This window comes from Hylobates moloch, unplaced genomic scaffold (genome assembly GCF_009828535.3).
Source record: "Hylobates moloch isolate HMO894 unplaced genomic scaffold, HMol_V3 SCAFFOLD_16, whole genome shotgun sequence".
NCBI classification, from domain to species: Eukaryota; Metazoa; Chordata; class Mammalia; order Primates; family Hylobatidae; genus Hylobates; species Hylobates moloch.
In genome coordinates this window covers 48,114,899-48,186,987 of record NW_026652291.1, presented here as the reverse complement: position 1 = coordinate 48,186,987, position 72,089 = coordinate 48,114,899, and the positions used below count along the sequence as shown (strand labels likewise).

General features: G+C 38.8%; 1 protein-coding gene across 1 annotated transcript; it reads left to right on the top strand.

Annotated features, from left to right (window-relative positions):
- Positions 1-17,043: 17,043 nt before the first annotated feature.
- Positions 17,044-43,893, top strand: NAA30 (N-alpha-acetyltransferase 30, NatC catalytic subunit). The gene is made up of 6 exons (XM_032179861.2): positions 17,044-17,151; positions 18,149-18,377; positions 18,641-19,418; positions 24,723-24,846; positions 27,813-27,868; positions 37,370-43,893. The coding sequence occupies exons 3-6, from the start codon at positions 18,642-18,644 to the stop codon at positions 37,505-37,507; spliced, it is 1,095 nt and encodes a 364-aa protein (XP_032035752.1). The 5' UTR covers positions 17,044-17,151; positions 18,149-18,377; position 18,641; the 3' UTR covers positions 37,508-43,893.
- The last annotated feature ends 28,196 nt before the right edge of the window (positions 43,894-72,089 follow it).

The window sequence follows — 72,089 nt, the reverse complement described above, 5'->3', positions numbered from 1 at the left end:
AGACATAAACAAGATCATTTTTCCTACTCTGGACTATTTCTATGTTTCGTACTTATCCCGTGGCTAAAGAAACAAGAGGTAATATTTATAAATCAAATCTGATCATCTAAGTAATAATCTATCTTCCCTCTATAATTTAACAAGTAAATTAGCCAAGTGTGGTGGCTCACACCTGTAATCCTAGCACTTTGGGAGGCCGAGGCGGGTGGATCACCTGAGCTCAGGAGTTCGAGGCCAGCCTGGCCAACGTGGTGAAACCCCATCTCTACTAAAAATACAAAAAATTAGCCAGGCGTGGTGGCGGACGCCTGTAATCCCAGCTACTCAGAAGGCTGAGGCAGGAGGATCACTTGAACCCCGGAGGCAGAGGTTGCAGTGAGCTGAGATCACACTACTGCACTCCAGCCTGGGCAATAAGAGTGAAACTCCATCTCAAAAAAAAAAAAAAAAACAAAGACCAAGTAAATTGGTGTAAAATAGCAAGTTTTAAAACTTTTTTGTTCTTATTATACTCAAAACATGTATTATTAATTTATTATTATGTTATTTACTTATTATTTATTTTATTTATATGACCTAGCTAGATAAAATGTGGACCTGGTAACACCAGTTATTTCAGAGGAGAGGTATTGTCTGCAATGGGCCAGAATGGGCCAGAATGGAAAACTTTCATATTTATTTGCCTTTCTTGTTTGATTTTTATGTGAAAATATATTATTTTACCGTTGAGGGGGAGGGTTGGGGTTTTTTGTCGGGGGCACACAGGGTTCCACTCTGTCATCCAGGCTGGAGTGCAGTGGTGCAATCGCGGCTCACTGCAGCCTTGATCTCCAGGCTCAAGTGATCCTCCCACTTCAGTCTCCTGAGTAGCTGGGACTAAAAACTCATGCAACCATGCCTGGCTAATTTTTTAAATTTATTTTTGTCAAGACGAGGTCTCACTATGTTGCCCAGGCTGGTCTCAAACACCTGTCCTCAAGTGATCCTCCCACCTTGGCCTCCCAAAGTGCTGGGATTACAGGCGTAAGCTCCGCTCCCACCCCTTTTTTTCATAGTTTTAAATAATAAAAGTATTATAAGTAATTTTCATTATTTCAAGAATAGTGGAGTATTTTCTTAAGATCTTTTAAAATCATAAAGCAAACTCTTTAAGAGATTTAGCTAATGCTGAAACACATGAATTGGTTTTTTTCTTATAAATCAAAACAGGCCTCCCCCACTCCCAGCATGTAGCATAGTAAGCATGTTTTGTGGTGATTTAACTATTTCTACAATGCCAAGTAGGTGTTAGAAATACAAAAAGGTTTGACATATGTTTAACAATTTGTTAAAAGGGTTTTGTTGTACTGGACAGGCCATCTTTAATCCTGCAGTTGGTTTGTGGAGCTCATCCTATTCCAGGCAACTTCTTGAGATTCATCTGAGTCCATGTCATCTCTAAGGGGCACAAAACTAGGTGAAAAGCCGCATCTGATAGTGTCCTCATATACTGAGGACAAAAGCTCAATAGAATCATATAAAGTTATTGTACCGTGAGCAGCATATCCTACCATACTCTCCTTTTATTCATGTTTTTACAGGCTAATACTGGGTACATCAAACCCTCAATATAAATGGGATACCAGAACAACAACAGCAATAAAAAATTAATAACAATGACAATAATGATAATACTGTATTCCTTACATGCAGAAAATATTGTGGATGACAGTAAAACAACCATAAGGTAGCTGGAAGAGGTAAAAAGATTGAGTGTGGAAATAAAAAGTTAAGAAAGGAATTTTTTTTAAGGTTTTAGCTTTGTAACAGAAACAACACTGATACACATTTATAATCCACAAGGCATCAGGCATCTAGACGGCTTACGGTATTTTTCCCCGACTTTTCACTGAGTCTGTGTGTGTGTATGTATTTTTTATTTTCATAAGATACACATAACATAAAATGTACCATTTTCACCATTTTTAAGTGTAGGATTCAGTGGCATTAAGTCCCTTTACAATGTTGTGCAACCATCACAATTATTCATTTCCCAATCTTTTCCATTATTCCAAAGAGAAACTCTGTACCCATAAGTAATAACTTTCCATTCCCTTCTCCCTCAGCCCCTGGTAATCACTATTCTACCTTCTGTCTCTATGAATTTGATTATTCTAAGTACCTCATGTCAGTGAAATCATACAATATTTGTCCTCCTGTGTCTGGCTGATTTCACTTAGCATGATGTCTGCAAGGTTGGTTCATGTAGCATTTTTAAGAACTTCATTCCTTTTAACTCTGAATAACATTCCATTGTGCATATATACCACATTTTGTTTGCCCATTTGTCTGCTGTTGGACATTTGGGTTGTTTCTACTTTTGGCTATTATAACTAATGCTGCTATACATTTTTATTTTTATTTATATATCTATTTATTTATTTTTAGAGACAGGGTTTCACTCTGTCACCCAGGCTAGAATGCAGTGGTGGATCATAGCTTACTGCAATCTGGAACTTCCAGGTTCAAGGGCAATCCTTTGGCCTCAGCTTCCCATGTAGCTGAGACCACAAGTGTGCACCATTACACCCAGCTAATTTTTAAATTTTTTGTAAAGAACCCCTGTGTTTCCCAGGGTGTCTTGAACTCCAAAGCTCAAGAGATCCTCCTGCCTTGGCGTCCCAAAGCACTGGGATTATGGCCTATAAATGTTTATAACACTGCTGGGTAGCTGTTTCCTGCTACTTCATTCTCAAGTTACAGGACTTTGATGAGCGCATACATTAACTTCCTAGTGGTTTATTGTGTTTTTGCCAAGAGTGTTTGTAGGAGGGCACTAAGGAACCCACAAATTTAGAGACTTTGACTAATGACGTTAATGCCTAGTGAAAGAATTCTCCTAGGCTGAAAGAACACTGTATTTATATATAACTTAATAGGTATTATTAGTATATTCAAAGAAAGAATGTGTCGAGAGTTGGAAGTGGCTTGTATAAAAGTGTAGAAAAAGTTGAAGTGGAAGATGCAATTTGAAGTTAGAGAACCTTGATATGCAGACTGTAAATTATAAGTCAGTGGAACAGACACATGCATTTTGGAGACAGACACAGAAAATGATTACAGCACGATAACGCATATTTAACTAAACAGACAAAAAGGTCAAATTATAAACTTTTTTAACAAGTCTTTCCTAATAATCTGCTTGATGGTCTTGCCTCATCATATGCTCTCTAGTTCCCAGAACTTTTTTGTTCAGAGTTTAATGTAATAATTAGCTGTACAAATATTTGTTTAATGTTTCGCTCCCTTAAACTCAATGGGGATAGGGATAATGTTTGTCTTTTGCATAGTACCTGCTACATGTAAACATGAGTCTCTTGTAAATTTGGTTGCTCTAATACATTCAGATCACAACCTTGAAATTACGTGCCAGAACCTGGAAAGTTAAAACTGTCAACTCTAGGTAATCCACCAAAATAAAATTGTGTTATAGGAAAGTCAATCAAGCAGTCTTCCCTGGTAGACTTTCCAGCACATTGGGCTTCTCTCAAACTCCAGTAGAATTCAGGATTGCTCCAGATAGGAAGATACAAATATATGAAAGAAATTTTCATTGATATTCCAAAATGATCTCTGTGGAAATGTGCACAAGCACTTAATTTACTATAATGATTCCTTCCTAGCAAGATATTTCAAGATTTTAACCATTTTATCTTAAGTGGAAACTAAAATATAGATGGAATAATGCAAAACAAAAGTACAACATAATTGGCAGGGCTCAGTGGCTCACGCCGATAATCCCAGCATTTTTGGGAGGCCGAGGCAGGTGAATCACCTGAGGTCAGGAGTTCAACACCAGCCTGGCCAACATGGTGAAACCCAATCTCTACTAAAAATACAAAAAGTTAGCCAGGCATGGTGGCACACACCTGTAATCCTAGTTACTCAGGAGGCTAAGGCATGAGAATGCTTGAACCCAGCAGGCAGAGGTTGCAGTGAGCCGAGATCGTGTCACTGCACTCCAGCCTGGGAAACAGAGTGAGACTCCGTCTCAAAAAAAAAAAAAAAAAAAAAAAGTACAACATAGTTAATAGTTTTTTTAATGACTAATTTACCTTTTCACTCAGATTTTTCAACCAACTTAGAAACGAAGATAATAGGGACGAGAAATTTACCCAAAATAAAAACAGAGAATCCAAACAACAAAGAGAATCCTTTGCTTGTTCTCAGAAAGTAGCAATGGCAGCTGGAGGAATAGAACTCATATGTCCTGGATTTCCAGTTTCGGGACTTTTCTTCCTCAAAGAGAGACTGTTTTGTGAACATGAAAGTGACCTGATTGAGCTATTTTCCAGTGCCAGCCATATTCCATATAGCACAAATAAGCTTTGCTAAGCAACTCCCTCTATTAAGGCGCTGCTTCTCTCATTTGGCCTCCCAGAAAACCCATATCCTAACTCCACTGTTCAAATAAGACCCATCAGTTCAGATGCTGTCAATAACAGTACTGGACCTTCAGAGCTCTTTAATGAAGAGTTTTATGAGAATTAAACAAAAGTACTTTAGAATGACTTTTTCTTAATAATGGAGGAAGAAGCAGGTATGGTTTTCTACACAGTCAACATGAGCAAAATTCTCGCAGCATTCAATAAGTTGCTGTTGGTAATCTTAAATTTCTTTTCTCGAGGGACTGTGGAAAACCTCTGGCCAAGTGTGGCTTGTAAAGGGATGGCTATAATCTGAACTTTTCTTCTTGTAGGTCTAGCTAATGCTTTTTTGCATGTCCCACATGGTTCCCACACCTATATTTCATATTCTGATACCTGGGTTCTTATTTCCTTTAGAGATTTTCTTAGGCTGTCTTGCATAACAGCAAATATTTACAAAAAGCTTACCTTGTACCAGACGCTCCTCTAAGCATTTATATGTCTCACAACAAACCTTATGAGATGGGTACCATTATAATTGCATTATACAGATAAGGAAAATAAGGCACAGAGAGGTTAAGAAATTTTCCAAAGTCACATAGTTAGTATGTGGCAGAAATTAGGAATTCAAACACCATGCAGTTAACTACTATGCTATATTGCTTTTCTAAGTACCAGGTACTTGATAACAGAATTCTTTTTTTTTTTTTTTTTTGAGACGGTAACAGAATTCTTAAGGCTCACTTTCACCAGCGTGCTCAGAAAAAAGCCTATTTCTATTACCTTCCTTTTTTATTTCCTATGCTGTTTGGCACAGAAACTCCAAATTCATTTGAGTTGCGAGAGAGCAATGAGAGATGGTATGAAAGACTACACAGATACTATTTCTGTTATATCAAAATATATGTGATTTTGCACATACAAAGATGCTTGCAGTTGCCTTAAACCTACTATTTTTTTATGCCTGTAATTTTTAGGACATCCTAAGCTGACTGAAATTACAATTCTATTGAAGTGTCAGGAAATTAAAGCATGTAAAACATCATAAATATTCCCCCAATATAATAATTACACCATGCTCTTCCTTTAGCAAGTTACTGTTTAATTTAAAAAAAAAAAAATTCTCGGCCGGGCACAGTGGCTCACGCCTGTAATCCCAGCACTTTGGGAGGCCAAGGCAGGTGGATCACCTGAGGTTAGGAGTTCTAGACCAGCCTGGCCAACATGGTAAAACCTCGTCTCTACTAAAAATAAAAAAATTAGCCAGGTGTGGTGGCATGTGCGCTTGTAATCTCAGCTACTTGGAAGGCTGAGACAGGAGAATCACTTGAACCTGGGAGGTGGAGGTTGCAGTGAGCTGAGATCATGCCACTGCACTCCAGCCTGGGCAACAGAGCAAGACTCTGTCTCAAAATAAAATAAAATAAAAAATTCTCTTTCATTGAGAGTTAATGGATCATGCATTCCTAATCAGAAAAAAAAATGAAACTACTTCCATTTTGAAAAATATGTATAGTAAATCCTGGAGAAAAAAAAGTGGTGTTATCTATTTCCTTGTTTTTCCACAAATTAAAGCCAGGCCATATATATATATATATATATATAATGGATGCCATTTCTGAATGGAGAATAGATTCACTTTCCAGGATTAAAAAACAAACAAACCACACACACACAACTCAACTACATGCAAACTTCATTGTGTGAATGTTGACACTAGATTTCCTTGACACTAAATTTTCTTGCAACTATTAATATAACTATTAATAAAAAGACAATACATACTGACAAGACCTTACATTTATTTTATTGAAAATATCACAGTTGATTAAAAATGTTGAAATTTTTTTATCTTATGCAAACATTTTATTGCTGTGCAAGATTGCCCTCTTGTGTTTTCTCTAGTTGTCATTATTTTTTATTGATTTAATATTAGCTTTTAACTTTTCCATCTAAAATTAACTCATTACTAAATGAATTTCAAAGCCTTTTATTCCAAACCACACAGATCAGAAGTTAATGTTAGTGTTATGGTTTGTGGTACATAGTGTACCTTTTTAAATATGTGAACTAACTTATAAAATACTACGACCTAAGAGTAAGAAAAAGCAGAGTCAAACAGAAGTAAATACATAAAGAATAATTTAGAATAATGTCAAGGAATTCTAAAGCCCTGATACTAACCTCCTACATTAATGATACAGCCAATTATACTATTAGCATAGGTCTAGCTTAATATCTTTGCGGTCGATTTCTTCCTTTGCTTATTTAATTACTATAGGTATATAAAAACACAACAACATTCTTTATTCTTTTGAAATTTTTTCCTTGTGTATTAGATTAGCAGTTTTCTTTTAAATATTGCCTAACTAAAACAAGTATTCTCATATGTTGTTAGTGGAAATGTCAATTTGGTACACTCTCTTTGTAAATTAAATCAGCAGTATATATTAAGAACCTGAAAAAATAATTAGGGGCTGGGCATGGTAGCTCACGCCTGTAATCCCACCACTTTGGGAGACCGAGGCAGGTGGATCACTTGAGGCCAGGAGTTCGAGACCAGCCTGGCCAACATGGCGAAACCTCGTCTCTACTAAAAATACAAAAATTAGCCGAGTGTGGTAGCACGTGCCTGTAATCCCAGCTACTCGAGAGGCGGAGTCAGGAGAATCGCTTGAATCCCGGATGCAGAGGCTGCAGTGAGCCAAGATCACACCACTGTACTCCAGCCTGGGCAAGACAGCAAGACTCTGTCTCAAAAACAAAAAAATCAGGTTTGCTTCTAGGAATTATTATTATTATTATTGAGACAAAGTCTTGCTCTGTTGCCAGGCTAGAATGCAGTGGCGTGATCTCCACTCATTGTAACCTCCACCTCCCAGGTTCAAGCAATTCTCCTGCCTCAACCTCCCAAGCAGCTGGGACTACAGGTGCACGCCACCATGCCCAGTGAATTTTTTAATTTTTAGTACAGACGTGGTTTCACCATGTTGGCCAGGATGGTCTTGATCTCTTGACCTCATGATCCGCCTGCCTCAGCCTCCCAAAGTGCTAGGATTACAGGGCGTGAGCCACCACACCCGGCACTTATAGGAGTTATCTCAAGAGCATAATCCTAAGCATTCAAATAATTTTATGCCCAAACTGCTCATCATAGCATTATTTATAGTGCAAACATTAAATAAACATTATAGTGCTGCTTTCCCTTCCGACACTTTATTACTTGGAGGAAGAACAAAACAGAGTTAGGCGATGAATTCCTTCACCATAACCTAAGCATACTCCTGTGTTAGATTAGATTGGAATGCAATCATACAGTGAAATCTTTTGCAATGAATAGAATTTTAAGGTAATATTTAAAATAACACAAACTTTTAAAGTGCTATGATGTTAAGTTTAGAAAAATCAGGATATAAATGTGTATGTATATGTGTATGTGGGTGTGTGTATCGTAGTAATCTAAAAGTAATCCTCCTGAAACTACACACAAAGACTAAAATGTAATGCTTCAAAATATTACTAGTGGTTGTCCTTTGGTTGTATTATGTTGGGTTTTTCTTCATTTTTCACTGGTCTACATTTTCCATGTTTTTATGTTGAACATGTATTACTATTATAATAGATGAAATTCCCATGTTCTTATATTGGCAGAATTGAGGTACTGCTCCTCTTTATACAGATCAGGAATTCTGTGGGCTGTACAAGCTCAGAAAACTTCTCTAAAGAAAACCAAAGCTTCAGGCTGGGCCTGGCCAGGGCTCACACCTATAATCCCAGCACTTTGGGAGTCCGAGGCAGGAGGATCAGGAGTTCAAGACCAGCCTGGGCAATGTAGTGAGACTCTGTTTCTACAAAAAATTACAAAATTAGCTCAGCATGGTGGTGCACACCTGTGGTCCTAGCTACTTGAAAGGCTAAGGTAGAAGGATCACTTGAGCCTTGGAGATTGAGGCTGCAGTGAGCCATGATTGTGCCACTGCACTCTAGTCAGCGTGACTGGGTGACACAGTGACAGCATTTCGAAAGAAAGAAAGAGAAAGAAAGAAAGAAAAAGAAAGAAAGGGAAGAAAGAAAAAGAAAGAAAGAAAGAGAAAGAAAAGGAAGAAAAGCAAGGAAGGAAGGAAGGAAGGAAGGAAGGAGAAAAGGGAAAGGAAAGGGAAGGCAAGGAAAGCTTCAGCAATTAGCTCAGATACAGCATCCAATTGAATGGCTGTAGATAAGTGGGGTGCCCCTACCCCACTAAAAGAGTGGGGAAGGTCCTTTCCCTCCTGATACTTTCCCTCCTAATACTTTTTATTTGGACAAAGAGCAAAATATGGTTAGGTGATGGATTCCTTCACCAAACAAGTAAAGGAGCAAACAAAGCAACCATTTATTAAGTACTTAATGCATGCTAGGTTGGTTGAAAAGGGTCAGAAGCTAAATGTGATGAGAGGCTGAACAAAAAGAAGGATGATTACAGAACTTTAGCCATCTTGTAGGACGTCCTCAGCTTATAGCTGAAGAATTGGTTTTACTTACTGCCTGCAATTTTGCAGCAATCCTTCTTTCCCTTATCTCTCATCCCCACTGCCAACAGCAATCCCTTTTCCAGACTGCAGCAAGAATGATCTTTTCGAAGAGCAAATCTTCAACAGATTCCAAGGGTACCTTGGGATAAAATTTAACCCCCTTGGGGTGGCTAACAAGGCCCTTTGTGATCTGGTTTCAGCTTTCTCATCTTACAGACATTCTGATCTTCCCAGGCTTCATTTCTGGTGTTCCAGCTTGGAATGACCCACCCTGTCTTGTTTGTCTAGCTAACTTCTGCTTACCCTACATGTCTCGGATAAACTATTGTCCATTGGGAAACTTTAGCTGCCCTTGCCATGTGCATCCATTGTAGTCACTACTTTCTCTATCATAGCCCTTTCTGAATGTTACTTAAATCTCTGGTTTAATTGTCCTTCTCCTCATCCTGACTAGGATCTGTGATGGCCAGTGCTGAGTCTGCCCTGTTCCTCACGGTACCTATAATGCCTAGCAGGCGAGCAGCCACTGTTCATTGAATGAATACGTGGGTGATTACATGAGTTAATCTGATCATATTTAACTTCTCAAAAAACTTTCTTTGAAGAGGTACTATAATTGATGCAAGTGCATATCAAACTAAAGATGATATACATTTTGGGATGGTGGTGGTCTTGGGGATACTGTGAGTACTTCATTCAGCACTGAAGTCCTAAATCCTGTTTCTTGTTCATGGATATGTAGTAGTCCCCCTCTATCCACGGTTTCACTTTCCATGGTTTCAGTCAATCACAATGTGAAAATATTAAATGCAAAATTCCAGAAATAAGCAGTTCATAAGTTTTAGGTTGCACACTGTTCTGAGTCACATGATGAAATCTTACACCATCCCACTCTGTCCCACTCAGGATGTGAATCATCCCTTTGTCCAGCATATCTGTGCTGTTTGTGCTACATGTCTGTTAGTCACTCAGTAGTCAGCTAGGTTATCAGATTGCAAAAAGAGTATATATAGCGCACTATCTATGGTTTCAGGCATCCCCTGGGGACTTTGGAACATACTCCCTGCAGATAAGGGTGGGCTATTATTTGCATATATGTGTATAGACTTTAAGGATTTCTAAAATTAGCTTTTCAAGTCCCTGTGGGAAAAAATAAACATCCTGATACGTTGATGGATTGTTTTTAATCCTGAAAAAAAAAGACCTCTTCACCTAACAATAGGGGATATTCATTAAATGTTCATAAAAAATCTTCACAGACACCAGAAAACATTTGTATAATATTTTTTTTTTTTTTTTTTTTTTTTTTTTTTTGAGACGGAGTCTCGCTTTTTCCCCCGCTAGAGTGCAGTGGCGCAATCTCGGCTCACTGCAAGCTCCGCCTCCCGAGTTCACGCCATTCTCCTGCCTCAGCCTCTCCGAGTAGCTGGGACTACAGGCGCCCGCCACCACGCCCGGCTAATTTTTTGTATTTTTTAGTAGAGACGGGGTTTCACCGTGGTCTCGATCTCCTGACCTCGTGATCCGCCCGCCTCGGCCTCCCAAAGTGCTGGGATTACAAGCGTGAGCCACCGCGCCCGGCCTAACATTTGTATAATATTAAGGCTTTTAAAAGTACACAAATTACATGTGCAGAAAAAGCTGATCTCTCCTATATAAAAAGAAATGTACATATATTTACATAATAAAAAGATTGGAAGTACATAAAAGTGTATATTGTAATTATTTCTGAGGGTCATCTTGTGTAAAATACTTTTCTTTTTTACACTTTTCAGTGTTTCTCTGTATAAGCATGTATTACTTTTGTTAAAATACCAAGAGTTATATAAAAAAAAATCTTTATAATAAGATGAATTCCTTGATATGTAGGCAGCAGTTTCAAAAAATGTTTTAAGACTAAAGAATAGCCTCGAGGCAGTTAACCAATTGCAGTTACTTGAAGTGAATTAGGGGAGAGGCTAACTTGGGCTGGACCATAGAATTAACTCTCGAAATAGGCCATAAGCAGTAGTTCAGACAGCTGGTCAGGGAATGTCCCTCACCTGCACCAGCTATCTCAATAGATCTAGGAAGTGGCTTTTTCTTTGCTTAACAATAGGTCCAGTGATAAGCAAAACTGCCCTCCTTCAAAGCTCCCTGAAGTGCAAAAAGACTAAGGAAGATCAAAGGAACCATTAGCCACTCCCTGAACTTCAAAGGTTTCTCCTATGGGAACTCTGAGAAGCAGCTGTGTGTTTGTACATTACATAGAAACTTCCATTACTGTGCATAAATATAACATGACAAATATCTTGGTCACTTTATCCTTTCCATTTCCTTACTATGGTTGCATTTTTGGGTTGGCAATTTTGTAAACACATTAAAATGAGGAACACATCAAAATATATTAGGAATGGAGATCTACACACCCTAGTAAACACTATCCTATTCTTAGCATATCATGTTTGTCTTTTCTAAGCCTAGTTTTTAAAAGTCTTTATTGTTTCTATATTTTCTCACTCAGAGACAAAATAATGGAATAAACATTTTGTTTCACATAACTTGTGTTTTAATGCAATATTCAGGCAAAGTTTACAAAATCATTTTCCTTTCCTGGACTGGCGTCACAGAATCAGTCCCCACAATGATGGAAAATGTCCCTTCACTAAAACATGATGCACGATGTAGTGAGCTAAAGCCAAAATAATTCAGTCAACCGTGTGTATGTAGACTGTTGTATTGTTACTGAACACATTGCCTCAAAGTGTTCATTTTAATAATAAAAAATGCATCTGGGGCCGGGCGTGGTGGCTCATGTCTGTAATCCCAGCACTTTGGGAGGCCAAGGCAGGTGTATTGCTTGAGCTCAGGAGTTCGAGACCAGCCTGGCCAACATGGTGAAACTTCGTCTCTATCAAGAATGCAAAAAATTTGCCAAGTGTGGTGGCACACGCCTGTGGTCCCAGCTACGGAGGAGGCAGAGGTGGAAGAATCACCTGAGCCTGGGAGGTGGAGGTTGCAGTGAGCTGAGATTGTGCCACTGCACTCCAGCCTGGGTGACAGAGTAAAATCCTGTCTCAAATAATAATAATAATAATACTAAGCATCTGTGATTATTTTAAGTAAAATAATCTTAAGACCCAAGTATATCATATATGTGATGAGAAGTTCTATATAAGTAAATTTAGTTAAAGGTATATACACCAAGAGTGAGATCTACATTCTGAAAACGTATAGAACAAGATCAATCTTTTATTCTTGTATTCAAAATAATGTATTATGTATATACCAATAAAAAGAGGAATAAGACATAATTCCTACCTTAAAAGACTTCTAGAAGAAGCAACAGAAAAACAATGATCACAGAAGTCTGCAGCACTCACAGAGTAGGGAGAAGCCAGTTTTGCGAGGTGGGGAGGTGTGTGTGGTTTTGTGTGTGTGTGTGTGTGTGTGTGTGTGTGTGTGTGTGTGTGTGAGAGACAGAGAGAGAGAGAAAGAGAAGAGAGGGGAGGGGGTGCATTATGAGGGGTGATGACTCCAGGGACCATCAGCACAGACACAGAGGCCAGAAATCGTCTTGTACATTTTGGCAGGTGCAAGTTACTCGATTCAAAGGTCATTCATTTATATACACAATAATTATTAATTGAGTATTTTGGGTTGAAGCTGTGAATGGCAAGAAGTAACTGCTGCTTCAAGGTAAGATCACCAAAAGGGCTTTGTTTATGTAGTGAACATAAGTGGTTGCCTTACCAGCATCCGCTCCACATTCTTCTTCCTAACACAAACCCAATTTTGTTTAGTATACATCCCTTTTCCACACACCCATACACCTCCAAGGAAGCTCGCCTCACTCTTAATCCCCTTCCAGTGATTGACTCAGAAATAGCATGTGATATATTCTAACCAAGAATATAGCCAGAGAAGTTGGCTAGAGGTTTCTGGAAAAGTAAATCTGCGAGAGTTACTGAAAGCCTCTCCCTTCCTCTTACTGGGCATGAATAAAGAAGCACTTAGCCCCAAACACTTTTGGCAGCCACATTATAACAATGAAGGAAATCAGCATTAGGATGGAGCTGACTCTGTGAATGGAAGGAGAGAGACAGAAACTTGGGTTCACAATGATATCATGAAACAACTAATCCTGAACCTCGCTCTGCCTCTGACTGTCTCATTCCCTTATTTTTTTTAAAGCCAGATTGAGCTTGTGGCCAAAGCACCCTAACCAAAGTTTAGATTTGATTATTAGGCTATGGGAGTCACTGAAGCGATTTAAGTCAGGGAGTGAAATAATAGGTTTGTATTTTGTAGGGGTGGCAGTGGTAGAAATGTTGAGGACGGACGGGTGGGATGGGAGATCAGCTAACATTTACAGGAGCTTCCTATATGCTCTGTATTAAACACTTTACATATAATAATTCATTTTACCCTTCCAAAACCCTACAAGGCATGTAATATTATCCATATCCGATATGAGGAATCTGAAGCCCAGACACATTAAGTTGTCAACACCACACAGCCAGTAATTGGCAGAGCCAGGATCTGAACTCCAATTTTATTTAGATACTCCTTCATCCCCCAGCCATATACATCAGGAGAAGCTCACCTCATACTCCATCTCAAACAAGACTGATTGACGTAAGAGTAAATCCAGCCCCTTTCCAGTGTCTGGCTCAGGAATAGGCCAGTGATCCAATTCTGGTCTGGCTTCTGACCACCAATTCATAGGGTTATCATAAGAACTAAATGAGCTATTATTTATAACATGCTTAATACATGGGAAGACCACAATAAATGGTAGCTATTGTTATTATTAAAAGCTTCTATTATCAAGAACAACTGAGAAAGAATGTCCAAAGGAGGGCAAGAGAGAGCGGAGAAGCCAAGGGAAGAGTTTCTGGAAGGGCACGGCAGGATGAAATGCCACGATGGAATAAAATGATGTGAGAACTGGAAGAGTCTAGTTAGGACATAACAGGTGATTTTTTGCCAAAGTGTTGTTTGAAGAAGGGCTGAGACTGAAGCCAACCCACCATTGAGGAGTGAACCTGCACCTGAGTAGAGACAGTGGATACCTATTGCAGATAAGGAGTTTGTGGTGAAAAGGGGGCAGGAAAAGGATGGTAGTGGGAAAAGGCTCTAAATGGGGCATGTTTGTAAACTTTGAGGCAGTAGCTAGCAAAGGTAACATGGAAAATTCAGGAGAGAGAAACAATCATGGGACAGGTTCCAAAGGAGACTGAAAGAGAAAGCATCAAGCCCACAGGTAGAGGGAGGTATTAGTCATTAAGAATTGATCCATCTTCCACCCTCTTAAGATTGAGGGGGAGGAGGTCAGGGTAAGTTCAGATATAGATGAACTTATAGGCATGGCAGTAGAAGGCACATCTATGAAATAGCTCACTTTTCTTAGTGAAATGGAGGCAGGGTTACCTGCTGAGAGTGTGAAGCAAGTATGGTTGAGGATAGTTGCTGTTGGAAGAAGCTGGCCTTGGAGACAGGTTAAAACAATTTAGACAGCTGAAGACATAGCTAAATTAGAGACCAAAAATTTTTTGGCTCTAATATGTAGGAATACATGATTCTCTCCAACATGTCTCACCAGCCCAGATGTATCTGTGAGAATCACCCTGATCATGTCTTCAGGCAGGTCATGAAGAGTTAGCATGATGTTGAAAGTAATGGAAATGGGGACCATTTGACCACAACCCTCTCTGGTTCTTCACAGTCCTCTGAGGCCTCAGTTCTACATACAAAATTGATGCCTAATGCCTACCTACAATTGGGACTGCCATCCACTACTGGCAAGGGGAAAGAAGGTTAAAGAACAGACTGTCATTCCCCAAATTCAAAGGGAAGAATCAAATTGTTAGCCCTTTATCTGGGCATCTCAGAGTGTTCTAAGATTACAGGTAATACAACAATATACTAATAGTCATCCTTTGGTTAAGTTCTTCAGCTCTCAAATTTGATGTATGTTCTTTCTTTCATTCAAGATGAAACAAAGTTAAGGACATTCATTTTCAGGGCTTTATGTATAATAGATAGGATTAATGGGATTAAGAACCACATGACATGTAAAATAAAACTACAGAAATATTTAAATTATTTAGTATGTGTGCCTATGGCACATAACAATGTCATCCTGCTGTGTCAAGGGAACTTAAAGCATCTTTCCATTATTCATTCCCACAGTTACCTTTCAGGTAGGTACACAGCTAGGTTTTCTCTCTAAACCTAGCCAATAAGAGAAAAATGCCTCACTGTTAGAAAGAATTAAAAAGAAATTTTTCTCCTTCCAAGCTGATTTCAAGAAATTGCTTTAGGATGTTGTTTTAAAATTGCTGCTGGTTATTTTAATTGATTTAATGAGAAGTTTTTTTTCTTCTAAAAAATTAAGGCATATTCTCTTCTTCCTCAAAAGAGAACAACAATAGTAAAAAAAAAAAATGGCTGTTGCTTCATAGGATATTACAAAACAATGAAAATATCAACTAACCACACAGAAGAATATCACTGCTACACTTACCTGGCTCTGAGCCCATTCTTTCCTATGAAGTATTGCTCACGGAGGTAGTTGTTTTTTCAGAGTCTCATAATAGTAAATATGTCTGAAGCATTAGAGTGAACTAATCCTATTTCTATGCCTAAAATAGTGCTATCATCCTATCAAGTAAACATGAATCAAATAGAAAAGATTTCATAAGTTATAAAGACAATTTTTTTTAGAGAAGTCATCTGATTTAGAAGACCAACATTGTAATTTTAATACTGGGATATAAAGGAAAATCACTGGGGCTGAGACATTAGAATTACCCCACTAGTTATTGAGGAGGTCAGAATTTACTTTGTCATTATAAGCATTCTAGGTTACTGAATGAGAGACTGGTGTACTTCAGTCAAAAAGCTTAACAATTTCCCTTTTATGTGTTTGATATGTGAATACAAAGTGAGTAACATTTACTCCCTGACCTCAAGAAGGTCCTTACAACTCTTGACTTTCTGAAAACCACTTTGAGACAACATCTGGTCAGCTCCTCAGTGTGACAGAGCTCAATGCCAAGTTGCAACACAGAAAGAACAGGAAGGCCTGCTGCCATTCATTCACTACAGTGAAGGCACATGTTTTTAGGAAGTGCTTACATTTCAAAGTGAATGACTGAGAGGTATTTTTCTAAGTAAAATTCACCCTTAAACATTTCTTATGGAATTATCTGGTGCCTCTTGGGCCAGTTTTTCCACCATGATTTGAACAGATAATTGTTTCGTTGGCTGACTATCTAGGTTACACTCAGAAACTTTGAAAAACATGTATCTTTAAACAACCTATGCACATTTGGAAACATGGTTTTGTTTTGTGCTTTTTAAAAGACAGAAATGGGATCACGCTGTACTTAAGCATCTCATTTATATCCCCCACACATCAAGGTGTTTAGGAGGTTTTTCAATGTATCTGTAGCAAGTTATACATTCTGAAAATGGCCACAGCAATATTTCTGGTCCCACATGCTCTTTGAGAACCTCGCCTCTCTCCACCAAGAGTAAAGTCTATTTCCCCTCCTCTCAAAACTGGATATAATTTTGTGTCTGCCTAGATACAATGCAGCAGAACTGACACTACATAACTTGTTTTTTGTTTCTTTTTCTTCAGAGGGAGTCTCCCTGTGTTGCCTAGGCTGGAGTGCAGTGGCGCAATCTTGGCTTACTGCAACCTCTGCCTCCCAGGTTCAAGTGATTCTCCTCAGCCTCCTGAGTAGCTGGGACTACAGGCGTGAGCTACCACGCCCGGCTAATTTTTGTATTTTTCGGCAGAAATGAGGTTTCACTGTGTTGGCCAGGCTGGTCTCGAACTCCTGGCCTCAAGAGATCCTCCAGCCCCAGCCTCCCAAAATGCCAGGATTACAGGTGTGAGGCACCGCACCTGCCTAGAGACTACATGACTTCTAAGGCTAGGTCATAATGGGTAATATGCTTCTGATTGACTTTCTCGCACCATACCTGCGGTTGGAACCCAGCCACCAGGCTGTGACAAAGCCCAAACCAATCAATGCTAAAAGACCACCGGGAGACGTCTACATGGATTAGAACTGAGGCCTCCAGCCTTTATCCTGCATCAACCACCAGCGGTGAAAGTGAAGTTTTCAAATAATTCTACTCCTCAGCCTTGGAGTCTTCCAGTTGAAGCCCTACTCATAATGGAGTAGAGAAATGCCATCCCAGTTGTGCTCTGTCTGGATTTCAGAGGCACAGAATCTGTGAGCATAATAAAGTTATTTTATACATACAGAGTTTAGATTATGGCAAAAAGTTGCAAACGTGTTCCGTCATGGAATTATATATCGAAAACGTCCATCTGCGGCACACCAGACCAGCTCTATAAATTAGGTTTTTAACAAAACCGAATTTGTTCAGTGAGCGAGTTGAGTTACACTACCTGTCTCAGCTCAGACCTGCCAGGAGTCAATTGTGGACTAGAGCATAAGGAGCCCAGCCACAAGCTCAAGTTCTATCCCCTTTGCACTCGATAGGCAGATCCCCGGGGAGTATCAGGCCACCTGTTTACCAGTGCTTCCTAATCTATTTGTGTCACAAGTTTAGGACTGTGCTTCTTAGCCCTGGTCACTCTTTTTCACCATCTCGCTCTAACCCTCCCCCAGGTGTGCTAGCAATTGCCCAACACCTGTCAGTCACTTTTGCCTCCAATTTTACTGGGCGCCAGGTGCAGAGTAAAGAGGGAGAGGAAGAGGGCCGACTCCCTTGCCCCAAAGTGGCAAGGGCCAGCTGAACTTAATTCACACTGCAAACCACCACGTTTCGACAGCCATCCCCATATTTTCACAGCTCAAATCTTCCTTTCCTTTTCGGTCGGCTTCCCTGATTTGCTCCATTTTTAATCGCTCCTCCCCGATCCTCCTTGCCCCTGGTCAGGGCAAACATTAAACGCCGTGCAGCTTTAAAAAGGCATTTTTAGGTGACTTGTAAACGGCTGGTTCCACAGGCCCCGAACTGGCGAGATTCGCTACAGCTCCGAGTGCGCAGTAGACTTTGAGCAGGGAGCGCCTGCCTGGTCCATCCCTCCCCGGCCCCGCGTGGCAAGCACCGCAGGTTGAGGCGCCCCCAAACCGAGGAAGAGGGTTTGGAAGCCTGTAACTCCAAAGCCCTCTGCAACTTCCCGGCCCCACAGCCCCACCCACTAGCACGCGGCCTTCCCCACAGCCCGCAGGAGACACCTTTGTCCCCGCCCCTCTACAGGTCACCTCCCTCCACGCCCCTCTCTCTTGGCCCGGGCAGCCGGCAGGCAGGGAAGTGTCGTAAAGCTAGGCCCAGGAAACTTTACCCGGGGTAACAGCCGAGGCGCTTTACGGCGACGGCGGCTGAGTGAGAACCTTGGCGGCTGTGGAGGCTGCTGCGGCTGCGAAGGAGGCGGCGGCGGTGGCTGAGGAAGAGGAGTGGCGGCAGCGGCGGCGGGGACCCGTGCGGGGTGAGCCGCAAGGAGGGGACAGGGAGGGGCCGCGAGTGACAGGGCTGGCGGGTGGGCCCGGGCGGACGGGGACAGTGGCCGGCTGAGCAGCTGGGCGGCGCTGAAGAGCGGGGGGGTGGCGCGGAACTGGGGGGGCAGCTCCGTGAGGGACGGTTTGTGCCTTTGTTCCCCCCACCTCGGCCGCCCCCCATCCGGCGCCCCCTGTTCTCCGCGCTCGTCGGCCGGGTTTCATGGCCTCCCCTCTCGGTCTGTGTCGCTTCTAGGATGGCGGAGGTACCGCCTGGGCCTAGCAGCCTCCTCCCACCACCAGCACCTCCGGCCCCGGCGGCGGTCGAGCCCCGCTGTCCCTTCCCGGCGGGGGCCGCCCTCGCCTGCTGCAGCGAGGACGAGGAGGACGACGAAGAGCACGAAGGCGGCGGCAGCAGGAGCCCGGCGGGCGGAGAGTCGGCGACGGTGGCGGCCAAGGGGCATCCGTGCCTTCGCTGCCCTCAGCCACCGCAGGAGCAGCAGCAGCTCAACGGATTGATTAGCCCCGAACTGCGGCACCTCCGGGCGGCCGCCTCCCTCAAGAGCAAGGTCCTGAGCATAGCAGAGGTGGCCGCGACCACGGCCACCCCTGACGGAGGCCCCAGAGCGACTGCAACAAAAGGAGCCGGGGTACACTCGGGCGAGAGGCCCCCTCACTCCCTCTCTAATAATGCAAGAACTGCGGTCCCCAGCCCGGCGGAGGCAGCGGCGGCGAGCGATCCCGCGGCGGCCCGCAATGGACTGGCCGAGGGCACCGAGCAGGAGGAGGAGGAGGAGGAGGAAGACGAGCAGGTGCGGCTGCTGTCTTCGTCCCTGACCGCCGACTGCAGCTTAAGAAGCCCTTCGGGCAGGGAGGTTGAGCCTGGGGAGGATCGGACGATACGATATGTCCGATATGAATCCGAGCTACAAATGCCCGATATCATGAGACTGATCACCAAAGATCTGTCCGAACCCTACTCCATTTATACCTATAGATATTTTATCCACAACTGGCCACAGCTGTGCTTCTTGGTAAGTGGATAGAATAAAAAGAGGGTGAACCCAGCAGTGATCCAGACTGTGCGGGGCAGGGAGTGAGGGCCCAGAGTGTGGCAGTGGATATCTCCTGCTGCGTGTTATAGTACGTTATGTGATGTCAAGTGCTGTACACATTCCTAGTTATTTAATGAACTTGTTTTGAAGGTTAAGACTTCATGATTCGGGTTAACGTGATACTAGTGTAACTGCAGCAAGCCTGTATGGTGGCGTGTTTCACTGGGGTGGGGGGTCTTATGTCTTGTTTACATTAGATTATAATCGTGTTTAACCGTCTTTAATTACCCGCCCGCATCCTCAAACACTTTACGGTCATTTAATTTGAACATGGTTCTGTTCAGATACAGGCCTTATTAATCTCTCAATTACAACCATAATCAGGGAAGAGTGTATGCATAAACATGTTTTGGTGAACATGAATGTCAGCAAACTTGGTGTGGTCATATTGGAGAATTAAATCTTACAAGCATTTTCAGTAATTATGGAGATGTTTCCCTTTACTTCAACTGGACAATTAACAGTTGTAGCCAGCCTGCTTTCTGGTACTCCATTCCAGAAAGCGCTACTAACACTTCTGGTGGCTGAAAGACTCCTGAAACTTGAACAAAATACCCTTTTGTGGAATGTAGAAAACTTAAGTGTGAAATTGTTACCGATCTGATTTTTTTTTTTTTAATTTAAGAAACTGGTTGTAGATGTGGCCAAACACTAGTAACACTGGCTTGTGTAGAGTATAATTGACAATAATATTACACGTAAGTGAAAGACTTTTGGACAGTTTTTAAAAATTAACATAGTATTGGCAGTACCAGTAATTTCTTCACAGTAATATTGACCCATTTCAGTCTGTATGAACCCTTTAACTTAAATGTTGACTGCAGGTGTATGCTTTGTATCATGTGCTCACAACCATATTGTTTCTGTTGAATTTTACTACAGAAAGATGACATCCTTTTAAGGAGTATTTTACAATACGTGAAGGGAAAAGCCACCATTACTTAATGTTTTAGCATTGGCTTAGTTTCACTTGGTAATTCCCTGCAAGGTATTTTGACAATACTCATCTTTTTGATTCTCTAGCTTGGTGATAATTTGAAAATGTAACCTGGGTATTGTAGATAATGGTAGTTCTATTTTCTGTCTTAACTTTGCTTAAACTTGAATTCAGTACATTTGTTAAAACTGTGGGTACTACTTTATATTCTTGAAAACTGCTCTTTCAGTATTCTAAGCATTGTATCAGAATAGTTCTAAGACATGTCTATGTCAATGAATATGAGAAAATGATTTATAGCACTATTATAAATGTCATATCAAATGCCACTGTAATTGCTAAAAATTGTAGATTTAGTTGTAAGTTAACCCACAGAAGTAGATGATTGAGTCACATTTCAAATTGAAATAGATGTTTTTCTGTCAATTCCAGGAAATAGTCGTGTATATGATATTTAGTCAACTTTTGAGTCCTGATATTTACCTAAGCCTCTCTCAACTTGTCTGCTATTTTAGACTCTGGTCAACAATATTAGTAAACTTTAGATTTGATTTTATGTAGAACCCTCCCAATTCACCAGCTAATGTGTATGTTAGCCTTTAGTAGCTCAAGTTTGTTTAATATTCTGAATATCTAGAAATTGCGATATGCACAAGTGGTTGACCTATAAGATTTACTGGTGCAAGTATGAATCAGGAGGTATTAAACAATAATAAAACAGTAGTGAAAAAACAACCAGGCCATTTAGAACTGAAGCCTTTATCTTGGCATACTTTTAAATTTAAGTTTCCCATAGGAACTATTTTTTAAAAAATACAAATGCGTAAATGTCTGTTTATTTTAAATATATCCTTTTAGAACTGAAAGGCATCCTAGAGATAATCTAGCCAACTTAGGTTTTGTTCTGTTTTGTTTTTTGATTGAAAAAAGTTAAGAACCAAAGCGACTTAAAATGTTTCAGTCTCCAGATATTTACTGACAGAGGGGTAAGTTTTGTTTTGTTTTTTGATTGAAAAAAAGAACCAAAGTGCTTAAAATGTTTCAATCTCCAGATATTTACCTATGGAAGGGTAAAGCTAGAACCCAGTTCTCCTGGCCTCTCATTATGGTAACAAATAAGAACCTGAAAAATGACATACCCTTTATCCATTCAGTGAAGATTATTGTGTCACCAAGTTATCTTCACCAAGGAACAGTGTTGCCCTTACATCAATCTCAAGAGATTAGAAACCTCCAAAATGTTCCGTTTTCTGTGGATAACCTGTAATGGGTCAATGGAATATATGGGGTTGAACCTTACAAAATTGCCAATACTTGATTGACTAATAAAAATGATAGCTTATTATGATTCTTCCTAATTGTAAAAGATGAAAAAAAAAAAGGACAAATGTGAGACACTTTCAGTTACTCTGTACTTAACCATTTTATCTTTACCTGTTTTCATAGTAACGTTTTCAGTTGTTGGTATCTTTTTGAAGTTCTTAAACTTACTCTCAGCAGTGTAACATAGTACTTCCCTTTATTTGTTCTAAATTTAACTTTTTGGCTTCCTCCAGTTTTCTATTTGTAGTGTTCTAGAATTTGGGAATCTCTCACTTTATTTTTTTCATAGTTTTGTAGACTGACAACCCTTTGGCCTTGTAGTGTTAAGTCTTAATCTTGCCAGGGATTTTTCAGTTCCCATCCTTGAAAAAATACATTTAATAGCATGAATTCCAAATGTATACGCAGAGCTTTTATTTGGAAAAATTGACAAGCAATTTAATGATTCCTGTAAATGTACCATATATTCATGAGTAGTTTATCAGGAAAAAAAAAAATACAGCATTGATCTTCTTCAGTACTAGTATCATCGTAATGGTGTATGATATATTGGGCTTTTTAGATGATGTATACAGCTTGATTTTTGCTCCTACAGATTCTGAATTAGGAAGAAATCAGGTCTTAAGAATGAAACTAATACAGTATTTTGTTTGCTTATTCCATGCTCATAGGACAAAGATTTGTTTGAAATTCCTGTTCAGATTGAAAGTACTGTCCAGTTGTGTTTAATGGTTTTAATTTTTCCTCATTTTTGGATAGTTTTATATAAGGTGTAGCTATTCTGAGGTTTATATCATCGATCTGATACAGGTTTTCATTTCACATAAGCCTGGCTTACGAGGTCAGGCCAAAATTTTTTCTGGCCCTTTTAAATATACCATTTGGTCTGATAATTTCATGCATGTGTATGTATTTATACGTGTCTGTATGTACACACATATATTTGAAGTGAGTTTCAAATCAGAAAAAGCTTTCAGAGTTGTTCAAGGCAATTTTTGTGCATACTTCAGGTCTTTGTTTAAAAAAATTTTTTAAAAGATTGATGTATTGTGAGGGAAAAAAATAGAAATAACAATTTCAGAGGTTTATTGACCCAAAATAGTTTTGGAATGTGTGATAAACCAGAAATGAATTAGTGTGGGTTGTTGAATTTCATATTCCTTCAAAAGGATTTTTCCGACCTAGTTTAGGTTTGCATGAAATGGATTAGAATTATCTTGCCTAAAAGATTTCTCCACAGTTAAAAAAAGGCCTTTAATCAATTTACAGAATGATAGATTAAAAGAGTCACAAATTTAAAATATGTATTAATTATAAATTGGACGTTACTTACTAATTTTTAAACTAATTTCTGCTTTTATTGAAATAGTTTCTTCTGGAAAGTTAATTTATGGAAAACAGACTTCTTACTGACACATTATTTAAACAGTTGGAGATGTTGCCCTGTTTATGTTTACCAGAAATACTGTGTTACTAGAACTTTTTTTTTTTTTTTTTTTTGAGACGGAGTCTTGCTCTGTCGCCCAGACTGGAGTGCAGTGGCGCAATCTTGGCTCACTGCAAGCTCCGCCTCCCAGGTTCACGCCATGCTCCTGCCTCAGCCTCTCCGAGTAGCTGGGACTACAGGCGCCCGCCACCACGCCTGGCTAATTTTTTGTATTTTTTTTTTTTTTAGTAGAGACGGAGTTTCACCGTGGTCTCGATCTCCTGACCTCGTGATCCGCCTGCCTCGGCCTCCCAAAGTGCTGGGATTACAAGCGTGAGCCACCGCGCCCGGCCACTAGAACTTTTTATCAGCATTGGAATTTTTGAAAAACATTTTCAATGGTAACACTAGAAATCTTAATGAAAATGGGGGATGATTAGAATTTAACATGTAGCTTTTAATACTCTGGAAAGCTGTACATTTTTATTAAAATAGAAATTTCTGTAAAATTAAAGCTTTTAACATAAAGCTTTGATTTTGAACTATAAGTATTCTGAGAGCTTTGTGACAGTTATCCACACTGTCAGGAGTATCCTGAAAATGAGACTATGCTACATTTACATATATTAACAAAAACCTCTTGGGTATGATCTAAGCAATACCTTATAAACTGTGCTTTTTCTAAAAATTTTTAATTTTTTTTCCTGATCAAAATCCACCATTCAGGTGTAAATATGTATTATATCTGGCTTTCAGTAAAACTTTATTATTAAATTTATTTTTTTCTTTTATTGAGATGGGGTCTCACTCTGTCACCTAGGCTGGAGTGCAGTGGCACAATCTCAGCTCACTGTAGCCTCTGCCTCCCCGGCTCAAGCCATCCTATCTCAGCTTTCCAAGTAGCTGGAACTACAGGTGCATGCCACCACACCCAGCTAATTTATGTATTTTTGGTGGAGACAGGGTTTTGCCATGTTGCCCAGGCTGATCTCAAACCCCTGAGCTCAAGCAATCTGCCTGCCCCTGCCTCCCAAGGTGCTGGGTTTACAGGCGTGAGCCATTATTACTAAATTTAACTGAATATATTTAACTTTATATTCTGCTGATGGGCAAGTTTTACAATATTTTATGTCCTAATGATTAGACTTTTGCTTTATAATAATTTTTTTTTTTTGCATATTTCCCCTTCCAGAACCTTAGGTAGGTCTTTGTTGCAAATAATTGTGATTATAAGCACCTCATATGTAATCTTATAAAGTACTTGAATGTTAACCTTGTGGAATCTTGTTTTTTTCCCCTAGACTTTAATAGTAAGCATAAAAAATTCATGTTCTAAAGAATATTGAGAAATTTTAACACTAGAACATTTAAAGGAGTTAGGAGATTTAGATTTCTGAAACTTCTGTGACTGCTGTCTTGCAAGAGTTCCCATTCCCCCGTCAAAAATGCTTACCAATGGTTGGTTGTTGTTTTCTCTGGATAATTGTGCAGTACCTGATGGCAATGTATTCTTCATAACTGTTTGTTTATTTTTAAGGCCATGGTAGGGGAGGAGTGTGTAGGTGCCATCGTTTGCAAGTTGGATATGCACAAAAAGATGTTCCGCAGAGGTTATATAGCCATGTTAGCCGTGGATTCCAAATACAGGAGAAATGGCATTGGTAAGAAAAATACTATTTTATGGAAAGAATGCCTAAGCTATTCTCATTTTTGTTGTGTTTTGAAATAAAAGACTTAAATGTAAGTATGTAGAAATGAAAGAAACTATGGGAAGAAAATTAAGGTGGTTTTTAATTTTTAATTTCAAAATGGTATTTTTAAAAAGTTCTTAAAATGAGTTTTTTTCTTTATTAATGTTTTGTTTGACAGTTTTTCTTTTTAACAAGTAGCCAATCATCAGCTTTCACCTGCAGATTTTTTTTTAATCACATTCAAAATGCTTTGCATTATACTAAGTACCACAAGAAATACTGCAATTTACAATTACATTATGATGGTCCTTCATCCCAGCCTTCAAGCACTTGTCTGTATTTGGGTTAAGTGGACCTCAATCAAGCCAAAATTATGGACAAATTGTTACCATTACTTGGTGCTAGTCATCAACCATATATTGCAATTCAGGAAAGATCAGGAGGTGAGAATTGATTGTTTCTTATAATTCTCAAACTTAATTTTTTGTTGGGTCTACTTTTCCTGACATGTTTAGTTAATCTTACACTCATGATTTATAATGATCATTAGAATTATGTGGGTGGTTTAAAAATACGTATTTGGGCCCCTCACCTTGAGACTCTTGTTTGTCTTGTCAGAGGTGGGGCTGAAGCTTCCCTAGGTGACTGTGATGTAAGCCTGATTAAGAACCACTCTTCTATGACTGGGTTAGATAACTTCTGTCATTTAAATAACGCCATAAAACTCAATAGGCCGCTGGGTGCCAGGTGCGGTCGTTCATGCCCATAATCCCAGCACTTTGGGAGGCCAAGGCAGGTGAGTCACTAGGTCAGGAGTTCAAGACCAGCCTGGGCAAATGGCGAAACCCTGTCTCTACTAAAAATACAAAAATTAGCTGGGTGTGATGGTGGGCACCTGTAATCTCAGCTACTCAGGAGGCTGAGGCAGGAGAATCGCTTGAACCCGGGAGGCGGAAGTTGCAGTGAGCATGCCATTGCACTCTAGCCTGGGTGACAGAGCAAGACTCCGTTTCAAAAAATCACTCTTCTAGTCTCTAGGACCTAGTGGCTCTTTGTTCACAATGGAGGATTGGGTAGACAAGCATTTGTCTAAGCATGTCAAATTTTGTGATGTGCTTTAGCTGAGTATTCATAAAAAAAGGTTAATACCTGTACCAGTATTTAATCATTAGCAGTTTTTTCGCTTTTATGTTTTTTAAAAACTATTAAGTGTTATTGTCCAACCTAAGACTCTCACACAGTCCTAGGTATCATGAGAAGTAACTATAAATAGGTTTACTTAATATGTTAGGTTTAGCCAACTTTATTGCAGTGTTACAGCTTTCCACTAAGATTTTTAATGAATTGGGCTTGTTTTATGGACTAAGTTTGAGACTTTGATGCATTAAAAAGCACTGATAAAGACTCATGATAAATTATAGCCAATTGTTTGGTTAGTTTGGAGGGCAGAAACCAGTGGCTTTAGGGTTGCATCCTGGCCTTCAGACATACTTTGTTTGGGCCATAAAATGCATGCACACTTGTATGCATGGTTTGAAAATTAAGAGTTTTTAATTTTATTTTATTATTTTTGGGACAGAGTCTTGCTGTATTGCCCAGGCTGGAGTGCAGTGGCGTGATCCCGGCTCACTGCAACCTCTAGCACCCAGATTCAAGCAATTCTTGTGCCTCAGCCTCCCAAGGACCTGGGACTACAGGCACACACCACCACACCTGGCTAATTTATTTTTTATTTTTTTTAATTTTTTATTTATTATTTTTTTTTGAGATAGAGTCTCACTCTGTTGCCCAGGTTGGAGTGCAGTGGCGCGATCTTGACTCACTGCAACCTCCGCCTCCTGTGTTCAAGTGATTTTCGTGCCTCCGCCTCCCGAGTAGCTGGGATTACAGGCACCCGCCACGGTGCCTGGCTAATTTTTTATTTTTTAGTAGAGATGGGGTTTCTTCATGTTGGCCAGGCTGGTCTTGAACTCCTGACCTCCGGTGATCCGCCCACCTTGGCCTCCCAAAGTGCTGGGATTATAGGCTGAGCCACTGCACATAGCCAGTTTTTTGTATTTTTAATAGAGATGGGGTTTTGCCATGACCTCGGCCTCCAAAATGCTGGGATTACAGGCGTGAGCCACCATGCCCGGCCAGTTTTTTTGTCTTTTTAATAGAGACAGGATTTCACCATGTTGGCCAGGCTGGTCTTGGACTCTTGGCCTCATGTGATCCGCCTGCCTTGGCTTCCCAAAGTGCTGGGATTACAGGCATGAACCACTGCGCCCAGCCTAAGAGTTTTTAAATAAAATTTGTCTGTCTGCTCTTAATATCAGATTTGACAAATTTTTTCCCTTTTAATATGCCAATTATATTTGACCCTAAACTAGGATACATTTTGCTAGACATTTACAGACACACCACTGACATCATTGGGAGTGCCAGACTTGCCAGACTTCATCGTGCTCACTGTAAAGTTTATAGAAACCTACTGTGGGTAACAGCAGTTCTGATGAGGTTGTCTTGTGCCTTGTGTCCAGGGGAGTTTGGAGGATCTTTGGTGAGATCAGCTTGGGTTATGCAGTAAGTTCTGGCCAACTCACGGGGAGTTCTTGGGTTCTGGCCATACCACATCTTGTCTTTTTCTCTTTCCCTTTCCTACTACTTTCAAACACAATAGAACAAACTCCTGCTTGTGGCAAATAATTATGTCTGAGAAAAAGGAGTATATTGGGAGATAGGTGTTTCAAGAGGAAACATACTGTTATCTATAGGTTCTGTTGGCTTCTCTTAGCTTATAGCTAAAATTTTTCCCATTTAATTTGAGATAATCTGTGTATCTGGATTCAAGATAGAAACTAGCATTTGACATTTCTGTGCTTATGAATATTATAATTTGGGTTATCTTTAAGAAATACATTTTTCCTTCATTAATACTCAGATCTGTATTCTAGGTACTAACTTGGTTAAGAAAGCTATATATGCCATGGTTGAGGGAGACTGTGATGAGGTAAGTCTTTAAAAATGTTTAATACTTTTTATCTGGGCATTTTTCTTACTGAGTATTTTTTATAAATATTTTATAATTTATTGCAGATTTCATTGCAGTGTTACAATACAAATGCAGCTTGTGGGGAAAATTATATTCCATTTAAAAACACATGAATTTTTGACCTAGAACAAATTTTAAAATGGAGCTAAAATTTCTTCAAAATGTGTGGGTGGAATCTTAGACATTTTCAGTACACAATTTTGGTATTCAGAGGCTTTATCAGTTATTTAAGATAGCTCTTATTACAGACTCTGTTATAATTTGCTTACGTATTGGCCTTAGTTTCTAACAATGGGAAACTATCAGTCTATATGGAGGACATTTCACACTTGAAAATAATCTTTTCAGAATTAAATAATGACAATGTTGGCTAGGGGGAAGACAACCACTTTTTAAGAGTACAGCTATCTGCACATTAACATAAGAGCATTTTCTCTCTTCAGCTTGTTTGTAAGGTCTGATGGCAGATATTTCTTTGTATCCTGCTGCACTGTGTTTCTACATATAGTAGGTGCTTGATAAATATTGGTGATGATTGGGAATGTTAACATTTACTGTTGCACAGAGTGGAAGGGAACAAGTATAAACTAGAGAAGTATAGATGTCTTTAATATAGCAGTGGTGACTAAGGAGGAGCAAAGTTGTGCTAGTACTTTTATGAGTAATAGAAGTAGCAATTGTCTTTATTATTAGAGGTCAGATGTGCCTTAGAGAATTCTCAAAATACGTGAAATTGGGTAACTTTTTTCAAAAGGTTGACCTTAATAAATAATTTGTTTTAGTGACTTAAAGGAAATGGAGTGTTTTGGTACAAAATTTATACACAGTCAGCATATATGATATATGTATGCGTTTTTGTTAACAAAGCCCCTTCTATCATTCTCATGCTTTTCAACTCTTTATCCATCTTTCCATTGATAGCTACTGTTTTTCGTTGTTTGTTTTTGTGGGTTTTGTTTTTTTGTTTTTGTAGAGATGGGAGTCTTGCTGGTTGTCCAGCTGGAGACCACTCCAGCTTCTGGCCTCAGGTGATCCTTCCACCTCAGCCTCTCAAAGTGTTGTGATTACAGGCATGAGCTGTCGCTCCTGGCCTTTTGCTACTGTTAACTGTTTGAAATGCTTTCTCTCATTTTTTAAACACACCTATGTGCAAATATATGGTTTTTAAAAATACAAATGAAGTAATTCTTACTCAATAATTATTAGCAATAATAATTGCTTTTTTCTTTCAACAATATCTCATGAATGCATTTCCATGTTAGAATACAGAGATTTACTGCTGAGCATTCTCAGGCTTCTTGTTCACATTAGGCTCTATTCTGACAGATCCACTCTAAGTGGTGATTATATGAGAAGGCCTACAGACATACTGGGTGGCACAGTGAAGTCATCCTGGGATTTAAAAATATCTAATTTTACTCCAAAGAAATAATTCACAGGTGTTGAAGGATCTCAACATTGTTCACAGCTTTTAATATTAAAATGCAAAAGGTGCAGTAGCCAAAGCTTTACATGACTGGTAAATGAAATTTTGAGGAGAGAATTGGATCAGATATGTTCACGAGTATAGGTCCGTGTTTGGACCATAGCCACACTGCTTGTCAGCTCATCGAGAAAAGTCAGGTTTCACAAAAGTTGCTTAACAGCTTGGAGAAATCTTTGGGATAATAGATCATGTTTTGATCTTCCGCAGATCCAGTGAACGGGGTGTTAAGAGCAGAGAGTATTATGTTCCCTATGATTAAACCTTTTCTGAGTTATCCTACTTGGCTATCCTAAGTTACTACTTGTGAGGCAGGCTATGTGCTTTTGTTTAACTGTTTTGTTTAACTGTTCACAAGTTTGGATAGTGTTGGCTTTTCATTGAAAGATGTCAGGAATGATATGAAGATTTTTATTGTTTTGGTCTCAAGGTTAAATTCTAAATTAATGATATATTTTATGGTAGAAAAACTTCATTTCCAGCCTAAAAAGCTAATGCTGATTCATTCATTTTTTCTTTTGAAACAATGAATATTACTTAATCTTTAGGCTGACATCAGGGATAGCTTTGTGAACTTTTTCCTTTTGTATGATTTTAAGTGGATGGTTTTTGCAGTTTGTGAATGTCTCTGTCTCTGAATTAGATGACTTTTCCTTGGTATAAAAATTTTGCTTATCTGTGTCCAGCATTATTCAGATCGAATAATTTGCCATATGAACTCTTATTTACTCTTTATAAGATCTGGTAGGTATTTGGTTGTCCTTTGCTTGTTAAAATACTTTAAATACTCAATTCAAATACCAACAGCTCCTTTAAGTTTTTCTTGATCCTTCTGGACAGAATCCATTGCACTTTTCTGTTATTTTTGCTACTCTTTTTGTAATATTCATTGCACTTAATTTCACTTGTTCAGTGCCTTAGCACAATGTAGGACAGAGATGCCTTCTCTTGTTCGTTGCTGTATTCTTAGTGTATAGTGTGACATTTGTGAGAGAGTACCTGCTTCATAAATATTTTTTGAATGATCAGTTCTGCGCTTCCAGCATGATGTTTGTACCCCTCTCTCGTTTAATCACTTTTTAATTTTGACTTGTATTGTTGTTAACTTGTCTTTCTCTCTGAATTTTCTGTAAGCTTTCTAAAACCACCAATTGTCTTATTTTTGTTCATGGTAGGATTTTTTTTTTTTAAAGACATCTTCAGGGTTAACCAAGTTGTTAAAATGCCTTTGAAATGATAAATCTCCAAAAATACAGTGATTCATGAAAAGGCAAATAAACATGTGCTTTCACTTTCATTAATTTAGACAAACCTTCCTTTTAAAGGGTTTAGAAATTTTGGCAAATTATCTGAAAATCTGTGAAAGACGTTTGAGAAGAGTTTTAAATTAGATTTTCTACTACTTAGGTTATTCTGCTATTTTTAAAATTCTTACAAAGATAGAGATTTTAAAATCTGTGAACGTTTTAATAGAGGTACATTTGGCCAGGCACTGTGGCTCATCCCAGCACTTTGGGAGTCCAAGGCTGGCAGATCACTTGAGGTCAGGAGTTTGAGATCAGCCTGGCTGACATGGTGAAACCCCGTCTCTACTAAAAATACAAAAATTAGCTGGGCGTGGTGGCACATGCCTATAGTCCCAGCTACTCAGGAGGCTGAGGCAGGAGAATCGCTTGAACCCGAGAGGCGGAGGCTGCAGTGAGCCAAGATTGTACGGCTGTTCTCCAGCCTGGGAGACAGAGTGAGACTCTCATAAACAAAGAGATACATTTGGAAATGTCCGTGAAACCTTACTGTGCTCCGCGGCCGGAAAAAAAAAAAAAAAAAGATACATTTGGCTCTGTGAAACCTTACTGTGCACGTTAGACAATTTTTACTTTCTATTCTGTTTACAGAATTTGTGACCTTGAGCCATGTTTGTATTGTTCTTTGTTGTTACTAGTCATTTTAAGCTCAGAGTATTCAGCCAGAGTTATTAGTAATCAGAATTGAAAGGTAGATAGTTTTTCTCCAAATAATGCTGCACTGTTCCTAATCTAATTGATGTTTTCATTTTGTCTTACTGTAAGTTTTCCAACTTTTCATATCAGAATTAGACATATGTTAAAACAGTATAGCTAAAATTTTTTTTCATTATCTATGTATTTGGAGCTGACTAAAAAATTACAGTATCAAAAAAGAAACAAGTGGATTTGTTACTTCATGAGTAAGAAATACTGATGTGGCTTAAATTTGTTTACACCCCCTACATGCTCTGGCTGCCAGATGTGTAGTGGCTAGGACAAGTATCTCAAGTTCATGTTTCACAATAGAAGAAAGAATAATATAAATACATATAGAATGGATGAGTTTTCTATGATGTAGATTTTAAAATAGGATCTGTGTACCTAAAATCAACCTACTTGGTGGCCATTTACATTTATGTACTTTTTTTCCTGAAGTAAATTAGAATATGAGCAGGTGATTGATCAGTATCAGTATGATGAATAGTGCCTCGATTTTTAAGCCATTGATATCCTTAAAATCTTAATCTCTGAAAACTTCAAGATTTTGTTTTGTTTTGTTTTTTTGTTCATTTGTTTTTAGAGTTTTAGGCTGGGCACGGTGTCTCACGCCTGTAATCCCGGCACTTTGGGAGGCCAAGGTGGGTGGATCACGAGGTCAGGAGTTCGAGACTAGCTTGGCCAATTTGGTGAAAGCCCGTCTCTACTAAAAATATACAGAAATTAGCCAGGCGTGGTGGTGCGTGCCTGTAATCGCAGCTACTGGGGAGGCTGAGGCAGGAGAATCGCTTGAACCCAGGAGGCGGAGGTTGCAGTGAGCCGAGATCGCGCCATTGCACTCCAGCCTGGGGGACAGAGCAAGACTCCGTCTCACACACACACACACACACACACACACACACACACACACACACACACAAAGAGTTTTTGGGTCGATTACTGTGAATATGAATAGCCAGAGATAACTGATCAGAATACATTGGAATTAGGATTTCTTAATGGAATTTAAATTTATAGTATCTTAAAATATTTTTAGTTGAAAGTCATGTCATCTAATTTTTGCTTATTTACATTAAAGACATTTTTTCCGTTGAAAAACCGTAATGAACATTACAGAAAACTTGGGAAACAGACGAAGAAAGTTCACCACCTACCTTTCTAGCATGTTGTATTAGTCCGTTTTCACATTGCTGATAAAGACATACCTGAGACTGGGCAGTTTACAAAAGAAAGAGTACCACATTGGATTTACAGTTCCACATGGCTGGGGAAGCCTCAAAATCATGGCAGAAGGCAAGGAGGAGCAAGTCACATCTTACATGGATGGTGGCAGGCAAAGAGAAGAGAGCTTGTGCAGGGGAATTCCTCTTTTTAAAACCATCGGATCTTGCAAGATTTAATTCACTCATGAGAACAGCACGGGAATAACTTGCCCCATGATTCAGTTACCTCCCACCGAGTCCCTCCCACAGCACATGGGAATTCAGGATGAGATTTGGGTGGAGACACAGCCAAACAGTATCACACATCCAGTTTGGTGTTTTCTTTCCATTCTTTTATTGTTGCCTACACTTATTTTTGCTAGACAGTTTCTTCTGTAAATAGTATGCTGTGTAACTTGTGGCAGACTGTTTACAATCTGCTATTCAAACCCATGACTTTCCCTACAACCTGATTTGCTTGACCTACTTAATGCTACTTATTTCTAGCAATATAAAGATAATGCAAAAGACATTTTGGTAAATTTTAGATAATATAGTAGCTGACTCTATTTTGTACAATTAAAAGAATAAAATAGATCACATTAGCACTAATGACTAAATTAGATTATTAGGAGCCAAGGAGATCTAAGTTACTTTTTGAAATAACTTATACTTTTCTAAGTTAGAAAAGTCCGGCTTAGAAAAGGTACAGTCATTCTTTTTCCCCCATTATAAAAGATTACTTTTTATCTTTTTAATTAGACTATATTTATTATGTTTATTATGTATTTACTAATTATATATGTGTATATATATAAACATCTTTAGTTTCACTGGAAACATTTTGCTATGTGATAGAGGCTGCAAAGTAAAGAACAGAATACAGTGGGGTTAGTTAAGCTGCAAGGATTTTGGGTGAGTAGTTTGGCCTAATAACTGAGTATGAGAAGCCTGGTTTCCATATTTATCTTCTGTCACTTGGCAGTTGTGTGATTGTAGGCAGGCCATTTAACTTTTTCTGGTCTTTCTCTTTGTCTATGCAACATGATGTTAATTTTGATCTTAAAGAGATGTTGTGAAGAGCAGTACTGTTTGTTCATTCTGCAAATAGCAGTAGAAGGACTTCTAGGTGCCAGACAGTATGGTAGTGTTAAAGTTCTAGCAGTGAACAAGCCTGCCCACCAGGAGCTTCCAGCCTACAGTATTAAACTGTCTTAAACAGTAATATTTTGTAATGGTTTGGCTTATCCTGATAATGGTCTGTTACTATTGCTAAGAGGATTGGTGGAATTTCACTGTAATTTTTTTTCTCCCTTAAGTAGAATTCAACTCTGTCAAGTTTCTTTAGGACCAAAATAACCTCATTTTATGGTGAATTTCTAATATAAATCCAGATATTCTTTTAATGTGTTTATAAGAATTTAAAAATTAAAAATTAGTTACTTTATCCTGGCATTTTTCTGTTGTGTCAAATAATTTTCTGAAGAAAGAATCTCTTTGTTTAGAAAATATGAGTGTGCCAGGAGAATCTTTACATCTTGACTAGGTTAGACCTTGGTGTAATTTTTTTTCTATGTAATTGAGCTTCATTTCATTAATATATTAGGATGCAAACAAACTTGAACTCAGTTCTTAACCACACTTTAAGTGTGTATTTGTGTAGTGGTGGTAGCCTCAAATGTGTTTGGAATATTTTAGATTGCTAAATATTAATGACAGTGGACTTAAAATCCCTTTCATCTTGTCTTAAGTAGGTTAGATTTCCCAGTCACTGCTTTGCCTTACTTTGGGAAATAATGGGGAGGTACAGTAGAGTAGTTACTATTAAGCTTTAGTTCATAATTGGACTCTGTTCTGTCCTTGCTGTATTGGTGGCCTTGAGTTTTACTCATCTGTAAAATGGATAACCACATCAATTTCATAGGGTTATTGTGAAAATAAAGCTACATAATACTTGTAGAATGCTTTACATTGCACATAGTACAGCTCCAATAAATATTAGCTGTCATATTTTAAAATTGTCACTTTTTATTTATGTGAAATCAATTCCAGGTTTTGAGTTGTTATGACTTTAGTGTTTCTCATATTAAATTGCTTTGATTTAACATGTTAGCTATAATTAGGTGCTGGACCTAATAACAATTGCAGGAATTATCCAAGAGAATTGTTAAAAACTAAAAATTTTGTTGACCAGACTGTGGTGTTACAGACTCTAGTATGACATACGTTACTAGAAATTTAATTGTGTGTGTGTGTATGAGTGAGTATTTTAATTTGCTTTTTGAGACAGAGTCTCGCTCTGTCGCTTAGGCTAGAGTGCAGTGGTGCACTCACAGCTCACTGCAGCCTCAACCCCCTGGGCTCAAGTGATCCTCCCACCTCTGCCCCTCCAAGTAGCTGAGACTATAGGCACACACCACCACACCTGGCTAATTTTTAAGGTTTTTTAGACGTGGGCTTCCACCACGTTGCCTAGCCTGCTCTCAAACTCCTGGGCTCAGGTGATCTGCCTTGACCTCCCAAAGTGCTGGGATTATAGACATGAGCCACCAAACCCAGCCAAATTGTGTTTTTTTAAGTGCAGACAGAAATTGACGTTTACTTATCTTAAACCAATTTGTTTGCTGTGCAACTTTTATTTTAGGTTTTCTTAGGAGCATATTTTCTTAATCCTGAACTGTTAATTACTTCATTTTAGATCTTTTAAAGGTTTAGATTTAGCATTGGTCCCTGCTGTTGTTGGGCTTATCAGCTAGGAGAGATGACATACCACTCATCAAATGTTGAATAAGAATGTGTCATAGGAACAGTGCAGAATGTTGCTGGGTGATATAAAAGGAAAGGGGCACCGTACCCAATTTGGAAGTGACAAGGTAGGGCCAAAAGAGAGGAGGATAGGAATAGCATTCTTCCAGACAGAAAACAGTTTATTTGAATGGTCTAAGGTGGGAGAAAGATCATGGTGGGTTCCAGAAACTGAAAATTCAGTGTTGAGCATGGAAAGCAAGAAGAGAGAGACCTAAAGCAAAGCTGAGGCCAATATAATGATGGACTTTTTATGTCTCTTGATACTATTTTTAGATTGTGGACTTTCTCTTGAGGACAAGAGGGAATCAGTAAACGGTTTTAAGTAGAGAATTAACAAGAGCATCACCCTAACTCTATAGAGAATGGGAGACCTCTTGAGTTAGGAGGCTCTTGTAATTATAGTGAGAGTTGGTGGTAGCTTGGACTGTGGTATATCGAGCATAGAAAGAAGAGGACCATTTAGAGATTTAAGAGGGAGAATTGACAATAATCAGTGCTTGGATGCATATAGGTGGTTGTAGAGGAATGAGGTTGAAAGATGACTCCTGGGTTTCAGGTTTGAGGCATTGGTGTGGTGGGGGGTGATCCTGTTTACTGAGATATGGAATTGAGGAGGAAGAGCAGATTATGAGTTCAATTTTGGATATAAGTTGAGGTACTGTCTTTTCTCTATTATTTGCATCAGTTGTTTGCATTCTTGTCAGACTTTTTGATAGCTTGAGAAAGAACAGGAAGAGACTCATGCTTCACTTGGGCCTTTGTTTAATTATACTTTGCCATTTCCCCCCCCCACCCACTCCAAACACTTGAGGATTATGACACCCAACAGTAACTGTGGCTCACTGTGTTGATAGTTCTCAATGAAATAAGTTGAGAATCAATTGAAAAGGCAAATAGAGCTATGTGTGTAAAAGTTGGGAAGATGGGGTAGAGGGTGTTAGACGGAGGTAAAAATAAAATCGCAGTTTTCAAAAATACCAGTTATTCATTTTCAGGGCCACTGGCTCAGTAATATTTCAAAAGACTTAAATGAAAGTTAATACTATATGTTCCTCTGTTAAGCTTTGCTATCTAGACCAGTGGTTCTCAAAATGTGGTCCCTTGACCAGCAGCAACATCATCATCTAGCAATTTAAAAATATTAAAAATGCAGATTCTTGTGTCCTACTGCAAACGTACTCATAAACTCTGAGGGTGGGGCTCAGCAATCTATTTTAACAGGCCCTTCAGGTGATTATGACACACTGTAACATTTTGAATACCTCTTGTCTGGATTCAGCAAACTTTCTTGGTAAAAGGCCCACTAGTAATTATTTTAGGCTTTGTGGACCATAGGTCTTTGTGGCAACTGCTCAGCTCTGCCCTTGTATTGAGAAAGCCGCCACAGACATCATGTAAACAAATAAACATGGCTGTTTGACTAAAACTTTATTTACAAAACAGACAGCAGGCACATTTGGCCCAAAGTCTGTAGTTTGCAGACTCTGGTCTGGACTCCAGACAAATATGGTAGTTTTTGCCAGAATAAATGACATATTAATGAAAATACGGAAGTTGGAAGTCAATCTGAATAGCTGCTTATAATAATATAGCTTATTATTTTAAGGAAATAAGCCAGCACTTTTGATTGTTGATTTTATTTTCATCTTTAGTCATTTTACCTTTCCCCACAGGGAAATAATTAATCTTTGTTTTAGTATAAAACATACTCTCATTGCTAAACATCTCAAACATCACACAAATCAGTAGAACAGAAGATAAATCTGCAGTGGTCCTCCAAGCCCTTGACCCAAATATAATATTACAATTTTGATGACTGTTTTTGAGTTCTTTCTGTATATTATTTATTGTTTTCACTATCAAATTTTAAAATAATGTATGATTTTAAAAAAATTGTTTACTTGGTAAATTATTTTTTAAATTACGTAATTATAACTTAGTTTTTTTTCTCATTTCTTTGAAGGTTGTTTTGGAAACCGAAATAACAAATAAGTCCGCTTTGAAACTTTATGAAAATCTTGGTTTTGTTCGAGATAAGAGGCTGTTCAGATACTATTTAAATGGAGTTGATGCACTGCGACTTAAACTGTGGCTGCGTTGAGAAACTGACATCAAGGAACAACTTTCATCCACACAGAATCGACCTTTGCATGCAATGCAATTTGTACAGAATTGCTTTGCAGGTGGATTTAGTAATTTCCATGCAGCTCTTACCTGTCAGTGTCTCATTGAGTGTCGCACAATATTTGTTGCACTTTGGCATGGCGCATTTGTTCTGAATTAAAAGATTGTTTTAAACTTCAGGAGTTCTTTTGGTACCAACAAGATGTGCCAGTTGATAGCCAAGATTTATGTGTTCATTTGCAAAGTCTGCTGACAATGTTATTTACACAGTGATCATTTTATCACAGAACCAGTAAGTGGAACATAATTTTTGTTCCTTAAAAAAGCCAATGTGGATTGTAAAAGTCTCTAAGTATACTAACATTTTACACGAAACCTGCCCTAGCTTTCTGAAGGGGGTGAGGGAGACGCTTCAGTTTTAGGTTTTATTTTTTCAATATTAAATTTTCCATTCTTGAATATTGGTACCTCAGTGATTAGTGAATGAAAAAAATGTAGGGTGGGGTATGTCTTACAATGAGTAAAGGTAACAATTAAATTTTGTCTGCCAGTGCCTGTGTAGATAAGTATATTTGTCTTCATCTCTAGTTTTTGAATGCATGCTATCTTTTCCTTTTCTTTAAGGCCTTTGCAAGCAAACTTTTGTTTTTATTTAAATTCTAAATTTGATAAATTATTTCAGATTTTTATAATTTGGATACTTTTTTCAGGTGAATGAAAGAATGCTTTACTTTAGAAGTCCCTTTTTCCTTATAGTAACAAGTTGAATCTACTTGGAAAATTGAGAAATGGCTCAAAAGAGATAAGAAAAATTGATGGAGCCAGGAATTGCTGGGTTTTAGATGCACTTTTTCTTTTGAGAGTAAGGGAAGTTTTGGAAAAGAATAGAAAATTAGTGTAAATTGATATGATTTTATTTAATCAAAATTACTGCTACGCTGCGAAGAACAGCTTTTACAAAGTAGCTGAATTTGTTTTTCCCACTTGATTTGGATTCACATTGCTTTCATTTCTTAAAATGCTTCACTTTAGGTTCTTGGTCTTGGAAATAAATTTCAAGGTGCATTGTATCCATTTTAAGCTGCTTTATTTTATTTTCACTTGTATGAGCAAATTCTTGGGGGAGCTTTGCTTTTCTTCTGCCAGAAAAACAAAAGGGGGAAATGAAAATCTTTTTTGGAATGAGTTCTGTGGGTTTTCTTAACAGCCACCATGTTTATTAGTTACATTGTGTTTTGGCCAATCAGTGCAATGTAACAAATTTTAAAGTTAATTGCTTTCAATTGACTCAGTAAACCTGTGATAGATAATTTAACTGGAAAACCTAGGTACCCATAAGAAAAAAGATTCATTCTCTGTGAAAACTGTAGGAATCTGTTGTTGTTTTCATTTGAATATGCTCTACTTCTGCTCTAGTATTTGGTTTGGAATATATTTTGTGGCTCTAATTACTGTATTTTTAAAAACCCTACCTCCATTAACAGTTGGTAAAGGCCCCTTTTCAGGAAAGTTTGTTGCTTTTTTTTTTTTTAAAGGAAAGCTGCTCTTTGCTCAGTATAGTGTTTTGAAAGTGAACATAGTAACAAATACTTTAAAAATAAAGATACACAATTTATATTTGAAAATAAAAACTTTCTGCTGGTGGGATTATTTATAGTTCTTTATTTTTAAAGAAAATGTTTTCCATTTTATATTGCTCTTGAAAGTTTAATGGGCAGAATACAATACTAGTTATAATAAAAATATGGTAACCACACAGTACTCAGCCTTTCAGTATGTTTTTGGTCAAACTTCATTTAGGCACTAGCATTTAGAAGAATACCAACCACAGTGATGCTTTTGTTATTTAATATGAAGGAAATTGAACTAAAACATATTTATGTCATCAAATTTTATTTCACTTCTTTATATTTGACTTGCTGGTTGATACGTAATGGTTGACGAGCATATATTTGCTTGAATCACTAATGGGGATGGTTGTAAACTAGATAAATGGTAGGTCATTGGTTCAACCATTTTAGTGTTTTTGCCAGATTGTCAATGAAACCATCATACTGACCTTTTCCTCCAAAATTGCTGAATTGACTGAACTGGTTGGGTGTTTGTAAACATGACATTAACTGTGTGACTAAAAAGTCAGATGGTTGCCATATTGTTTGGTGTATGTTGAATGTCAGTGTATGCCTTATGTCTTTAACTGGGTATGCAAAAAAATTTTTACTTAAGTAGATTAAAATTTTAACCTCTAGCATGAAAACCTAGCACCAACACTGAAAGACTCCATTCAGGTTGAAGTAGCCTCAAACAGTAATTTACTTTTTGATAATAGGCTGTTGTTTTTCTTAAATAAGCTTAAAACAATTCTATCTGAAATTGGTAGCATGGGTTCACTTGGCTAAAACTGAGCAAAATAGGTGCAACTTTCTTTTAATGGGGTGCTGCCTCTTTAGGACTGACTGTACTATCCACTGACACTGGTTTGGCAGTTGGTACTGCTGAACATTTTTATACATGCTACCATGAAGCTATATATGTTAGTATTGAAGAAGCTAACGGGTATACTATCATTTTTGATGTGTGGGCTGATTATAATTTCCTGTGCATTGGGATGAAACTACTTTAGCAAAGTTCACAGATCAGAAACCAGACAGTAGTTTTTGAAGTTGAAACCAGCAAAATAAGAAAAAATAAAAAATCAATTTTAATATTTTCTGCCTCTTTCCCAAATTACCCTTCCCACTTGCTTGACAAATCTATGTAAAGCAGTTTGTTTTTCATGTTTTAACTTTACCTTGCCCTGTGTTATGGTACTGGCTGACATGTCTAAGACTCGATGTGTATATTTATTATGGTGTCTAAAAATCATGAAGTTCATCACTTTTCAGGAGTATAGATAAAATCAAATTGGTAGTGCATCAGAGTTACTTTTCAGTGCACCATGACATCACTAAAATGAGTGCTGTAATGTTACAGGGCTTTCAGGTTTGTAAAAACATAACCATAAATTATATTGACGTCAGATATGAGTTGAGTATCTATAAAATATCACGTGTATCTCAAAATATTGGACTGCTGTTTGACTGGATATTGCTGCATAATTTTCTTCTATTGTCCCATATCCTTTTGGAGAGAGATTTAATGGGATTTGAAATGTGCAAGCTGTCTAAATAAGATGCAGTCAAATAAAGTATGGTTAAGTTGTGTTTGCATTTTTCTTTTAGATACAGCTGTGTGCATTTTATGATTGGGTTGTTTTGCTTTTACCTACTAAGTAAAACAGCAACAAACAATATATTGTTTCCTACTTCCTGCCTTTCATCTAAGAGTTACGGGGAAGAAGTATTACATAATTGTCATCACTGTTGTGTGTTCTGACAAAGTAAATTTGAAAATAACATGAACTTGATTTTCCTAAAAGTATTCAGTTAGTCAACTCATATGTCAGGTATCAGTACATTTTCCATGTGTTCAGTCAAAAGTTTATCTTTTTAGTCTGTTTAATAGCACTTTATTTCTAAGACAGTTTTAATTTACTTTTTTGTCTGTACACTGCCACTCTGTAACGTTCCCCCCGCACCCCGTCCCACCCTTGGTAAGACACCAAAGTAAAATAGAGCAATATCTAAAGAGCCTTTTGCCCCTGTCTTGTGAGGAGCTTTAAATAGCTGTGAATACTTCTATATGTCAAGATTTTCGGATTTTAGTGGAAGGATGAAATCATCTGTTTTAATCATTTAACTGCTAAATTACTTTTATCATGCATGCCAGATCTTTACATTATTCTTTATAGTAATGCTGTAAAAGTGTCTGAGTTTGTTTTATTTGGGCCTTATGTGGAACTCGAAATACTTCATAAATTCAGTCTAAAGTCTAAATAAGAACCAGAAGATACCATTTTTTCACACCATGAACACAGATCAGTATTAACCTGTAGCCCAGAGGTGTTAGATTTATTTTTTGAGACAGAGTCTCACTCTGTTGCCCAGGCTGGAGTGCGGTGGCACAGTCTTGGCTTACTGCAACTTCTGCCCCCTGGGTTCAAGCAATTCTTGTGCCTCAGCCTCCCGAGTTGCTGGGACTACAGGTGCATGCCACCACACCCAGCCAATTTCTTGTATTCTTAGTAGAGACGGGGTTTCACCATGTTGGCCAGGCTGGTCTCGAACTCCTGACCTCAAGTGATCTGCCCGCCTCGGCCTCCCAAAGTGTTGGAATTACAGGCGTGAGCCACCACGCCCAGCCTATGATATTCTTTTTATAAGCAACTTTTAAAAAGTTTTTAAAAAAATCTCAAGCATGTGGCACTGCTACACTTTAGATCACTACTGTCCAGTCACACTTTATGTAAGGATAGATGTGTCCTTTTCACTCCCCAGTATGGTAGTTACTAGTCACACGTAGCTACTGAGCCCCTGAAGTATGGCTGGGATGATTGAGCTGAATTTGTAATTTTAATCAAAGGTAGCCACATGTGGCTTGTGGCTACTGTATTGGACAGCAGAGCTTTAGATAAGCAGTAATAACAGGAAGGGAGTGTTTGTATAGGTTGAAAGATAAAATGGAAGGATCACAATTAGGCCAGATGTGGTGGCTCACGCCTGTTAGTCCAATGTTTTGGGAGGTTGAGATGGTAGTTTGCGACCAGCCAGGACAGCATAGCAAGACTGTCTCTGAAAAATCTTTTAAAATAACAACTAAAAATTATCTCTGAGCAAGAGTATAGCTGAACTGTTTATACTGACAATATATTTCATTAATACAGTGTTTGACCACTTTCCACCCCACCAACCACTGCCCTTGTTATGTAGCCTTTCTGAGAAAAGCAGCCCTTTCAGATTTTATTGTTGGAAGTTCCTTGGGTTGCAGAGATGCAGATTCAAGTGCCAAAAGTTGTTTCTAATGAGACTTACCTTTTTAGCCTTAAAATATTTGTATAGTTGGCCCTAATAATTTCTCATTTTTGATGAATTTGAAATCATTTCACTTCTAAATGAGATTGGTCATCTCATGAGTGGTCAAGTTGGAACATGGAGGTCTATCATGTTTTTAACCTCCGAGATCCACTTATGGGGATGAGGCCAAAGGCCAATGTTACTTCTAGAAGAACCAGATTAATTTTGCTGTCTTCCATCACCACGGTGTATTACCTTTGACCCTCGCTGGTCATCTGGTAAGTGTAATTCATCAAAAGAGCAGAAATAGGGATAGTAAACACCTGGATACAAAGACAGTGCCAGGCTTGGTACAACCTGTTAACACTGTTGAGGAAAGAGCTCAAAACATGCATTACTTTGGGGATTAAGTCAATGTTTAATCTCAGTATGAAACAGACCTAGAAATAATAAAGACTGCTGAAGTGCCAAATTTATCTTCTAATACTACTGTTTAAACTATGCAATATGGAGGTTATAATGAAATAGTTTTAGTCTAATTATGTAAGATTTTTATAATGCTAAGAAATAAGCTTATTTTTAGATATGGATTTTTATGACTACCTCTTTGCTGTATGAATATCTTAATTTTCTAATACCTCAGTTTCATGAGAACTGTATGTACATTTTTGTAAATAAAATAATTTACCATATGCTAGGAGAAGGACCTGCTTTTAAAGAAATTGTGTAAAGACATTTGTTATTGGATGTGTTACATAGTAAATCAATTTGAAATTTCTTAAAAACGTTTATAAGACTTTTCTGGTCTCCCTGACCGAGGGATTTTAGTAAAAGTACTTAGTGAGATTTGTATTCTAGGAAGTGTGTGCCATCACTTGTTCATTTACAACTGCAAAGATTTGTATGTCTCCTATGTTTTCCTTTCATGCCAAAGAAACTCACCCTTTTTAAAAGCCAGCAGGTTGCACAAACCAAAAACAAAATATTTTGCCCCTTAAATAGGCATTTTAAGAAGTTTTATTTCCGGATATTGAAATATTGTGTAGACAGAAAGCTAGTTGTAATAATTTATAAAAATGCATGTGTTTTTAGGAATGCACTAATTCCAGTAAGGGAAGTATTGACATTTTTAAGGAACTGTGCTGCATTAAAATCACAGTTGCATGAAACTTTTAAAAGTTTAAGATATAAAGTAATTGCTAAAATTTGTGAACTACTCAGAGGACTCAGTGCCCTAACATGTAGGGGATTGATCATTGTGATGTTTAGGCCAAGATTTCTCATGATTGTATATGGTTATTGATCATTTTTGAGGGGCTGAACCTGCTGCCTTTATACTTTTGACACCTCCCTCCCTCCTTCCCTCCCTCCCTCCCTCCAAATTGTGGCTGTAAACAGTGACTCTGCATAGTCAGCATTATACTTGATTTCTTTGTGAATGCAAATAAAATAAAATTTGTAAGTCCACCAAGTATTGACTTAACTAGGTAAATGTAAACTGATTTCAAATTTGTCTTTGGCCAAGTCTACTTAGTAGCTTATGATATAATTTGGAAACGAAGTATATCAATATGGATGTGGGCATTGTGTTTAAGTCATTGTGGGATATTTTCTTCATATTAGGAACTAATAATGAACGTTCAGAGTTTATTTTTATCCTGATGATAGTGGGCAAGTTTCTTAATTTCTCTGGGCTTTTAGTGATAACTACCTGATGAGCTAATTGTGAAGAATAAATGAGATAATTTATGTACATAAATTACCTTAATACCTAGTAGCCTAGTACATTGTAAACAAATGGTAGCTATTAATAGTATATATAATATAATTTATATATAATTTTGTATTTTGCATATTGAGGTTTTTGGTTTTTATTTTTTGTTTTTTGTTTTATGAGACAGAGTCTCTCTCTGTTGCCCAGGCTGGAGTGCAGTGGTGCGATCTTGGCTTACTGCAGGCTCTGCCTCCCAGGTTCAAGGGATTCTCCTGCCTCAGCCTCCCGACTAGCTAGGACTGCAGTCACGTGCTACCACGCCCAGCTAATTTTTTGTATTGTTAGTAGAGATGGGGTTTCAGCGTGTTAGCTAAGCTGCTGTCTATCTCCTGACCTTGTGATCCACCAGCCTCGGCCTCCCAAAGTGCTGGGATTACAGGCATGAGCCACTGCGCCCGGCTGTCTATTCAATAGAGTTTTATAGCGTTATTTAAATGATAAAAGTTATCTAAATATTATTGTTAGATGTTACAAGAGTAGCCCAGACTGTAGCAAATGAAGAGAAAAATCATTTTGCATTTGTAATATGGAGAATATTAAAATAGGTAGATAGAAAAGTATAATGAACTCTCCATATACTTATAAATCAGGCCCAATGCTGTGGCTAATCTGGCCCTGTTCATCTCCACCCACCCCATATTATTTTAAAACAAATCCCAGAGATTATATTTTATCCATAAGTATTTCAGTACTTATCTCAAATGGTAAAGTCTCATTTTTAAAAAACATAAACCATGATACCATCTCACACTAATCCTTAATCCTCATATAACCAGTTAATGTTCCAATTTCCAGGAAATGATTTTTAATAACATTGGGATACCTTCATGGAGAGTAAATATGAATACAGAGGAGTTACTCTTAAGTATATAAGATAATTAAAGGAAATGATTAAGTGGAAAAGTAGAGGTGAGGTTGAGAGTAGGGGCTGTGTCTTGCATATCCCAAGTACCTAATGTTTTCCTGTGGATATAATACATTTATTGGGAGAAAAATGGAGCTGATAAATACGGTGAAATTACCAACAGTGACTAAAGAATGACTTTTAGGAGAAGGTGTTGGGTTTTGAAATATAATCAGCAAGGCATGGCAGAAAAGATAATGTGAGTGGGAGAGAAAAAGGTGGTAATCTATGCACAAGGTTTTAATAGAGATGATTAAGCAAGTGAAGACAGTTTAGGTGAAAACCTGAGATGCAGCAAAGATAAACACCCTGTCATCAAATACTCCAATTATCATGGTCAGAAAGTAATCAGTGGAGGATAATTCAGAATAAATTTACTACAACCATTATCTGAATTTAAAAAGAAATCTGAAACCATATGGCTGACTAGAGTTGCCAGAAATGAATAAAATTAAGAGATGATTTTATGAGTTCGTTGTACTGCAACTACACTAAATAATATTATTGAGTATGAGCCACAGAGTCATTCTCAAACTAGTGAGCCCAGTTTTTTTTTTTGTTTACAAGCGCACCCAACTAGAGATGCAGAACACCTTTGTACCACCTAATAGGAAGAATTCACTATGGTCTGGCATGATTTTATAGGATCCTTCCAGCTGTTGGGATATTAGTCCCTCAGTTTGGGGTGGCGAGAACTCTGATTAAGTTTCTCTATTACCAGGAGGGCAGTTAAGTGATAGCAACAAATAGCACACAGTAAGATTGCCTTCTTACAGTTTTCAAGGTACTTTTACCTACTTTTACTCAGCCTTTATATGGATCTTTAGAGATGGAAAGATATTTTCATTTTGCAGATTAAAAAACAATACTCAGGGTGTTTAAATGACACCTTTAAGGTCACACATCAGTGATGTGACCTGAACCCAGCCCTCCTGAGTCTCATAGGTCTAGTTTTCTTGCTACCACACATGGTGCTTGATGAAACCCAAAGAAGATAGAGCCCAGTATGTTTTGTTGGGTAAGTTATAACATTAATGAATCCTGTAAAGTTAGTTAAATATGGTTTTATGCTCTAAAAATGTTTAATACATATAATTTGTAAAATCCATTAAAGGATTTAGGATTAAGTGATTTTTCTTAATATCTAGTTGGTTTCCAATGATTAGGTCTATAATATCCTTGAAGGAGAACTGGGATTTGTTTCTTTTTCAGAACAAACTTTCCTTATATATTGTCTTGTTCTATGAAAGTTGAAATGAATAATCTTTATTAAATCATTTATATTTAATTTTAAATTTATAAATATACTCTAGCATGTAACGTCATTTTTCAGGTAAAATTTTACTTGGTCAAATTTCAAGTAAGCACATGGAAATAGGTTTATAAGGGAAATAAAGGAGTTACATGGTGGGGCTGGGGGGAACCTATCTTGATTGTTCATCATGTTTGAAGTCTAATTAAAATATATAACAATACTTAACACTATGCAAAATCAGGTCATATTAATATCTTCTTTCTAATAGGCCTATAAACATGAAAACAGGAAACAACTGTCTGTGTATATGTGTGTATATATATATTTTAAATTTTTTGTTTGTTCTTTTTTGAGATGGAGTCTCATCCTGTCATCCAAGCTGGAGTGCAGTGACGTGATCTCAGCTCACTGCCACCTCCGCCTCCTGGGTTCAAGCGATTCTCCTGCCTCAGCCTCCCAAGTAGCTTGAACTACAGGCATGCGCCACTATGCCCACCCAATTTTAGTGTTTTTAGTAAAGACGGGATTTTGTCATGTTGGCCAGGCTGGTCTTCAACTCCTGACCTCAGGTTTGCCTGCCGCGGCCTTCCAAGGTGCTGGGATTTCTGATCCCACAGTGGCCTGAGCCACCCTGCCCAGCTGTATATATATTTTTTAATGGACCCTTTTCCTGTTTGTGAAAACTTGCTTAACATATCAACTGATAGGATACAATGTTAAATGATTGGATTGGTCTTCTGTAATTATAGTTGACTTCAATTAGAGTAGGCATATGCAAAGCCTGTGCCACTTAACCACTGGATAGGCAGGGATCTCAAGCATACTATGAGAGAAAAACTTTGTCATTTCCCTACTCATAAAAATGAGTGTCAGATCAATATTTGTCTTTTAGGGTAGTGATGTAGATTCGCTGGAGTATAACTCCATGAGAGTAGGGAAATTGTTCATGGCTGTATTTGTTCACTATCTAGAACAGTGCCTGGAATGTATTAGGCATAAAATAAATACATTGGTTTTATGCAGACAAAATCATTTTATGATGCAGAATGCTCTTGAGGTGCACAACAGAAAGGAGTTCTCAGACTTAAAATCCTCCGACGTATCAAAGGTATTAACTGGCAATCTCCGTATTACCTTCCCTTTCTTCCTCCTCCTTTCCCTGTTATTCATGAATGTATACTACTTCTGCTAATGTTCGTTACCTTTACATCATAAGATCATCAGAGATTATTTTCTGCCATGAGGCAGTTCTGTTCAGTTATTTATTAAACAATTATTGAGTCCCTGCTCTGGACCGGGCATCTATGCTAGGCACAGAAAACAGAGCTTGCTGAATGGCTGTTGGGCTCACAGATCTACCTGAAGTTTGATGTGATATGCAGAGGTGATCACTAAATTGTTTTTTAGGATCCTAGAGATGTTGACATGACAAAAACTTGGGAGAATTACTAAGAAAGAAAGATATTTTTCTTTCTGAATACCTATTCTGACATTTTAAAAAATTTTGTGACATTTTTAAAAGAAACAAGCAAAGACCCATTGTATTTGTTATGAATATAAAGATTTTAAAAATCATGTCAGACATTTAATTGCTCAGACACATAAAATCCAAATACAATTAAATTACCCTGATTTATAAAAATTAGACCTAAGAATTTGAATAATAGTTTTACAGAAATTGAGATGTTTAATTTATATATTTTATCCCAAACAAAATCATTTTTTATGAACCTAATACAGCTGGACACTTATTTTACAGTTTATTTGTAAATACCTTTAATTATGAGGTATAACTTCAGTGCTTTAAAACTAAAAGTGTTTTTAAAAGTTTACAGTGTCCATCCTCAAGTTTTGTTAATCTGTAAACTAAATTTTCCCATTCCTTGACCACTTGATACTCCACTTCTGTCTCCCCTACCCAAGGAACCTTGCCAAGTTAGCTATGAAGTTAATTTATTGGCAAAGCCAAGAACACGAACGCACCTTTTCAGTCAGAGCAGCCTACTGATAGCAGGGAGAATCCAGGCCAAAAAGCAGGGACATTTTAAAATGTAGGCAAAGATAATCCACTAGCTCAGGCTAAGAGTTTGGTTATTTAAACAGGCAGAAAAAGGTGAAGAAATATTTGCAGAAATTTTGTGACTTGAAGTAGGGGCTTCTGAATCTTCATCTAGGATGATTTTATTTTTACAAAGAGCAGTTTTTAAATGTTATAGGTACCTTTTTTGCTAAGTTTAGTTTGCCTTTACCAAGGGAGGATTATGGTTGGGCGCTGTTTGTGTGTGTATTTGACTTTTAATTGCAAAGTATCGAATTCTCATTGAACAGTTATGTGACTGTGTAAGCCTCAACTTTTTTCTTTTCTTTCCCACTGCCCACCCTCAAGGATTAACTAAATTAACTACCAGATTATGTATTTGGATATCTGGGCAGAGGGATGCCTGAGAAGTAATCTTAATCCTTTTGTTTCTAAGTCAGCATAACTTCTGGAAAATGTTTTGGGTAAATAAGGGGAAATCATAGCACAAATACTGGAAACATTTGCCAGCATCAAAGGAGAAGTTTAAACTCCTAATTGGAAGACACCATTTAGTCAGCTCGCTGACTGATACTTCTTGAGCACTTACTATGTGCCAAACATTACACCTGGCACTGTAGAAGGAAACAGACACCTCCGCTCTTGTAGCATCAAATAGTCTCTGAGGTCCAAGATAGCAGAAGTTTAGGGAAGCAAAGATAAAGTACTAATCGAAGACCTGTGAGGCCCTGGAGAGAACTGTATTTTTGAGCAAACAGCAGTCCCCAAATTCTCTTGGGAACTTAGGAACACTTAAATAGGTATTCAGAAGTGCAGTCAGTCAACTATGGAAGGCAAATTTTGAAAGATGAGTTAGAAAAGCAGGGGATAGTTCATCTTCCTAGTAAGCAGTTTTTAAAACTTCTTAACTGCATAATAAAAGTAATGCGAATGTGATTGGATCTTTTCAGTGGCCTAATTCTCTCTTTTCAGGTCATAGTATTTTGTAGCATGTCTCTGTCCCTTCTCTTAAAAAAGCTCTAAAGGCATTGGTGAGTGCTGTGGATTTTACATGTGTATGCGTGTGTGTGTGTGTGTATGCGTGTGTGTGTGTGTGATCCCCTTGAAATAGTCTGTTCCCCCTTCAGGAATGAAGGCCTTAAAATCTGCCTGCTGCTGGGATGGGAATGCTACTGGCAGACAATCCTCAGGCATCAGCCCCTTTAGGAAGTACACCAGCCAATGACAGCTGCTTTGCTCAATGTTATGCCCTTAGTCAAGGCCTGGTTGATGTGGATGTGTAAAGGCTCAGCTCCCTCACAATTCTGAAGGGCCATCCAGTGCCAGAACTCCCTAAAGGATTGGCTGAGCCTTCACTGAGACTACATCTCAGTTCAGCTTCCCTTTCTTCTCTACTGTGTTTCCTATGAGTACTTCCTAACAAAACTATGTGCATGCTGATCTTCATCTCAGAGTCGACTTCCCAAGGAGCCCCACTTGCACCATATAGCATACCTGGAAGAGATAAGGGATTTGTAGAGAGGAGGAGGTCCTTTTCATGAATAGCTTCAATAAGAGCTATCTTTGCATCTGTTCCCATCAGGGACTGAAGGGGTATAGGAGGACTGTGGCAGGTAAACTAGAGCTGCTGTCAGGGTCTAGGCTTAGGACAAGGGCAATGAAAGGTCTCAGCCACATCAAAACTAAGTCTTAGGGTTAAAAGCACTACTTGGGAGTCAGAAAGATTTGAGTACAAATCATGTCTGACTTTTGGATGAGTTATTTAAATACTTTAAACCTCAATGTTCTCATCTGTAAAATAGGAGTAATAAAATTTACTTCACGTATTTGTGGTGATGATTAAATAGCATTTGCTATGACATGATTAAGTGCTCAAATTTATTTTCATTGTCATTTTTGTTATTAAAAACTTGTATATTCAGAGCCTATTTCACACAGAGCCACCGAGAGAAGAGCTTTGAGGTGGCATCCAGCTGTCCAGCTCTCTGGGGTCTGACAATACAAGGGCAGAACCCAAATACAAGAACACACAGTAGTGGCTGCCACCTGGGCTGAGAAACCTATCCTGGGATCCTGTTATACCTTGACCCTTATTCTGTCTTCTTTGAATCAAATGTGGCTACCAAAGTTGGGCCACCAGGGCCTAGATGAAAACATTCTACAGCTGGAAAGAGTCCTGTATGTTCTTTCTTTTTTCTTTTTCTGAGACAGAGTCTTGCTCTGTCGCCCAGGCTGGAGTGCAGTGGCGCAATCTTGACTCACTGCAACCTCTGATCCTGCCGCTGCCACCCGCCGCTGCCTAGGGTCAAGCCATTCTTGTGCCTCAGCCTCCTGAGCAGCTATAATTATAGGCGTGAGCCACGATGCCCAGCCCAGACCTGCTTTCAAATTAAAGGACTATTTCTCCACTGCCATCTTAGGCAAGAGTGGAGACTTTGTAGGGTCTAAAAGGTTTCTCAAAAAGCATTGCTGAGCAGAAGATCCTAGAGATGGAGCCTAAGCTGTGTGCCCAGCAAGTCTAGAGGGCAGGCTGAGGGGTCTGTGACCTTTGTATCAAAGACCATGGACCCTCATGGAAAACAACATCCCAGGAGAGTAAAGAGTGTGGTCAGTTAAGAAATCTGGTCTAAGGACCAGTGGTGGAGGAGGGTCACCTGATTTCAACACAGCATTATCATGCGGTCCTTCTCCAACTTTTCCAAGGACGGGTTTATGATCCACAAAGAACAGGAAATAGAAGGAAACTACATCGAGCATATAATTTCTTCTGTCTCTTGCATTTAGCAAATAGCCATTATCTATGTGATTTTTGCATTCTTCTTGATATGTCACAATCATTTACCATTTAAATGGTTTCACTATTTCATTCTTGCCCTCAAATCTAGTAAAATGTAGGCTCCAGAAGGTTTTGCCATCTATACCCATTGTCTCTCTCTCTCCAGCAGCACACCGTCTTGAATCCTTGGGGAAGCAAACGCTCCAGTTTGAAGTGCACAGACTTAGTGCATGCTCTTACTCATTGTTCTCAGTGCAGCACTTACGGACTTGTGTCCAAGAAAGAGAAGTGGGACTGATTATTCACATAAAAGAGCTGTTTCACCAAAGCATCCATTTCTTAAACAGAGGTCACGAGGGCTTGGCAACGAGTAGCCCTGCCGTACTGGTGCCGGTAAAGGGTTCTTATTCCATATCACATTGAGAAGTTATAGACCACAGGATGCAGAGGCAGCAGAAAGTGGTGATGGCAATGCAGAACAACTAGGAGCACAAGCAAGACACTCTGGGAAACCCCTCATTCTTACAGGGAGTAACACAGAAGGGATATGGAGCTAGAGTTTACATTATGGTGCAGATTCCAAGGGTGGACCAGAGACAACCTGTTTTGTGAGATATTCTGGTGATCCTTTGTGCCTGCCCTTTCCCCAGGATGTTAAGACTTGAGCACGTAGCACCCTCAAGCTCTTGGATGCTTCCAACTTGTTTCAGTGGAAACTATTCAGAAGTACCTATTTGGCATATTCACAAATTCATTTTAGGAAGCAAACTTGTGGATTAGCCAAAAATCTCAATGTGAATGCCTTTCAAACATAGCAGCAACTAAATATTGGAATATATGAAGGCAGAAACAGAGTCCAGTGTAATGTCAGGCCTTCTACTTGCTGTTTGGGGGCATTCTGGGAGCAGAGAAGGGATCTTAAAGAGAGTGGCTTCCCAAGCCCTGTTCCCCACATTCCAGTTCTCACTATTCCTGTCTCATAGCTGATGAGGGAGAAGATAGACTTTATAAGTATAAATTCTTGGGCTGGAATGATTTCTAACAGGTTTCTCTGCCTCTGCCACCCTTCTCTCAGATCTACTATGGTGGAGATTTAGGTAAAATGAAATAACTGCAGTAGAAGAGGGGAAAATGCAATAGCCCTAAAAGGAAGCAACAATCAAATTTAACCTATGGGCAGGCATGGTGGCTTAGGCCTATAATTCCAGCACTTTGGGAGGCTGAGGTGGGAGGATCAGTTGCTTGAGGCCAGGAGTTCACCAGCCTGGGCAACATAGCAATACCCCGTCTCTACAAAATAAATAAATAAAAAGTAATAATTTATCCTAGAATATATACAAATAATATAAATTTATCCAGAGGTACTTGTGACTTGTTACTGTTAACAATTGACACATGAAAGTTTGCAAGTGTTTAATAAATTAGAGTCAACAGCATCCCTATAATAATGTCACTTGAGCTGATTTGATTCTGATACCCTTTCCTATTTGAAAGAGAAATGGATAAGGTTCCAGCTGACCCTCCAGAAACTGAGCAAGGTGGTATGTCACACCATTACAATCATCCGTTGAATATTGAGGCAGAAAAAATTCCTCAGAGCTCCTGGGACTGAACTAGGAAGCAAGGATCATGATTTTTCTTCTAGTTTGGTCCTGGCTCTTAGATGCTCCTATTTTATTTTTGGAGACATTGTTCAGGAGTAGCTATCTGACATATTTAAAAATTCAATTGAGGAAGAAAGAATATTGATTGAATCAGGAATTCCTAATTAAAAACATAAAGGAAAACCAAAATTGGAGATAATATTTTTCAGGGTCTTTTCTAAACAACCTATTTCTTCTGCCCTTTAACCAAAAGAACAACTAAAGGTAATGAAACACTTACCAGTTTACCACAGCAGTGAGGCAATCAAGGGCAGTATGCAACGTGATGTGAGTCAAAACTATGGCCCAAGATATCTTTTATTGGCAGAGCAGTTCTCCTTTTTCTTGGTTTTGTATTTAGATGGCTACCTTAAATGGTTTTCGTTCTGGGTACCTCAGATTTTTTTTTTTTAACTGACATGGTGTATTTGTTAAAGGATTTTGACCCTACATTATTACTATAAGCCAGAGGCTAGAAGGAACCACAGAATGTGGAAGCATAGTACAGCATCTTACATAGTAGTTAATAACATAGGCTTTGGCATTAGAAAGTCTTAGTTCAAACCGTGGTGCAGATAGGCTTTGGCATTAGAAAGTCTTAGTTCAAACCGTGGTGCAGTCACTTAACAGCTTTGTGATCCTGGAGAGTTTAATTGCTCAGGGCACTGTTTTCTTTTTTCTTTTTTTTTTCTTTTTTGAGACGGAGTTTCGCTCTTGTCTCCCAGGCTGGAGTGCAATGGCATGATCTCGGCTCACCGCAACCTCCGCCTCGTGGATTCAAGTGATTCTCCTGCCTCAGCCTCCCCAGTAGCTGGCATTAACAGGCGCCTGCCACCACGCCCAGCTAATTTTTGTATTTTTAGTAGAGACTGGGACTTGCCATGTTGGCCAGCCTGTCTTGAACTCCTGACCTTGGGTGATCCACCCGCCTCAGCCTCCCAAAGTGCTGGGATTACAGGCGTGAGCCACCGTGCCCAGCAGGGCACTGGTTTTCTTATCCGTAAAATTAAGAGAATAATAACTGTCCTTACTTCATAAGAAAATGGAGATGATTAAATGAAACAGTGCAGGTAACATCCTTAGAAGAGGATGTGACCCAGAGTAAGTATTTCATACATGTGAGTTGCTTGTATTACTATTATACATAGAAAATATCAGCACTTTTATTTTGCAAAATAAAAAACAAGGACTTATTATTTTAACTTGAAGATCTGAACATTATGTTAATTTCCAAAATAGGAATTTGGGCAAGAAAATTGGACTTTGGACATGAGGTCATCTTTGCAATGGATACCAACTCAGAATTTGTAGAGCTTTTAGCTGACGTGGTTATCCTGCACTCTCAGCCTGAGATCTGTTGTCTGACAGGAAGGGCTACATTTCTTATTGAAGAACTCTAAGGATCCTAGTTAACATGCTTGCTCCACCTGGACTGAGTTACTAATGTTCCTTACAGGGCTGTCTTCCTCAAGTTAGATGCTTACTACTGATTTATGGAAATGAAATATTTCCTTCTACATTTAATTCGCCCTTCAGAGTTAGTACCTCTTTAATAAAGCAAATGGCTGGCAGCTTTTTTAAAAATTACGTTTCTAGTTTATGAGGATGGAGTGTGTATACCTTTTAAAATTGTTTACTTTGAAGTAATTTCCAATTTACAGAAAACTTGCAAAAGTGGTACAAAGAACTAATGTCCTTCACTGAGATTTGCCTATTGTTAACTTTACCACTTTTGCCTTATTCTTTCTCTCTCTCTGTATTATTTTTTTCTGAACCATTCGAAAGTTATAGACATGACATACATTGCCCCAATACTTCAGTGTATATTTCCTAAAAATAAAGACTCTTTGTTACATAACCATAGGAAACTAATGTTGAACAATACTATTACCTAACCCATAGATCACATTAACATTTGTCCTAACATACCTTTTATAGGTCCAAAATCCAATCTAGGGTCATAGGTTACATTAAAATGTCATTTCTCTTTAGTCTCCCTCATTTTTTCCTTATCTTTTATGACATTGACAGTTTTTAAAATTTGCTGTGTAAAATATTATTCAATTTGAAATGCAAATCAAAACCACAATGAGATACCATCTCACACTAGTAAGAATGACTATTATTCAAAAGTCAAAAAACAACAGATGCCGGTGAGGCTGTGGAAAAAAGGGAACACTTATACATTGTTGGTGGGAATGTAAATTATTAGTTCAGCCACTGTGGAAAGCAGTTCGGAGAGTTCTTAACTTAAAACAGGCCAAGCATGGTGGCTCACACCTGTAATCCCAGCGCTTTGGGAGGCTGAGGTAAGAGAATCACTTGAGCCCAGGATCAAGACCAGCCTAGCCTAGGCAACAAAGTGAGACCCCCCACACCACTTTACCAAAAAAAAAAAAATTAGCTAGGCATGGTGCCATGCACTTGTAGTCCCTGCTACTTGGGAGGCTGAGGTGGGAGGATTGCTTGAGGTCAAGGCTGCAGTGAGCCATGATTGCACCACTACACTCCAGCCTGGGCAATAAAATAAGACCTTTTCTCAAACAACAACAACAACAACATCAACAAACAAACAAACAAAATAGAACTACCATTCAACCCAGCAATCTCATTACTGGGTATACACCCAAAGGAGTATAAATCCTTCTACTGTAAAGAAATTTGCATGCATATGTTCATTGCAGCAGTATTCACAATTGCAAAGACATAGAATCAACTTAGGAGCCTATCAGTGGTGGACTGAACAAAGAAAATGTGGTAGACATACACCACAAAATACTATGCTGAAATAAAAAAGAACAAAGTCATGTCCTTTGCAGCAACATGGATCTAGCTGGAGGCCATTATTTTAAGCGAATTAATGCAGGAACAGAAAAGCAAATACTGCATGTTTTTATTTATAAGTGGGAGCTAAACATCGAGTAGTCATGGACATAGAGATGGCAACAGCATAAACTGGGGACTACTGGTGGGGGAGGGAGAGAGGAGAGCAAGTGTTGAAAAACTACTGGGGACTATAATCAGTACCTAGGTGACAGGATCATTGGTACTCCAAACCTCAGCATCATGGAGTATACCCAGGCATCATACCTGCACATGTACCTCCTGAATCTAAGATAGAAAAAAACAAGGGTGGAAATAATGAAAATAAAATATTCCTCAATTTGAGTTTGTCTGATGTTTTCTGATGATTAGATTCAGATTATGCATTTTTGGCAGAAATACTACAGAAATGATGTTGTGCTCTTCTCAATACATAATATTAGGAGGCACATGATATTCGTCCTCCTACTGTCATTGTTTACTTTTATTACTTTGTTAAGATTATGTCTGCCAGGTTACTCTAATATAAAATTAATAACAATTATGTACATATTTATTAATAAGCAATGAATAAATATATTGTGGAGAGATTCAAGAGTATATAAATATCTTGCTCCTCATCAAATTTTCACTCATTAGTTTTAGCATCCATTGATGATTCATGACCGAATCAATTATTACCATGAAAGTTGCTAAATGGTAATTTTTTAATTCCTACATTATGATTTGGCATTTTGTTGTAAGGTAGAGTTTTCCTTTTCCTCCCATTTCATTATATTTTCATTCATTTATTTATATAAATGTGGACTCATGGATTTTTACTTTGTTCAATGTGTATTACCTGTTAGTATTATTATTGATTAGCCTCTTTGAGCTGGCTCATATGTCCTTTTGACATGTCCCCATCATTCTTTGAGCACTGACTTTCTGGTACAACAAGAAGTTCTAGTCTTATTGGCCATTTCCCTATCAAAGCCCTGGATTCAGTCATTTCTTTAGAGTTCTGGCTCTTTTTGGTGAAGAACATTATTTATAAGCCATGATCTCGGTGTTCATTGCTATTGGGGTGTCATTGCTTTTAGGCCTTCTCAGAAGACTAGAAAATATATTTATACACACACTCACACACACTCACATGCATACACATATACACATCTTTCAGTATCCATCTATCTATCTGTCTTTGTTAAAAACTGATACCTTCAATTCCAATCCAATATCACAGGATTTATCTTAGCCTCTTTGACCTACTTATAACTTCCTGGTTCCGCACTGAAAAATCTGGCTCCCATTAGCCTCAATAAATGTATTTAGATGACTGATACCAATGTCCCGAGCACGCAGGCTGCCTCTTTGGCCCTGGCCCCACTGACCATGCTAAGTATGTTGGCCAAATTTTTGCCCCCAATTAAGGGAAATGGAAGGGAAAAAGATGGTGTATATATTTTTCTTTAATTGAGCCTGAAATGGAAGTTCTGCTGCTCAGTGTAGTGTAAAGTATTTCTCCTACTTAACTCCAACTCAAAGTTCAAAACAGACAAGTAAAACACCAAAATGAGATGTTCACATTCAATTGTTATAGCTAGTGATTGACTTGGCAAGTGATTATCTACTGTGCTTATTCTTATTATCAGAGATTGATATAATACCTACTCTAATGAAGCCATTAAAGTCAATCATTTTATTGCATAATGGACAGATCTACCTATTTTAGTGCAACCAATGCACTTGATTAATGTGGGTAGTTGCTTGATGACTTGTGATATGGGGGAAAAAAATTTTTTTTTTAATGTGGGTAGAAATCCAAAGCAAATTTTAAGGTCTTTTGCTACCAGTTTACAGTTCTTAGGTTGCACTGCCTTTTTAAAGTTATAACTAATATTTGAGAATTAAGCATTTCAATATACTTAAACATCATCCTGGATGGAAGTATTATCTCTTGTATATAGTTCTTGAAGCCTTTAGTACTTTGGATGATAACCTTGAATTTGCTCAACCAGCCCTCACTTTTGTGATCAAGAAAGAACCTGTAGTGCTTGTTAACAGTGCTGATCTCTGGGCGCAACCCCAGATTCTGATTAAATAGCTCTGGGGAAAGTCTGCATTTTAATGAGATCCCCAGGAGGTTCAGCAGCAAGTGGCCAAGGGACCATAGCGAGAAACACTGGGTTAACGTATTTTCAATCAAACTCAGAAGAGTTCTAAAGCTGTGGTCAGTCATTTTTGGTCATATGCAAGGTTGAATTGGTCATTAAGACCCAATAAAGCTTTCAAAATCTAGCAAATCAATGTGTTGACACTTGGCTGCCAAAGCCTGTAATTATAGGACAAATGTGTTGGTTTGTTCATCAACTTTCATGTGTCAAGGCTGTGCTAGTGTGTCTTGAAGGGGTGGCACCAAAGTTAGAACTCTGGTAGACCAGACAGAGCTAGTAGCAAGCTGTCTCTCAGGGTGCCAACCTGATGGGCCAAGCCTTCAAGCAGAAACGTATTTGGGTTTGGCTGGCTAGTGTGCTTATTAAGTAGGACTGAGAAGTGACTAGGGACAGACTGAGGACATGTGCACCACAGTTGCTGGTGAAAGTCTGTTTTCTTCTTCATAGGAGAAGGACCGATGACTGAATAAATTATACTCTTCTGCAGAAAGAAAGCAAATGATTAGTCAGCTCTTATTTAATTGGCTACGCTAATTGCTTTCACAGAGTACTGCATTCGATTGTAATAGATTACCTGGTGGATAGGTGCCTTTATCATCAATCCCACAGATGAGGAAAGGGGAGGGTGGAGCAAGATGGCAGAAGAGAAGGCTCCACAGATTGTCCCCCACCCCCTCTGCAAGGACACCAATTTAACAACTACACACACACACACACACACACATACACACACACACACACACAACACCTTTATCAGAGGTGACCACTCAGTACCTGGTTTTGGTTTGTATCACTGTATGAGGCACTGAAGAGGTGGAAAAAACAGCCTTGAATCACCGATGCCACCTCTTCCTCATCCCCTGCGGTGGCAGTATGTGCAGAGAGCATCTCTGGGTACTGGGGAGGGAGAGCACCGCGACTGTGAGGCATTGAACTCAGTTCTGTCCTGTTAGAGCAGAAAGGAAAACTGGACCAAACTTAGCTGATGCCTGCCGACAGAGGGTGCATTTAAACCAGCCCAAGCCAGGGGGATTTCTGATCCCAATGGTATGAACTTGAGTTCCCACAAACCTTTCCACCAAGGGCTAAGGTGATTAGGGGCTCTAAAAAAACTTGAAAGGCAGTCTGAACCACAAGAACTGCAACTTTTAGATGAGTCCTAGTGCTGAACTGGGCCCAGAGTCAGAGGACTGAGGGGGCACGTGACCTACTGAGACATCAGCTGGGGTGTCTAAGGGAGTGCTGGCATCACGCCTCCCAACCCCAGGCTGCATAGCTCATGCTCCAAAAGAGACCCCTTCCTTCTGCCTGAGGAGAGGTGAGGGTAGAGTGGGGAGGACTTTGTCTTGCATCTTGGATGCCAGCCGAGCCACAGCAGGATAGGGCACTGATCGGAGTTTGAGGCCCCCATTCCAGGCTCTAGCCCCTGGATTACATTTCTAGACACACCCTGGGCCAGAAGGGAACCTGCTACCTTGAAGCAAAGGACGCAGTTCTGGCAGAATTCACCACTTGCTAACTGAAAAACCAGCAGCGATACCCAGGTACTACATCGAGGGCCTTTGGTGGGACTCTGAAACTTTCTGGCTTCAGGCGAGACTCCGCACATTCCCAGCTCTGGTGGCTATGGAGCAAGACTCCCTCTGCTTGAGAAAAGCAAAGGGAAAAGTAAAGGGGACTTTGTCTTATACCTTAAGGTACCATGTCAGCCACAGCAGGGGAGAGCACCAAGCGGGCTCTTGGGGTCCCCAATTCCAGGCCTAGGCTCTTGGATGGCATTTCTGAACCTGCTCTGGGTTGGAGGGGAGCCCATTGCCTGGAAGGGTGAGTTCCAGGGCAGGCAGCATTTTCACCACAAGCTGACTGAAGAGCCCATGGGCCTTAGGGGAACATTGGCTTTAGTCTGGCAGTAGTCCTCGTGGGCCTGTGGTGGTGACCAAGGGGTGAGGCTCCTCTACCATTGGAAAGAGGAGGGAAGAGTGGGAAGAACTGTCTTGTGGATTGAGGGCCAGCTCAGCCTCAGTACAATGGAACATCAGTTAGACTTCTAAGGTTTTTGACTCTAGTCCCTGGCTCCCAAATGGCACCTCTGGACCTACCTGGGGCCTAGGTGAACTTGCTGTTTTGAAGGGAAGGACAGAGGCCTGGCTTTGCCATCTGTTGATTGTAGAGTCCTAGGGCCTCGAGCAAACATAGGCAGTAGCAAGAGAGTTGTTACAGCAGGCCTTGGGCGAGACCCGGTGTTGTGCTTGCTTCAGGTCTGACCCAGCGCAGTCCCAGTGGTGGTGGCCACAGAGGTGTTACAGCTTCAAGTCGCTCAAAACAGGGGTTAGGAGGGAGAAGGGGGCAACTCCTTGTTTTGGAGAAAGTAAAGGAAGAGAATAAGTCTGCCTGGTAATCCAGAGAAATCTCTCGGATCTTGTTCAAGACTATCAAGGTGGTACATCTATGAGTCTGCAAGAACCACAGCATTACTGGGCTTGGGGTGCCCCCTAAAGCAAATACAGCTTAGATCACAACACTCAAGTTCTTTCAAATATCTAGAAAGCCTTCCCAAGAAGAACAGGTACAAATACGCCCAGACAGTGAAGACTACAATAAATACCTAACTCTTCAGTGTCAAGACACAGATGGACATCTACAAGTATCAGGACAATCCAGGAAAACATGACCTCACCAAATGAACTAAATAAGGCACCAGGGACCAATTTTGGAGAAACAGGGATATGTGACTTTTCAGACAGAGAGTTCAAAATAGCCATTTTTGAGGAAACTCAAAGAAATTCAAGATACCATAGATGAGGAAAGGGAAATGAGTGTGAAGTTTGCATGTGGTCATGTGATCACACAGCTAATAAGTATCATGAAGAGCTTTGACCCTTGGTCTTTTGTCTTTAAATTCAGTACTTTGTGCAATAAACACTATACTGGGCAACATCTTGTATTTTGACTTTGTTTTTCCTCCCCAGAGGTAGCTATTCAGGAAAACCGAGACACTGTCTTATATGAAAGTGTAAAGCTAGGTAGACCTGTGACATAAGCCTAGCAATAGCCTGACTCCTTCTATGACTTGCCACAACTTAAATAGAATCCCACTGAGATATCGATTCACAATATTCTTCTGCCTTGTTTGGGATACAGAGGGACAAGATAGTCTGTAAATTGCATGTATTAAGGCAAAATAGTGATTTATAGATACTACATGTATCCTTACATTGCTGCAGAAAAATCATTACATGCCAATAACAGAGGGTCTCAGACTCCAGGTAGGAACTTCTTCTGAATTAAATTTATGTTGAATAAGCTTACTCCATGGGGCTGAGAAGATGAAATGAGATAATCCATGTAATATGCTTGGCATGATGGCTGGTGCAAACTAAGTAATTGACACTAATATTATCAATAGTAATATTATCAATATTAATGTTAGCCATAATTGTTTTTAACATATTATTATCACTAAAGAATGTAAAAATACATTCTCTATACATTATTTGGTTTATTAAAATGTTTCTTTTCAATTTTTCATTTTTGTGCATACATAGTAGGTATATATATTTATGGGGAACATGAGATATTTTGATACAGGCATACAATGCATAATAATCACATCAGGGTAAATGGAGTTCTCATCACTTCAAGTATTTATCCTTTGTGTTTCAAACAATCCAATTATACTCTTAGTTATTTTAAAATATACAAAAAATTATTATTGACTATAGCACCCTGTTGTGCTATCAAATACTAGATCTTATTCATTGTTTATCTTTTTGTACCCATTAGCCCTTCTCACTTCCCCCGGACCCCTCACCTTTCCCAGCCTCTTATAAGCAACATTCTACTCTCTCTCCATGAGTTCAGTTGTTTTAATTTTTAGCTCCCAAGAATAAGTGAGACCATAAAAAGTTTGTTTTTCTGTGCATGGCTTATTTCACTTAGCATGATGACCTCCAGTTCCATTCATGTTGTTGCAAATGACAGGATATCATTCTGTTCTATGGCTGACTAGTACTCCATTGTGTATATGTATCATGTTTTCTTTATCCATTCATCAGCTGATGGACACTTAGGGGGCTTCCAAGTCATAGCTATTGTGAATAGTGCTGCAGTAAACATGAGAGTGCAGATATCTCTTCAATATACTGATTTGCTTTCTTTTGGGTTTATATCTAGGAGTGGGATTCCCGAATCATATGGTAGCTCTATTTTTAGTTTTTTGGGGAGTCTCCAAGCTGTTCTCCATAGTGATTGTACTAATTTACATTCTCAACAACAGTGTACGAGGGTTCCCTTTTCTCCACATTCTTGCCAGCATTTGTTGTTGCCTGTCTTTGGATAAAAGTCATTTTAACTGGGGTGAGATAATATTTCATTGTAGTTTTGATTTGCCATTTCTCTGATGATCAGTGATGTTGAGCACCTATTTATATGCCTGTTTGCCATTTGTGTGTCTTCTGAAAAATGTCTATTCAGATCTTTTGCCCATTTTTGAATCACATTATTAGATTTTTTTCTATAGAGTTGTTTGAACTCCTTATATATTCTAGTTATTAATCCCCTGACAGATGGATAGTTTGCAAATATTTTCACTCATTCTGTGGGTTGTCTCTTCACTCTGTTGATTGTTTCCTTTGCTGTATAGAAGCTTTTTAACTTGATGTGATTGCATTTGTCCATTTTGGCTTTGGTTGCCTTTGTTTGTGGGGTATTACTCAAGAAATCTTTGCCCAATCCAATTTCCAATGTTTTCTGGAAAAAGTTTTATAGTTTGAGGCCTTAGATTTAAGTCTTTAAAGCATTTTGATTTGATTTTTGTATATAGCCAGAGAATAGGGGTCTAGTTTTATTCTTCTGCATATGGATATCCAGTTTTCCTGGCACCATTATTGAAGAGGCTGTCCTCTCCCCAATGTATGTTCTTGGCACTTTTGTCAAAAATGAGTTCACCTTAGATGTATAGATTTGTTTCTGGGTTCTCTATTCTGTTCCATTGGTCTATGTGTCTGTTCCTATGCCAGTACCATGCTGTTTTGATTACTATAGCTCTGTAGTACAATTTGAAGTCAGGTAATGTGATTTCTCCAGTTTTGGTTTTGCTCAAGATAGCTTTGGCTATTCTGGGTCTTTTGTGGTTCCATATAAATTTTAGGATTGTTTTTTCCATTTCTGTGAAGAATGTCATTGGTATTTTGATAGGTATTGAATCTGTTGATTACTTTGGGTGAAATGGACATTTTAACAATATTGATTCTTCCAATCCATGAACATGGAATATCTTTCCATTTTGTTGTGTCTTCTTCAATTTCTTTCATCAGTGTTTTATAGTTTACATTATAGAGATCTTTCACTTCTTTGGTTAATTCCTAGGTATTTAATTTCATTTGTAGGTCTTGTAAATGGTATTTAAAAAAATTTCTTTTTCAGCTTGTTTGCTTTTGGCACATAGAAATGCTACTGATTTTTGTTTGTCAATTTTGTATCCTGCAATTTTACTGAATTTGTGTATTAGTTCTAATAGTTTTTTTTTGGTGGAGTCTTTAGGTTTTTCCAAATATAAGATTATATCTCCTGCAAACAAGGATAATTTGCCTTCTTCCTTTACAATTTGAATGCCCTTTATTTCTTTCTCTTGTTGGATTGCTCTAGTTAGGACTTCCAGTATTATGTTGAATAACAGTGGTGAAAATGAGCATTCTTATCATGTTCCAGATCTTAGAGGAAAGGCTTCAAGATTTTCCCCATTTGGTACGGTACTAGCTGTGGGTCTGTCATATATGGCTTTTACTCTGTTGAGGTATGTTTCTTCTATACCCAGTTTTTTTTTAGGGTTTTTATCATGAAGAGATGTTGAATGTTAACAAATGCTTTTTCAGCATTGATTGAAATGATCATATGATTTTTGTCCTTCATTCTGTTGATAAGTTTTATCACATTGATTGATTTGCATATGTTGAGCCATCCTTGCAGCCCTGGGATAAATCTGACTTGGTCAAGATGAATGATCTTTTTAATGTCTTGTTAAATTTGGTTTGCTAGTAGTTGCTGAGAATTTTTGCATCAGTGTTCATCAAGAATATTAGCCTGTAGTTTTCTTTTCTTGATGTGTATTTGTCTGGCTTTGGTATCAGGGTAATACTGTCCTCATAGGATAAGTATGAAAGTATTTCCTCCTCCTGTATTTTTTTTATAGTTTGAGTAGGATTCATATTCTTCTTTAAATGTTTGTTAAAATTCAGCAATAAAGCCATCAGATCCGGGCTTTTTTTTTTTTTTTTTTTTTTGCTAGGAGACTTTTTATTATGGCTTTGATCTCATTATTTGTTATTGGTCTGTTCAGAGTTTGTATTTCTTCATGGTTCAATCTTAATAAGTTGTATGTGTCTAGGAATTTATCAACGTATTCTGGGTTTTTCAATTTATTGACATGTAGTTGCTTATAGTGGCCTCTAGTGATCTTTTGAATTTTTGCCTTATCAGGTGTAATGTCTCCTTTTTAACCTGTGATTTTATTTATTTGGGTCTTCTTTCTTTTTTCCTTAGTTGTTTGGGCTAAAGTTTTGTCTATTTATCTTTTTAAAAAACCAACTTTTTGTTTTGTTGATTTTTAATTTTAATTTTATTTTTGCTCTGATCTTTATTATATCTTTTCTTCTATTAATTTTGAGTTTGGTTTGCTCTTGCTTTTCTAGTTCTTTAAGATGCATGGCTCTATTGTTTATTTGAAGTTGTTTTACTTTTATATATATATATATGTATATGTGCTTATAGCTATAAATTTCCCTCTTAGTACTGCTTTTTCTTTATCCCATAGATTCTGGCATATTGTGTTTTCATTATCATTTATTTCAAGAAAATTTTGTTTTCTTCTTAACTTCTTCATTTACCCACTGGTCATCCAGAAGTATATTGTTTAATTTCCATGTGTTTGTATAATTTTCAAAATTTCTTTTGTTTCCGATTTCTAGTTTTATTCCATTGTGGTCAGAGAAGATATTTGGTATGATTTCAATTTTTTTTAATGTTTTAAGACTTGCTTTGTGGCCTAACATGTGCTATCCTTGAGAATGATCCATGTGTTCAGGAGAAGAACATGTATTCTGCAGTCATTGGATGAAATGTTGTGTAAATATCTAATAGGTCCATTTGATCTGCAGTGTACATTTAGTCTGATGTTTCTTTGTTGATTTTTGGTCTAGATGATCTGTCCAATGCTGAGAGTGGGGTGTTAAAGTTTCTAGGTATTATTGTATTGGGGTCTATCTCTCTCTTTAGCTTTAATAATCTTTGCTTTATATATCTGGGTGCTCCAGTGTTGAGTGCATATATATTTATAATTGTTACATCTTCTTGCGAAACTGACCTCTTTATCATTACATAATGTTTGTTTTTATCTCTTTCTACAATTTCTGCCCTTTTTTGGTTCCCATTTGCCTGGGTTATCTTCTTCCATTCCTTTATTTTTAGTTTATGTGTGTCTTTATAGGTGAATTGTATTTCTTATAGGCAACAGATAATTGGCTCTTATTTTTAAAAATCTATTCAGCCACTATATGTCTTTTGATTGGAGAGGTTAGTCCATTTACATTCAATGTTATTGATAAGTAAGGACTTACTCCTGCCATTTTGTTATTTGTTTTTGGATTGTTTCCTAGTCTTCTCATCCTTCTCTCCTTCCTTCCTGTCTTCCTTTTAGTGAAGGTGATTTTCTCTGGTGGAATGTTTTAATTTCTCACTTTTTACTTTTTGTGTATTCATTGTATGTGTTTTGATTTGAGATTATCGTGAGGCTTGCACATTTATATTTTATAACCCATTATTTTAAACTGATGACACCTTAACACTGTTTGCATAAAAATAATAAAATCTCTACATCTTAACTTCTTCCCATCACTTTTTAACTTTTTGTTGTTTGTATTTATAAATTTTGTGCTGTTTGTCTTGAAAAGTTGTTGTATTCATTATTTTTGATAGGTTCATCTTTTAGTCTTTCTACTCAAGATATGAGTTTACATACCATAATGACAGTGTTACAATGTTGTGTGATTTTTTGTGTGTACTTACTATGACTTGTGAGTTCTGTACCTTCAGATGATTTCTTATTGCTCATTTTCTTCCAGAAAAAAAATTTTCCTTCTGAAAATAAAGAAAAGTATTTTTCCTTTTCTTTCAGACTGAATAACTCCCTTTAGCATTTCTTGTAGGACAGGTCTGATGTTGATGAAATCTCCCTCAAGTTTTGTTTGTCTGGGAAAGGCTTTATTTCTTCTTCATGTTTGAAGGATATTTTCACCGGATTTTCTATGCTAGGGTAAAAACAACTTTTTTCCTTCAGCATTTTATATATGCCACACCACTCTCTCCTGGCCTGTAAGGTCTCTACTGAAAAGTCTGCTGCCAGACATATTGAAGCTACATTGTATGTTATTTGTTTCTTTTGTGTGTGTGTGCTTTTAAGACTTTTCTTTATCCTTGACTTTTGGAGTTTGATTATTAAATGTCTTGAGGTTGTCTTATTTGGGTTAAATCCACCTGGTGATCTGTAACCTTCTTGTACTTGAATATTGTATTTTTCTCTAGGTTTGTGAAGTTCTTTGTTATTATCCCTTTGAATAAACTTTCTATCTTTATCTCTCTGTTTCTTCTTTAAGGCCAATCACTCTTAGATTTGCCCTTTTGATGCCATTTTCTCAATCTTGTAGGCATGCTCCATTCTTTTTTGTTCTTTTATCTTTTGTCTCCCCGGATTATGTGTTTTCAAATAGCCTGTCTTCAGGCTCACCAATCCTTTCTTCTGCTTGATCAATTCTGCTATTAGAGACTCTGATGCATTCTTTGGTATGTCAGTTGCATTTTTCAACTCCAGAATTTCTGCTTGATTTTTTAAAATTTATTTCAATCTTTTTGTTAAATTTATCTGGTAGGATTCTGAATTCCTTCTCTATTATTTTAAATTTTGTTGCGTTTCCTCAAAATAGCTATTTTTTTTTTTGGGTAGGGGACAGAGTCTTGCTATGTCACCCAGGCTGGAGTGTAATGGCACCATCTCAGCTAACTGCAACCTCCACCTCCCTGGTTCAAGTGATTTTCCTGCCTCAGCCTCCTGAGTAGCTGAGATTACAGTTGCATGCCACCATGCCCAGCTGATTTTTATATTTTTGTAGAGACGGGGTTTCACCATGTTGGCCAGGCTGGTCTAGAACTTTTGACCTTGTGATCCATCCACCTCGGCCTCCCAAAGTGCTGGGATTACAGGCATGAGCCATCGTGTCCCATCAAAATAGCTATTTTGAATTCTCTATCTGAAAAGTCACATATCCATTTCTCTCCAGGATTGGTCCCTGGTGCCTTATTTAGTTCTTTTGGTAAGGTCATGTTTTCCTGGATGGTCTTGAGGCTTGTGGATGTTCATCAGTGTCTGGAAATTGCAAAATTAGGTATTTATTGTAATCTTTGTAGTCTGGGCTTGTTTGTATCCATCATTGTTGGGAAGGCTTTCCAAGTATTTGCAGGAACTTGGGTGTTGTGATCTATGTTTTTGGTCACTGCTGCCACATCTGCATTAGAGGGCACCCCAAGCTCAGTAATGCTGTGGCTCTTGCAGACTCTTGCAGGTGGTTTTGGATAAGATCTGGATGAATTCTCTGGCTTACCTGGCAGATACTCTTGTTTTCTTCCCTACTTTCTCCCAGACAAATGGGGTCTCTCTCTCTCTGTGCTGAACTGCCTGGAACTGGTTGAGGGATGACACAAGCAACCCTGTGGCCATGATCACTGGGACTGAGCTGGGTCAGATCTGAAACCAACACTGCACTGGGTCTTACCCAAGGCCCACTGTTACAACTCTCTGCTTATGTTCACTCAAGGCCCTAGGGCTTTACAAACAGCAGATGGCAAAGCCAGTTAGGCTTATGTCCTTTCCTTTAGGGTGATGAGTTCCCTCAAGCTCTGGGTGGGTCCAGAGCTGTTATCTGAGAGTCAGGGCCTAGAGTTGGATATTTTAGGAATCAATCTGGTGCTCTATTATACTGCAGCTGACACCCAAGCCACAAGTTAAAGTCTTTCCCACTCTTCCCTCCTCTTTCCACAAGCAGAGGCCACCTCTGCGGTCACCACTATCACAGGGCCATGGGAGTATTGCCAGGCTACTACTGATGTTCACTCAAGGCCCCAGGGCTCTGCAGTCATCTTGTGGTAAATGTTGTGAAGCCTCAGACCCACCCTTCAGGCCAGTGGGCTCCCTTCTGGCTCAGGGCAGGTCCAGCAATGCCACCCAAGAGTCAAGGCCTAGAACTGATGACCCCAAGGGCTCACTTAGTGCTCAAACCCACTGTGGTTCAGCAGGTACCCATGCTGTAAGACGAAGTCCTCTTTGCTCCTCCCTCTGCTTTTCTTAAGCAGAAGAAATCTCTCCCAGTAGTCACCACAGCTGGTAATATGCTGGGTCATGCTTGAAGCAAACACATCTCAGAGTCTTACTCCAGGCCAACAACATGTACTACCTGGCTTTTGGGGCTGATTATTCAGGGCCCAAGTGTGTTTTCATCACCAGCAGATGATGAATCCTTCCAGGACTGGGACCTTCTATTCAAAGCAGTGGGTTCCCTTACGGCCCAGAATATGTCTAGAAATGTCTTCTGGAACCTAGGGCCTATATTGGGTGCCTCAGGACTCTGCCTGGTTCCTTACTCTACTGTGGCTGAGCTAGTATCCAAGTTACAACACAAAGCCCTCTTTGCTCTTCCCTCTCCTGAAGCAGAAGGAAGGAGTGTCTTTTGGAGTAGCAAGCTGTTAGCTGTGCTGCCTGGGGTTGAGGGAGGGGTAGCACAAGCACTCCCTTGGCTGCCCCAGCTGGTATCTCACTAGGTTGTGTGACCCCAATCTGCTGGCTCTGAGCCCAGTACAGCACTAGGACTTGCCTAGGAGTTGCAGTCCGTGTGGCCCAGACTGCCCTTCAAGTTTATTTAGGACCCCATTGCCCTTTACCCCATGGTAGCAAATTCTGGCCACTGGGATGGACAATCCCTCTGGCTAGGTGGTTTAAATGCTTCCCTCAAGGACACTGGCTGAGTTCTGCCTGGTGTTGCTTTCTTCTTTGACAGGGAAGCAATGAGTTCCCATGAAAAGCCCCCACCATCACTGTTCTTTCTCTCCCCTAAGTGCACAGATTCTCCATGCCATGTGGCTACTGCTGGTGGATGTGGGAGGGGTGGCATCTGCAATTCAAGACTGTCTCTCCTACTCTCTTCAGCGCCTCTTTCAGTGATATGAAGTTGAAACCAGGTACCATAATTGCTTCCCTAATTTTTGGTTCTTATAAAGGTTTTTTTTTGTGTGTGTGTGTATGTATAGATAGTTGTTAAATTTGGTGTTCCTGTAAGGAGGACGGTTAGTAGAGGCTTCTAGTTGGCCATCTTGCTCTGCTTCCTTCTCAGACAGAAAAAATTATGTTTGATTATGTTATAACATCTATGTTGCTTGGACTCTTTCCCCATCCCCAGCTCCACCTCACCTGCCATTTCTTCTCTTTCCACATTATAGTCATTAGAGAAAACTTAGTAGATTGTTGCTTACTAGAACCCTGGATCTTTCCCTCTATGGGTGGGGAGGTAATCAGGTTTTGGATAGACAAATTTAAAGCAAAGACACTCTTTTGAAATAGAACTACATTCTTTACATTTGTACAATAAAAAGGACCATTTGCATGATTTCACAAGAAGAAGGGACCAGCCTTCCCTCAAAGGAGTACTGTAGGGCTCATCACTCCCAGGTGTAAACTGCTCTCACTAGCTTCTTCCCCTCCAGAATTCAGCCCAGGTACCCTATTAAAGAGTCAAGAGTCTCTGTTCATGGTCCTTGAAGGCAGCTTGATTTCCCTGACTCAGAAACTTAAAATGACCAATGTCTCTCAGCTTGTAAGAGTCTAAAAGCAAACCAGATCTTTGACTTCAGAAAATTCCTCTTTGCTCAGGGGCTGGGCAGTAAGTTGGACTGTATTTGTGTGTATTGATAGAAGTGGTGAGATGCTAGAAAGCAGTCCCAGTTCTCTCCTCACAGTTTTTCCATCTTCATATAAAATATTTAGCTCAGTCTTTCTTTAGGACCAGCTGGTGGTATTTTCCTGGCACCCTACAATATCTGGCTCCCCAAATATTAGTGCTTTAGGTGGATATTGCAGAAATAATACTGAGTACAATAAGAAACATGCAAACTCATTATCATATCTAATGCATTACCAAGTCAGGTCAATTTTACTGCCTAAATACCTCTCCAGTGGTTCACATCTCTCTATCTCCACTGCCACCATTCTCATGTAAGCCACCATTATCTCTAATGTGGCTACTGCAAGGGTCTCCTAGTCTCTCTCCTTTGTGTACTCTGGTGTCCCCTTTAATACATTTTCCTTTCTGCATGCTGAGCTCAAGGCCTTCATCTTGACTGTCCTAGAACAGTTCTCCTCAGGTTCCTGTACTTAGTTAACATCCACTTACACTTTAGATCTAAGAGTCACTTCCTTAGGGATGTTGTATTTGCTTCCCAAAGTTGTGTCATTTGCCCTTATGGAAATATCTTCTTTTACTTCCTTCACAGGATTAATCTCAGTTGATAACTAAACACTCATCCATGTGACCATTAGATTAATGTGTGTCCCCTCCACTAGACTACAAATAAAAGAAAGGGACACATATAAAAAAAGAAGGGGACACATCTTTTTTGCTCATGTTCTTTGCCATCTCACACAGTGCCCAATGTGTAAGAATTTGTTGAAATAATATATAATGATAAGAGGAATTTAAAAGGACAGAGGAAGAAAACTGCAGCTAAATTTGGCCTCAGCTAGAGTGAGACCTTGGGGAAAAATCCAAGGCAAATGCACCCTCGTGTTTGTTTTTTGTTTTTTGTTTTTTTTTGAGACGGAGTCTCGCTCTATCACCCAGGCTGGAGTGCAGTGGCGCAATCTCGGCTCACTGCAAACTCCACCTCCTGGGTTCGTGCCATTCTTCTTCCTCAGCCTCCCAAGTAGCTGGGCCTACAGGCACCTGCCACCGTGCCTGGCTAATTTTTTGTATTTTTAGTAGAAACAGGGTTTCACCGTGTTAGCCAGGATGGTCTTGATCTCCTGACCTTGTGATCCACCTGACTTGGCCTCCTAAAGTGCTGGGATTACAGGCGTGAGCCACCGTGCCCTGCCGTGTTTTTTGTTTTTATGACAAAACTCAATCTCTCTCTTGCTCTCCCCTCAGTTCCCCTCTCTGTTTCTTTCTATTTTGCTATCTCTCCTACTTTTTTTTTTTTTTTTTTTTTTAGGTGGTGTCTCGCTCTGTCATCCAGGATGGAGTGCAGTGGCACAATCTTGGCTCACTGTAACCTCCACCTCGCTGGTTCAAGCGATTCTCCTGCCTCAGCCTCCCGAGTAGCTGGGATTACAGGTGTCTGGCACCACACCCAGCTAATTTTTTTGGTATTTTTAGTAGAGATGGGGTTTCACCATGTTGGCCAGGCTGGTCTCGAACTCCTGACCTCAAGAGATCCACCTGCCTCGGCTTCCCAAAGTGCTGGGATTACAGGCGTGAGCCACTGTGCCTGGCTTCTCCTACCTTTTTTAAAAATAGAAACCCATAAATTTGTTTAAATTCCTTGTAGATTCTGGATATTAGCCCTTTGTCAGATGGGTAGATCGCAAAAATTTTCTCCCATTCTGTAGGTTGCCTGTTCACACTGATAATAGTTTCTTTTGCTGTGCAGAAGCTCTTTAGTTTAATTAGATCCTGTTTTTCAATTTTGGCTTTTGTTGCCATTGCTTCTGATGTTGTAGTCATGAAGTCTTTGCCCATGCCTATGTCCTGAATGGTATTGCCTAGGTTTTCTTCTAGGGCTTTTATGGTTTTAGGTCTTATGTTTAAGTCTTTAATCCATCTGGATGAAGCCGGAAACCATCATTCTCAGCAAACGAACACAGGAACAGAAAACCAAACACTGCATGTTCTCACTCATAAGTGGGAGTTGAACAATGAGAACACATGGACACAGGGAGGGGAACATCACACACTGAGGCCTGTCGGTGGGTGGGGGCTAGGGGAGGGATAGCGTTAGGAGAAAAGCTAATGTAGATGACAGGTTGATGAGTGCAGCAAACCACCATTCCACATGTATACCTACGTAACAAACATGTACGTTCTGCACACGTATCCCAGAACTGAAAGTATAATTAAATAAATAAAGACAGGAAGATACCCCCCCCCAAAAATAGAAACTCTATCATCTCAATGAAAAATGTAACAAAGGGAAATGGAAGTTATT

Excerpts from the sequence above, each read along its gene's own strand:
- NAA30 (XM_032179861.2), top strand. The coding sequence starts at position 18,642 with ATGGCGGAGGTACCGCCTGGGCCTAGCAGCCTCCTCCCACCACCAGCA. Across the intron at positions 19,419-24,722 it reads GGCCACAGCTGTGCTTCTTG|GCCATGGTAGGGGAGGAGTG; the intron begins GTAAGTGGATAG and ends TTTATTTTTAAG. Across the intron at positions 24,847-27,812 it reads ATACAGGAGAAATGGCATTG|GTACTAACTTGGTTAAGAAA; the intron begins GTAAGAAAAATA and ends TCTGTATTCTAG.